Source organism: Peromyscus eremicus, chromosome 4, assembly GCF_949786415.1.
Source record: "Peromyscus eremicus chromosome 4, PerEre_H2_v1, whole genome shotgun sequence".
Taxonomy (NCBI): Eukaryota; Metazoa; Chordata; class Mammalia; order Rodentia; family Cricetidae; genus Peromyscus; species Peromyscus eremicus.
Window position 1 is genome coordinate 30,295,460 of NC_081419.1, and position 72,089 is coordinate 30,367,548.

Here is a 72,089-nt window from a genome sequence, read left to right on the forward strand (position 1 = left end):
GAAGCCATTATTTAGCCACCTACAATTCCTTGTGTTTGCTTACTTTTATTTACTCAGTGTGCTATACTTCTGTATGAAGAGTTATGTTAATACATACTACGTGCAAAGAGTGAAAAAGCAGAAAGGGAATTTATGTGGCTGGGTATATGAAAAGTGGTCAGAAAAGAGGGCAGACTACATGGCTTCAGCTTGAGTTTTTAACAAGTCACCAACTGACTGAGGACATAAAAAATAAAGGAATCGTCCCCACCAGTGATCTGTCAGACCTATTGTCTCTACACTGTCCATGTAGAGACCTGAAAAATTTGGGAAGGGTTTAAAACAATGATAATAATAAAATTACACATTAGAATAGTATTAAATCCCATAGCTGTACAAGAATGAAGTGAAATGCAAATGTTTAGTAACATGTTTACGTACTGCTAAGTCCCTTTGTGATGGATATAAAAACAGAATATCTAAGAATGAGTTATTTGTAAGGAACAGAAGTTTATTTTTCCCAGTTCTTGGAGCTTAGAAATCTAGAATCAAGGCATCAATACCAGGTAAGCTCTTCCTTACTACATTTCATGAGGAAGAAGCCAGAAGAAAAACAGACATTGTATTCTTCCATGTCAGAAAAGCAGAAGTGAACCCACTCCTGGAAGCCATTTTTGTATTATTAACGTAACTACCTGAGCGATAACTACACCTCCAAAAAGACCGGAATCCCAACAGCACCACACCACCGTCAAATTTCCAGCATAAATTTTTGGGGACACATTCAGACCACCACAGCTGATAGTGCTAATGTGATGTGTGGAAGGGACTGAGGTGCAGAGTGGGGCTGAGATGGGACAGATGCAGAGCAGGTAGCCATGTGGGCACAAGTCTTTCTTATTCTTCTCCTTCTCCTTGGGGGATTTCCAGGTCTAACAAGCTTCTGAGGAACCACAGAGAATACTTTGGATCCAGAGTGATAGAGAGAATCTGATCAGGACTGGGCAATCCTAAAAGCATCCTTTCTTTTACTAGTTCACGTCATTCATTAATTCATTAACTTATGGCTGACTATAGCAGGTTTTGGCATATATTGAGGACTCAACCCCAATCTTCTGCTAAGCGGTGATCATCTCAAACTACGCTAGGGCACCTATTATCTAGGAAAGAGAGAACTTCACTTGTCTACAAACTGAGAAAATTGTTATCAAGAAAATCCAGCTCAGTTTTTGATTTTAGATCACTTTAAAACGTAATAGAATTCACGTTGGCTGATTGCTTCTGGTCTTGTTTTGAAAGACTATGCTTGAAGACTTAATTATGAATTAATAATGATTATCAGTTAAGTCTTGGACAATAAGTGAATAGAGATTAGGACTGAATGAGTTGCATACTAGGAAGGCAAGGATTATAACAATGAAATGTAGTGGGTAGCCATTCCAGCTTTGATCTGGAAGTTCCAAGCCCCATTGAGGCTTTGGTAATTGTCACGGTAACGGTCACGCCTACAAGGCGGGGCCGAGAGAGGACCCTGAAGACCGGAGAGCCGAATGCGCGGGCTCTCCTGGTTCCTGGACTCTAGACGCTGGAGGTAGACTGAGCAGAGTTCTCCAGAGAACACCGCTGGACTGTGCCACACCTTTCCCAGACCCTGCAAACTATCCCTTCACTTGTAAGTTACCCCACAAAATAAACCTCCCCTTTAACTACATGGAGTGGTCTTAATATTTTAACCAATAATGAAAGAAACATACAGTAGACAGGAAATACACAACAATGTCTTAAGAGGAGAAAGCCCTCACCACAGAATCCTGACAGCGGCATGCAACACCGCAGTCTACTGGGGGCAGTTACTTAAATTTCCCCGATGACTGTCAGTTCAGTGGGAGCCGCTGTACTGCTTCGGCTGACTCCGGTTTTCTATTTCTTTCCCTGTTCTCTGGGACTGTGTCAGACCCTGTGTAGGGAAGCGGTTCACTCTCAGGTGCTCTTCAACATTTTAAACAGCAATATATTGAGGACATGCCTTTGGGAAAATGAAAGGGAATGAGGCAGCGTCCGCCTCTAACTCGATTCCTCGAAATAAGGAACATGCAATCAACATAATGTGGTTAATCTATCTGATTGCCCCATCACTATTCATCATACCCACAAACACATCAGTATCCATCATACCCACAAACTATTAGACTCAGAGCAGAAGATTCCCAGCAGTCAATGTCAAATCTTTTTCTTCTTCAGTTTTTATTTCAATACTGGTATCCACAGCATCCAGTCTGGGCTGGATTCTAGAATTATTGCTATGAAATGCCTTGGTTCTTGTATGGTTCCAGAAGCCCTGGGGTGTGGAAGGTATGAGTGTTAAATGTTAATGGGGTTTCTTCCATCATCTCATAATTCTCCCACCACCCAAGAAGCAGGGAAAAGATAGAGGTGAGAGAAGAGAGGCCAGGAGACTGACAGGTGTCAGGAAACACTGAGAATCAGAGGAAGGTTTAGGGAGCATGGAGAGCTGGGGGGGGCATGCAACCACACCCTGTGGCTCACACAACGACTCCATGGCTGTGATGTTCTTCTTTCACACACCCCAACACCACACCACACTCATGGATTACTGTCGGGGACAAGATGGTGCTGTAGGAGAACATTGGAACTGCAGTGTTCTACACCGCTTGCCTGAGTTTCATTCTTGCATCTTCCCAATGACCATGTGGATGACCAGTCACTGTGTCCAAAGAGGGAACTAGATGGTACTTCACTTACCACATATACGTGTGTTGGAGAGTTAGTGAATGATGTGCACTATTTCAAACAGGAGCTGACACACCCTCATATCATTGCTACTATGATGATATTGGGTCATATATGGACCTAGTTTCAGTTCTTATTGTGGACAGTGTTTTTCATTTATATTTAAATCAGAAGTGTCTTGTTAGCACCTCAATGATCAAGGAAATAAGGCACTAAAGAGCCCCTCAAAACGAAATCCAAGGTAAAATCCCAAAGATACATTGGCTTTGAAAGGCCTACAATTTTTTTGGGGGGGTGCTGGGTTAAGGGCAGTGGTTCATTCAATTTTGTTTCTGTGTTCTCAGAATGAGGCGTAGATGAAAAGGGTCTACAACTCACTATTAGTGAGTACTTGCTTAAAATTACCATATTTTAGATTGTCACAAAATATATATTTCAGCACTAAATAATGAAGCCTCTACTTGTAATAAAGGATGTTTATAATTAATTTATATTGTATCAATGCCTTAGAAATAATTTCAATTTTGTAATAGGATTATGGATTTATGCCAATTTTAGTTTTTATTCAGCAATTTAAGATTATATAGGAGAATGTCCCAGGTACAAAACCAGTATATTTTATAGATTGATGGCTCTTTGGGATGTGTCTAGGCTTAATTGAGAAGGATTGTTTCCTACTGACTTTCTAACAAGCTACTAAAATTTTGTTCATTGTACGAATAACGCACTGATGACTGGCAATAGACCACCGCTCTTCTGTCATCATTAAATGGACCCTAGTCATTAGGATGCACTAAGAATTCTTCTTGCACACTGACTTACAGCACTTGTACGTGGTATGACAGGTGAACTGTTACTCACAGAATTATTAATTTACCAGCACCCCAGCACCCATGAGTGAGTTCATGCCCATGCGGATCAGCCCATCTTGATGTAACCTGCCTGCCTGTCCACCTTGACTACATTTCATTATGAACTCTCCCTGATTCTCAGAGATTGTGCTTTAATCACAATTAGGTGCTCAACTTAGCAAAGTGCTCAACATACCAGAAGGGACTCAAGAAACAGCTGGCGAATGAATGGGAAAATGCCCCAAATAAAAACTGCATGGTTTAAACCAGAATGCTGATGTCAAAATACCTACCCAGAAGAAGACAGACCACAAGGAAAGTTCCAAGAGTTTTCAGGAAAGAGGCCATTTAAAGCTTACTTGTCATACACTCAATCCCCAGGCCCGTTTTTCAGTTTACATTCAAGATACCCTCTCTGTAAGACTAGAATCTTCTAAGCAACTATTTCTGAAAAAGATTAATAGAAATGAGAGAGACACAAAGTCTTAGAGTTTAAATACCACCTTTAGTATTTAAAAAAGTTCTTAATTGTGATCGCTAATAAACTGAAAGGACTGTTCACACAGTAGGCAGGTTACACATGCCAGAGCCAAAAGTCAGGGCAAAGGTAGACCAAGGAAGCCAGTGATGAAGACACGTTCTCTCTTTCAGCTTCAACAAGTTAAAGCTACTGAGAACTGACCAGAAGGGACAATACTGCAGCCAAGGTCAGCAGAATTGTTTCTCTCCCCTGCACCTCCCCCCTCCCCCTTTTTTTTGCAGCAGAGATTGTTGATAAACAATATTTTTGCAAGCCTGACTTAGATGTAGTAGGCATAGAAGCTACCTAGTACCAGGGTTGGGACAGTGCTCTTATTTCCTTTAGTATTTGACCACTGGAATGAGCTACAAACATATTCAGTAAATGTCTGAGCTCCAAAATCTTTTATGCAGCTATCCCATAGTGCCTATGCTCTTAAGACTGTTCACTCATGTAGGATCCTCTGGCTTTCCTTCTACTTTGTTCTTCTAAGAATTCTTTCTGAACAAGTGACTAAACCATAGAGATTTCTAAAGCCAGTTTTTATAGGGAATATCTTGACTGTGTCGAATCATAGTTTGGAAGTCTTACTGAATATTTTTAGACACTTGCATAAAAATGTGTAGGCATTTTAGCTGAAGACAAAATCAACTGGGCTCATTGGGACCTATGCCCTTTTCTCTCCCCTGGCTACTCAATGTGGACTTGACAATTGTCTGTATTATATTGTTTTGTGTTGAACAATGTACCATAAATGAGACTAGTTTTGTTTTGCCTACACTAAGTTGCAATAGTTGGATCCTGAGCTAGCCATGATGCTGAATAAGAACATGCTTTGCGAGGGGGCTCTCTGGGTCTCCAAGAGACACAATAGAAGCTAGGGTCCCATTAGATTTCCTTGCACAAGCTTGCTCTGCGTTATTCATTTCCACTATGGAAGACTTCCAGGGAATTCTGTTACTCTCTAAAATTAATCCTACCTGCTATCACACCTCATTTAGTATATGTTCAAATCACTCAAGCATGCCCCATTTTCTTGATTCTTGAAAACATCATGCCAACATCTTCTATGTGTAGATTCATCTTTATCCAAGAAAGTATTGCCAAGAATCAAATTCTTAACTTTGCTAATTCAGTAAATCTTAGTTCAGAGTCTGCAATTACCTCTGAAAGAGCACAGCTAAACAGTTAAGAAGTAGGAAACATCCCAGGTAGACAGACATGGTTACTTTTTTATTTGAAGAAAAAAAAAACACATACAATTTAATAAATACTGTGGAAACACTGACCAAACAAACATACAAAGTGACTCAACATTAAAAAAAAGCAACAGAAAGTTCTGCTTTATAACAGTTATAACTTATTTTCTTTGTACAATATTTAAATACAGAAAGCACTGGCCAGTTATTTTGTAATACTGCCCAAAGCATAACGCCACACCAGTCGAAGCACATTATGATGGTAAAATGTCTGAGTTCCATGGGAAATGATTGAAATGGCATTTTCTTGCAGAGACCAGACAAAGTGCTTGTAAGACACAGAACTGCCTGTTGTAATTATCGTAATCTCCCCTCCTGCCACAGTTTAATGGAAACAGTTTCACCGCTGCAAAAATGAAGCGTCATCATTGGGGGAAAAAAAGCTAGCTTTGGCAAGCACCACCTAAAACAGGGTCATATCTGACATCTTCTCTGGAAGGAACCGCTCAAAACGCGAAACCTGTGAACTATTTTAAATGCTGACTATCACTCTTTCTATGATCAAGTTTTGAACCTGGCTCTGGCTGAATCTGGTTAAGTGAGGGTTAGCAGTCACATGAGAAATGCCCTAGGTTCATATCAGGGCTGACATTATAGGCTTTCCCCCCTTTCTATCTGGGGTTTTCTAAAGCTTGGGCAAATGGGGCCTTTGTCAGGACAACATTCATTTGAAGGAATGAGCCAACTGCTCACTGTCTGCTGCCAGTCTGGGGGCACAACAGACAACCGTGCTTTTTGCTCTGTGGGTTTGAAATATGACTTTCTTCCAGACAGCCTCCCTCACAAACTGTGCCCTCTGCTACAATTCCTCCCTCCATTATCTCTCCTGGTGAAGACAGTATCCACCTGCTTTCTCTTTGAAATCACTCTATCACATCAAACCAAGACACTTTTTATTGACTTCGAGTTTTTATCAATGATGGCCAAAGGAAAAAACAAAACCACACACTCTCTTCTCTAAACAGCGCACAAAGTATTACACTGAGCAATTTACCACTTGTTAATGACAATCACAAGGATGAACGAAAGCATCAGACAGAATATAAAACAACACTCTTCTATTTGATCTATGCAATCTCGGCAGTGCTGGTCTACGCATCTGGCAAGGCCGCAGAAGCCTCGCTTTCACACCATCTCGCTCGGCAGCGACCTTCAGGAAGTCAAGATTTCAAAGCCTCGTGAAGTTTCCCTCTCAAATCCCACGGGTCCCGATACAATTTCCATTTTAATGATGAGCTAGGAGGAAATTAGATCACATCCCCTAGAAAACTAAACACTAAGGTCACAGTGCGAGTTCCCCGACGAGGACGGTATACTAATATATACTTTTTTTGAAAATGAGATTAAAATATCGAAAAATTAAATCAAAGTAGAGATCCATGAATAGGTTGTAACAAGAACACAAAAACAAAACCGAAAATAGGCAAGCACCACTCAGAGCATGGATGTTCTTCTTGGAGGGACTGGCGTTCCTCGTACTCTAGCTCTATAGCCCATTTATAGCTCCCTTTGTTTTTGGCATATTTTTCAAGTCACACTTCCAAACTCTTCCATGGATTCACTTCTCACCATTCGGTCTACATGCCCAACCTAAGGACAGGATTCCAAGAACTGGGTATCCGTTCAAGGGCCTCCCAGGCCTGTGTCCATGTGACTTTGGCTGCGCACTTCCATTTGACTCCATCATTTCCTTCCGCTCTTGTTTTTTATTCTCTCTTTTTATTTTTTTACACTAGATTCCCGCATCCTCGTTGAAGACAGAGAAGCTTCACATCACCGTGCAGCTCTTCGCTTTGTCCTTTCGCAAGTCCGTAGCGACGGCTGAGAGTTCTGGTCTGCTAGGCATGTGTGAGATCCGCTTTGTGGCCCTCTGTGATTTGTTCCGCTTAACGTTTTTATTTGTCTTATTTACACACGCCAAGGTGGCGACGTGAAAAATGTCTCTGACGCTGTTTTCTGACTGTAAAGCTGAGCACTCGATGTAAGTGGCTGCTCCGATCTGCTTGGCCATATTTGCCCCCTGTGAAGGAAAAGAAAGAATTTCCATCAGCAGTGAGACTTTGGAGAGATGTCTGGAAGGTGTTAAAATGCCACAAAACAGTCTAGCATTGGAAAATATCTAATATACAAAATGGATTTCCCAAGTGTTGTAAAAAGATTTTTTTTTTTTAATGAACTACTTGGTTTGTTACCTCCTAAGGCCCTCAGTCAGTTCCATTACTCAGTAGACACTTCTCTAGCTTCTTGAGCATCCAACTCCCAATAGGATGACTCAAAGAAACAAGAGAGAATCGAAGGTGGCATTTGACCCTTACTGCCACGTGTAGTCAAGAAGTGAGTAACTTGCTGTGTAGGTCACATTCAGGGCCACTGAGAAGCACAGCCTCTTGTTATAGAGTCAGTCCCCTGAAACCATGAACACTGCATCTTTCACATAGATCTAACAAAGGTGCGTTGGCCTTCTGAGTCCATTCCAGCCCTTAATGAGGCTCTCATTCCTCTCTTATTGACTGGAAATGACTCTCAACCCCAGTCAACAGTCTGTACAAAATATAGGGTGGATAAATGTAATTTAACATCAATTTTGAGTAAAATCAGTTTCTATGATTGTATTGAGTTTGCTAATGAGAAATGCAAGGTGTAGATGAGTATAGTATTTTTCTTTAAGTTTTTATTATACTGGGGGTGGAACCCCAAGCCCTGCTCATGCTGGGCAAGCGCTCTACTGCTGAGCTATGTCCCCAGCCTGAAAATTGAATACTTTAAATGATGCATACCACATATAGCTGTAGCTATTTTAACATGAGCCCATTTTAGAATCTGGTGGTGAGTTTTAGGAGAAAATACTTCTAAACAGATTTTCTTTTCTTTGGGGGAATACATGCACCATGCTGAACCTCCAAAAGATGGTATCATGGAGTGGTCTATTTTATTAACAACTTGATTAAGGATTCTATTGGGCAACTGAGGACATTAAGCTCTCTTAAAGAGACCCACTGGGTTTGACCACAGTCTTTCTTAAACATGCTGACCTTTAGAACCACCGGTGAGCAGAAGCATCCAAGGGTATCAGCTGTTCAGGTGCCCTAATTCCTGGTGATTTTACTACAGAAGGACAGACATTTCATATTTCAGTTGACCCCTGCCTCACCTCTTGAAAAGCTGCTCCATTTTATTTATTACAAACAATATTCCATTCCTTTCACTTTTTTTTTTTTTTGAAAAGTGACTTTTCCACATTGACAACACATACCTGATCATATGACACAGGGGTCTGCCTGTGATTTGAGAGCTCCACTAATGTACTGACATCTGTCCGTAGATCAGACTTACAACCAACCAAAAGCATCTTGGTATTGGGACAGAACTCCTGGATTTCACCTTTCCACTAGGAAGGAGAGAGAGAGAAAAAAAAAAAAAAAAAAGGAAATTTAACTAAGTATTGACATGCATACACTGAAAACAATTTCCTCACTGGCAGACATTAAAATGTGACTTTAAGTGAAGAAGCAAGCTTATATTTAATTAGTAAGTGGACAGTAACTTTAGAGTGCCCATGTATATTGTTTTATATTCTGTGTGACTCATGGGTTCCTCCCATAGTGAATGTATTGGCTATCAACAGAAGGGAGCTTCAACAATGTCTTAATTATGGAGGGATTTATAAGACAAAAGTACCTTAATAATGACATATCCAAGTGGATGACTTCACCTTGGACATGCTGAGTTTCTTATTTCTAGGTGAAAGGCTGGGCACAAGCCCGCCCCAGCAAAAGTATGCATTCAGAGACTTCATCATGAAAGACTCGGCCATGCTACCATGTGCTGGAGGCTCTGTCTAAGAATCTGGCCTACAATTTTAAAGCAGAATGTCCTGCTTCAAGGAGCTTCTTCCACTCAAGTGGCTGAATGGACAGACCACAGCTTAAGCAGAGAACTACCTCCCTCTTGAGCTTCCAGAACAGCAGCGAGTTTTGTAGCCTAAGGACTCTGAGTTGATTTTTTTTTAACTGTTAAGCACTGCTATCTAGTCTACAATTTAACTATTCTTGTCCTAACCAGAATTATGAGAACTTCCAGAAGTCCCTGGCACAGATTCCACTGTTCCCTTTAAAGCAAGTAAATGGCTTTTCATAGTTTTGCTTCTTCTAGCTTGAATTCTCCATCATCAGGATGGGAGCCAAGTCCTCCAAGAAGATCATTGCTCCCAGAGATGAGGGGATAAGGGGGCTGAGACTCCTCCACTCCCATCCACAGATGTCTTTTGTGCTCTGTGAAGTACTGTAATGGTGATGTAGCTTTGTCTTTGCAAGGAGTCCACAGAGCAGAAGGGCAATAAAGTTTTCCAAGTGTAATACTAGATAAGTGGGACATTCTGGAAGAGTGATTTAAGAGACCACTAGAGGAGGCCTCCAGTTCTCAAGGTGTAGCTGAGTTAATAACATCTAGCACAAAGCACCCCAGCACATGGATGCAGTAACACACAGAGTGCCTGATTCATCCATTGAGATTTTCCTTTCTTCTTCCCTCCCACAATTATTTAGGAGCCTCTAGCACATGCTCCTAAAGAATTGAAAAACAGGATAAGGAATCTTTTCTACCTTAAGTCACTCTAGGCTCTCTGATATTAATGGACTTCAAGAACCTATTTGAAGACAGGAGGCAGATGAAGTTACCATGAGCCTTAAGCCTCACACAAATGTAAAACACACATATTAATATCTACAGGTCCAATGTCACTATTTGTTTGGTCTTAAGAGACATAAGCAAAATAGGACAGGAGAAAAGCTTTCTGTCATAAATTATGTATAACCCAATACTACATCAAGTACAAACTCCAGTAAATAAGTGTCCCTTTTATCTCCAGACACAGCCAGGCATGTTGTTATGTTGTTATCAGCTGTGATGTTTCTGGCACACACACACACACACCCCTCCGTACTTTTTTACAGGTCTTGAAGACAGGAAAGGTGCATTCCTAACAGAATTTAACAAAAGCCAATCCTGTGTTTCATGCATTACTCAGAATGGAAAGGAGTTAAAAAGGACTAAAAAGGACCCTTTGATCTATCAAGAGTGCAGTCTCACTGAACTGCTTGCGATGTTTAGTGAAGACTGAAGGAGGGCTATACCTCAAACCCTAAATTTATAATGACTAACCCAAGCTACTAGGTACCATATAGAAATATAAACTAATAAAAACACAACGCAAACACCACTGAAAGTGAAAACCAAAAGAACACAATCCAAAACATCTACACAGTGCTTCTTCCTTTCTGCTCCTTCTGTCCTCACTCTGACCAGGCCACAGGGACCCACTGGGTGACATTCTTTGCTCTTAGCCACATCTGCAGTACACAGAAAAAAAGGGCTTGTGCACCTAGAGTCTCCCTCTCAAACGTCACAGCAGCCCCACAAGGGTGAGCGATCAATATCCTGGCCCCTCTACTAGCACTTCTGACTATCAAGAACTACAAAGAACAAAGCCTAGGTTGTTGCAGGCCCCCACTGAACTCCTTTGAACTTATCTACAAGTTCCCATAACTACAACAAGTCCTCTGCTGCCGAAGGCCAAGCATTGCCCCCTAACACATACATAGTGGCTTCTTAGGTCTCAAGACCCAACATGCAACAGGTACCACTCCTCTTAGCCCTGGTTCCTTTCTGTTCACAACTTCTGCTAGTTCCGTCTCCATCTAGAGAATCTGACCCACCTTTGCTTCCAGAAACCAGGGCTGTGTGATAACATACATGTTCAGCATACCTGATGGTTTACTAGTATTTAGTATACACCTGATTATAATTCACATTGTTACCTATCTAGTGACAAGTCCTATTACACATATTCCTCTTATATTAATTTCATCTGTGTTTCTATAAATTATTGAAATACAACTTCCTTGTCAAAATAACTCTTTTTTTCCCCCGGGACAGGGTTTCTCTGTGTAGTTTTGGTGCCCGTCCTGGATCTCTGTAGACCAGGCTAGCCTAGAACTCACAGAGATCCGCCTGGCTCTGCCTCCCAAGTGCTGGGATTAAAGGCATGCGCCACCACCACCTGGCTCAAAATATCTCTTAGTTGTATTTAGGTCAATATCTGAATTGAGATCAAGAGTAAACATGTAAGAAGCAGTCTGTCCAACAAAGAAAGGGAAGGCTCAGGTAGGTCCTTACTGTAGGTCCACCTCCCAAAAAACGAACATGGGAGCTCATGAAAAGTATTTTGTTCTGAGCTTTGTGAAGCAAAGCTTCAAGCAGATGAGCTACTCAAACTCCTGGCATTGATGTGCAGGAACCTTGTTTTGGTATGTAAGTATCCTTTCCAGTGTTTTCATTAGAAGACATAAGGCGGAAGTTCAGACTCTGTGGCCCCCAGCCAACCACCTTTCTGTAGTCCTAGATCACCAAAAGTGCTGCACAGCACCCCCAGTCCTTAGCACTTACCTTTTTTAAGACACTGTCCAGGGTCTCTGGTCTACTGATGTCGAAGCAAATGAGCACAGCATCAGAATCCGGGTAAGAGAGGGGACGGACGTTGTCATAGTACGGAGAACCTAGGAAAGAAAACACAGAGATCTCAGGTAAGACCCTCCATCTTCTATAAGGCATTTATGGTATAATGTAACACCTCCACTCGCCCACTCCTGACCCCCAGCACACACTCCCTCTTGTAAAGAAATGCAAACACACACCTTCTCGTAAAGAAATGCAAACATATACACAAAAGACAGGTTTATTCACTTGTACTAGATCAGAGAGCTCCTTTCTATGCATGGGACCTCAGTTCCTGGAAAGGCCAGGAACTTAAGGTGCAAATTGATAAGAGTTCAAGGATTAGAGTCAGAGGGATCCCAGGTGAAGTAGGGAGGGTGTGGGACCAAATGATCTCGAGTACAAACCCATTCCCACCACTAACTGGGGAGAAGCCCCTGTCTTAGGACTGGGTGCCTCTGGTTCTTCAGTCATAAGGTAAAAATGGTGACAACCTATATCTGTGGGATCTGAGCAAACCCAGAGGGCAGCTGGAATTTAGGGAGAGATGTGTACATATTAACTAGATGTATTGTGGCTGTGCTATCTCTGTGGTCAAAGGCTGATTGGCAGTGGCCATTGAAAATGGAGCTGCTTCCTGGGAAAAAGATCCAAACTCCAGATTAGTCCAATAGTTGAATGGGGATGAGTGGGGGAGGGAGGAAGAAGGCAAGATTAATGATGCACAGAGAGCCATGGCAGAGCACATGGGTGTCACTCTGTCTCCAGTTACAAGTCTGGCTAAGCCATTGACCTTTGAGCTTGCTTACACTTACCCCCCAAGCCCCGTGTAAGTCTGCTTCCTGCTACAACCAAGAATGTCATAAATGCCATGTTGGATCGTGTTACCTTTTCTACACAGTTCCACCTGCAATGTGACGGCGGGACAGAATCCAAGGGCCCTGGCCCGAGTTAAACCCAAGGTTGTCTAAAGACGCAAATCAGCAGCCTATCAATTCAATCACAGAACTCTCTGGTCATCTAGGACTTCGTTTGTTTGTTTTGTGTTTGGATACCTTTTTGAATTCCAAAGGTTGGGAATTCACACAAGGCCAACAATTACGAATTATGAAATAGTTTGACTACAAAACTGAGGATAATTTGCCCATTGCTACTTTTAAGAAACGATTTTCCTCACATAGTCATTTCACAGACAACGTGGAAATCACTTATTGGGCAAATGCAAATATGTTAAAGCTTTTTTGACTTTTAATTTAGTTTTGACATAATTTTGCATTTCTGGCAGAAAAACATAGCACATATTCCCTAAGTCAAAACTTCGGTAGTCAAAGTCAAAAAGAAGAAAAAAAAAAAAAAAGCTTCCAAAAAAATCTTTGTAGCCAGGACTGGTGGGAAAGGGTTCAAGCCGGGGGATAGCAAGTTTGAGGCCTACCCAAGCTGTGGAGGGAATGCAGCTTGTGGAACAAGCTAGTTCCACTCTGCATATGAGTACACTGGTATCTCCATATTAGTTCTCCATTGAGCAACTTAGGGATACCATGTTTCAAAGAAAAAGTACAAAACTACCAAGGCACGACCTTCAGTAGTCTGTTGTCTCGTCCTGGATGTTACTGTAGTTGGTGCCTATGTTCTGGGCCCTGGGTGCTCACTGCAATCCCTGGCAGCACTGCGCCTGCCTCACTAGCTGCTTTAGAGATGGAGAAAGTGAGTCTGCAGAGCAAGGGACATGAGAACTCTCTAGGAACCAGGAAAGAAAGTGCCAACAGAGAAGGCAATCTCAGAAGTTCTCAGGCAAGGCCACAGCTTCGCACTGGCCACTGAAGGCAGAAGTGCCATAACAAAGCCTGCCGATGGAAGGGACTTCCCCACAGCCTTAGTTGAAAAAGTTATGTCATTTCAAATATTGAGATATACAAAAAAATAGGAGGGCATTTCCAAAAATGACCCTCCCCCTTTCAGCCACTTGAAGAAATCAGAGGTATGAGAATAATTCGCTTAAGAGTTCAGCTTAGGTTTTTCTTGAATGGCACCAGAAAGGGGCGGCTTTACCCTATATGAATATATTTGCTATTTTACAGCAGTTCTGCAGTTCCGACTCTCTCCACTGGAACCTTCCTTGTTTGTGTGTCCAAAGCCTAACTCTGACACAGCTCTGGCTGTAAGCATTAGAATATCTCTTTCCTTGTAGCCAGCCACAAAATCCCAGACTGGACAGAGAAGAAATTCAAATGAGGACAGAGGAGTCTCTCTTCTGCTCTTCAAAGCTAGCTTAGATGACCTGACGTGACCTACGCAGTCAGAGCCAGTCTGTGTCAGCCGAACAGGTGTCAGAAAGCTCACGTCTTACGCTTTCCAGTCTCTTGCCCTCCACAGCCTGAGGAGCATCTGCAGGTACCAGGCTCCTGCAGCACAGGATGCTGCCTGTACTGCTGTGGCAGAGCGGGCTGTTCCACAGGACAACGGAGCCCATCTTTTCCAAAGGTGGCTGAAGAAAGTCAAAGGGCCAAAACTAATTTAATTAAACTTGCGACTGCTGGGAAAATCCAGAGACCGGGTTGCAACATTCCAGTCACCATGTGGCTGCAGAGAACACCCTGCCCTTTGTGGGCTGGTTCCCCTCCCCCACCCATTTTAAGGCCACAAAGGGATCTGGCTTTGTGTTCAGCCCTCTGTCACAGGCTGCTGGAGATTGCTTGCTTACGAGAAGAAAAAAAAAAAAAAAAAGAAAGAAAAGAAAAAAGAAAAAAGAAAGAAAGCAAGGGGGCTTTTGTGCTTAGTGGCTATATGCAAATAAGTGAGAAATTCACCCTCTTGATTGACTTTAAAAAGAAACAGTTCTCTTGGAGTTAAACAGGATTCTCACGGAGGCCTCTTTCTGCTTTTGTTTTCGTCTGGTTCAACAGTTTGGATGAAAATACATATGTAGGGTAACGCTTCCTGAGAAAGCAGCCACTGAGCTTGGAGGTGAAGCGGTAACTCTGAAGCGCTTTAATAAGATCTAATTAGGAGCTGCACTTTGATCTGAGCCTTGCCCCACCCCCTGCAGTAAACAATGCAGCTTTTTGATCAACAAGTGCCCAAGGGCGCTAGTAAAACCGATTCCCAAATTCATTAGTCCTAACTGTAATGTGACCACCAACTAGAAGAGTAACTTGCCCTAGAAGATGAGACAATTTATTCATTTTGTTTTTTGATAGGTTAAGGTCAATTTTTTTTTTTTTTTTTCTGGAGAAACAAAACAAAACAACCCCCGTCCCCAAACTATTGCTTCCATTTTTTTTTTCAAAGTAAGAAAGTGAATGACAGAATTACAGACTGGCCTAACAGGAAAGGTCTAACAGTTCATTAGGTAAGAAGGACCCTTTCTTCAGTGTTCTCCCCTACAGGGCCCCAAGACTGCACAAAGGGAGAGGCAAGCAAAGGGCTGATCACCACAGGCATGTGTGGGATAACTCAGAGGGAAGAATCCTAGGAATGCCCTGTCCACGGAGGAGTCCGGAAGACAGGAGAGACTCCAAAAGGAGTGGGGAGTAAGCCCTCCAAGGGAGAACAATGCCAGCCCAGGACTCCTGTAGCATGCTGCATCCCATGACAGCCTGGGAAAGCAGGTTTCCAGAAGTGTTCACTTCTATAGATTCTAGTTAAGCTCATCAGGCACTCTCTGAACATGTTTTACAGCGTGCTAAAGCTCAGTAAGTCCTAATGTGCATGCAGGCTGTACTTCAGGACCTAAGAATGGACTATAGTTAAAACCCAATAAACGTAGGTTAACTTCCACAGCATGTGGAATAGGCTTCATGCAGATGGACGTTTTCAGGGCAGCATGTCCTTAAAGACAGCACTGCTCTTCAGGTCCTTTTAAAGTAACCTACCAGACTTTCCACAGGTAAGTTGCAGGGAGCTGTATTAGGGTAAAGGTATATAATGGACTACATATGCAAAACAAGTGTCTCATCCCATCCACTCCCCACCCCCCAGCTGAAAAGCTTGATTCAGTCATAGATTAGAATAAGCATGCTTTGGGGGCTCTTCGTTGCTCAAGTTTGGCAAACATCAGCAAAGTTCTACAAGACTTTCGAAATTGCAGGTCTACACATCCCTGTCTTCAAGATCATTAATTTGGGCTGAGAGGAATTTTTCCAGCCCAAGAATAGTCACAAAGTGCCTCACCTAGAAACTAATTCTTCAAACACATACCTGCCTGCTGAAGTCACCCCATTGCAGAGATACAACACACCATATATGTACATAATTAAAGGTATATGGAAGAACAGTCATGCCCAAAAGGGAGGCCTTCGGATCTTTTGCAAAACCAGTTCAAATACTGAAACTTTAGAAGAGCCTGCAAACTGAAAACCCTTCTCACTGGGTAGTTTAAAAGTGTAACGCCTTACACTTGAAGTAAGTTGGAAGCTTCCTATAAGAAATTACTACCAAGAACAGAAAGTTTGGAATAGTGGATGTTTTGGGCAGAAAAAAAAAAAAAAAAAAAACCCTACAGAAAGCTTTGGTTTTTTCAGTGTTCACCAAGGGGACACCAGTAGCGGACCCCATGAGGGGCCATCACCAGAGGGGAAGCTGTAGGAGAGCAGCAGGCTCAGGAATGGGAGTCAAGTCTAGACAGGACCCCCAGCTCTGCTTCAGCGTAACCCTCTGCTGAACTCTCCCCACAACTGTCTGTATCACAGACATCAACAACCCCCCCCCCAAAATGCCACCACCCCCTGGCCCAGCAATGACATTCTGTTTGTAACTTCTACGGGATCAGACTCTGGAAGATTTTGAAGAGATCTTATGAAAGCATGGGGGCAGTTCCGTGTTTTCTATTTCCGGGGGCTGTGCAGATACACAATTGGTTGTGAGTTCAGAGGGGGTAGAATTAACACGGCTGCTTGACGGCTCTAAATAACGTTTTGGTAGTAATTCTCAGTCTTAAAATAAAGTAATTATTAAAGTGCTACCGGCGGCGGACCCACAGTGAATCATAGAACTTCATGGGACAAGATTTATGTAGGTAAGTTTTAAAAGTCCACACTGTCATTCAGTCCAGACTAAAGCAATTATGTTTCCACTGCTATGGAAGAGTCCATCATCTTAGCATGGAGTCCCTCAAGTGCGGTCACCTTTCCACATACTATAACATCAGCCTTGGGTTTCAAAACCAATGTGCTCAACACCCACCCAAACTTTCGAAGCAGCTTGCATTCTACGTTGGAAAAGTATGAATTTTTGTGAAAAAAAGGACTCTGTGAATGTTGCCAATGTGTTATAAACTAGAAGACATTTCAAGGACATTAAAAAAAAAAAGAAAAGAAAAGACAGAGGCCCAGCTGATTCATTTGGCACAGCCCACCATGCATCAGGAGCTGAGTGGAGACACTGGTTGTCCATGGCGTCCTATCTTCGTGCAAAAGAACTGTATTCATGAGGAAACACCTGGTTATTTCAGGAGCATTAGAATGACTGATTTGGACACCTTCCTCAAATGTGTGACTTAGGAAAAACCAAATTGGAGAAAAAGCTAGCACAGGGGAAAGGTCTAGGGACAGATGAGAATTTGCCTCCAGTCAAGCTGTTTGTCTAGTCCTAGTCCACGTTTCAGTGTAGGAAGCCTCAGTTTGGCAGCTGGCCATGATTTCGACACCCTAGGTCCCAATGATCACGACTTGGTGAAACATCTGGTTCTGTGGAGTTTGCTCTGCTGCTCACATCAAAACCATTTTCTGATTAGTTTGTAAATTCTTAGCCTATCCTGAATTCTTAGCCTACCTCTAAGAAGCTCAGGTCGGAGATCTCAATTTTGAGAATCTGGTTTTTCCCCGAGGACAATTAAATGTAAACATATTTTAGAGAGCAAGGGACTTGAAGGACTTTGGGAGGTCTGAGTCAACTTCTAGTGGAGATTTGGAATTATGGGAGCTTTCGTGGACAGGAAGACCTGAGTTGGGGGCTTGGATTTGGCACAGGCATTCAACGCCTCTTGAGTCCACCATTCCCATCAAGCTGCCTCTTCCTATAACTGTTTCCACATCCATGTCTGACTATGAAATGTTCCTAAAAGATGCCCTGGGAAGGCTCCCTCACCTTGTTCAAGTCCACAGGCATTTCCTCCTAGCTGCACACCGTACTTGTTCTGGGCTCCTCACTTGGTTTCTTACTCTACCCTGGAGGAAGCGTGGGTATTTTAAATTTTCACCTATAGTCACCTATTTTCACCTATTTGTCTTACCACCTTAACTAGAATGCAAGCAGCTTGAGGACAGAAGCCACTCCCACCCAGCTCAATACAGCCCCTCCCAGTGTGGGAGCACGGTGTTCTCAGATTGCATGCCTTAACAGTTTACAATCCTGTCTTGCCCACATGTGTTCATTTATATTTTAAATCCCAAAAAGGAATAAGCAATCTCCTTTTAAACTGCTGTCCTTGGTTAACACATAGATGAATCTCCAACTGTTGAAGCATTTCCATTCTTGCCAAGGAATATTTCATTAGGGAACTTGCCATCAAGACTGGCCTTCAAATTTCCTGTAAAGGCTGAAACATACCTTTGTAATTAGATTTATGTTTATTCTGAAGACTGTCCTCAAAGTAAAGTACCTAAGATTTTTCTTCTGTATCTATTGCTTCAAATACAAAATGTAGAGAATATGATTTTTTTAAATAATACTAGAAACAAATACAGGAAGTGCTAACTTTAGCATTCAGAACCGGAAAGATGTTCATTGCATATTAAGATTCAAAGTGTTTTCACGGGGCAATAACACAATTATTAACTGGGAATCAGCAATTGAATTGAATATTTTAGAGTAATAATATGCCTTAAATAAAATGTGCATCAACTTGCCCTGGTTAAAAGCTGGCGTGAATGACTATTACTCCCTAAATCACATATGCTGAAATTACTCTGCAATCTAGTCTCCTAGGAAAAGATATGGTGATCTGTAAATGACTAACTTTCTATTATTAGTAGGCTTTTGGCTTCAAGTTACAAATTGCTTCTATGTTTGGCAAGTGTAGCAGATTTTTGAAGCACAAACTATTAGAACTACACAGGTTTCACTTATCACTTTAAAATACCAAAACTCACTCTCTCTCTCTCTCTCTCTCTCTCTCTCTCTCTCTCTCTCTCTCTCTCATTTTATAATGAAAAGAAAATATTTCTCAGTAAAAAGGAAGAAAGGAACCCAAGACTACCTTTAGGAATCCCTCATTTTAGAAGATTTTCATGACACTTATAGTAAGGTTTTGTTAACTTTGGAGTATTTAAAGTAGCCATAAGAGTCAATTGGCACTGTGCCGCTGTGGCTGCTGTAACTGGGGAGGCCTTAAGACAGGGAAACGCTTCCCTACCTAAAGCAGTGGTTCCCAACCTGTGGTTCATGACTCCCTTGGGGGGCGGGGAGTCAAAGGAATCTTTCACAGGGACCTAAGACTCCTGCATATCAGATATTTACATTATGATTCATAACAGTAGCAAATTACAGTTATGAAGTAGCAACAAAAATAATTTTATGGCTGGGGATCACCACAACATAAGGAACTGTATTAAAGGATTGCAGCATTGGGAAGGTTGAGAATCACTGATCTAGAAACTGTGTAGAGCTCTACAAACTACTGGGAAAGTCTCATAGCGAAACACATTGGCAACCAATTGGAAGGGGTCACTGGGGTTCAAGAATTAAGAAGTGCATCATAAGATGGCATTAAGCGAGCCTTGCATCCTAGGTCTAACAGAAGACCTGCTTATAGTAGATACACACACAAAAAAGGAAGAGAAATAGAGAAGAAGGAAGTAGTAACTGCCTGGGCCCCCAAAAGAGAAATGAATGGTTTCCTTTCCTCATATTATACTTCTAAGTAGTATTCTCCCCACATTCAAATTGGCAGTTTTGCTTATGCATGATCATATGACTGCTTCAGGGGGAAGCAGACCACTTAGAAGATGTGGTTCACACATAGAAACCCATACAAGAATTGCCTCTGTTTCCTAAATGTTTGATCCTCTGCTGGAAGGTTGAACACAATAGCCATACCACCAAAGGGCTCAGTTTATACTCTCTCTCCACCCATTTTTCCCAAGAGAAATCTCTCTCACATAGGCTTGGAAGAGAATGAAAAATTACATTCAGGGCTCTATAAACTTGGCTTGGCTCTTCTCTCCAGAGATAAGCTGATAACAGTTGGGGAAAATGAAATATATGAAGAGGCATAAAGTATATTCTCACACCTCAACAAAACAATGTCTTTGTGAGGGAGAAAACATTAAATGACCGTGTTAAAAAAAAATCTTTAGGAGCTTGTCCAGGAACAGCAAATGAATAGCAAAGATGGTAAAATTACTGGGAAGTATGAACTTCCTGCTGGAAGCATGCTAACCTTGAGTGGCAAGCTTGGTAGAAACAACCTATTCCTAGAATTTAAGCAATGTTCTGTAACTTTGTTAAATTAACGAATGTCTTACTTCACAAACAACGTAATAAATCTCCAAATAATTCCCCAGGTCTCCTTTTCCATTTGTATAGATCTAAATTTTAAGTAAGGTTTCATAGCTGGATCATTTTGCAGGACAATACTGCTGCAATCAGCTTTCAAACCTTTGTATTTTACAGAAATACCACAGGGTTTTCTTTCACTAAATAAAAATACAAGTCATTATTTCACTAGTGATTTCATTTCAGGTGATTAACTTTAATTTCATGAAAAGCAATATTTATGAAGTTGCCATTCTTAAGGCACAGGTAATTCAGTGATAATTAATGCCAGGAGCTCCATCTCCTTGGCAACTATGTATAGTATTAATTTCCTCATTCTTTAGGTTTTATTGGGTGACTATTGTATGCAAGGCATTCTGCTATATGTACAGAAACTGTGAACTATGTAGTTGTAAGGCTTGAAAACATCTGAAGTGATATTTGCATGGGCTTCCCACTGTAAGCTGTTCATACACATTCGTTTTATTTGCTAGCCCTTAAAAGGCTTGTGCCTTTTCTCTCTTAAAAGTGGGGAGGTGGCAAGTTTGGCCCTTGGGCACCTAATCTAAAATCTCCATTGGTGGTCTTGTGACTCTTGGAGCTTGAGACAGGGATGTATAACCCAGCATTCCTAGGAGCCCACCCATCCCCCTCCTTATCCAAATAGTCTCATTCCTAAATCCGCCAGGAAGCCTGGCTCAGCTCAGAATCTGGCTTGGTTTGCAAGCTGTGAGAACCTCAGCACGGGATGCCAGATCCACCGAGACTAGGAGCTGAAGCCAGCCAACGTCCTGGGAAACAAAAAGATCTGCCTGTCCAGACACTAGAGCCAAGATGTGATAGCTGGGAGAGATCTTGCACATTATCCAGCTCAGCGGCTGCCCTCTTTTTAAAGACGATGAAAATGAGACCCAGGGAGGTCGAGATTTGCACACAGAAATCCCTGGTAACCAGGAGCTAAGATCTAAACACAGCTTTGTATCAAAGACTGTATCTGACCCACTGCTCCACTCCACGACTAAATAATTCTTATCGAGCAGAAGTCCAAACAGAGCTGGTGGGAGAGAGGGAGTGCTGGTGCTAATTACTGGTACCACACCAGCTGTCCTGCCCACTAGGCATAACAATTACCATGACATGCCTGAGAACGGGAGCCTAATAAAATACTAGGCTATGTAATAATTCTGATAGAAACTAGTAATAAGCCACTAGAATTCCACCAGCACTTTCTCTATAGTATCAAGTCTATGTATGTGATCTCAACAACAACAACGAAAACCAAAATGCCCTTGGCGCAGCTCAAGGAAGAGCCTGACTCTCCAGGGGGAAACTAGATCCATCCTTCTCACTGCAGCAGTCTGAGCATCTGGCACCGACCGTGAGAGGCGCCGGTGCGAGACTTGCCTCTAGTCTTTGTGCTGGGAGCTGCCTCTGGAGACCTTGCGGCTCTGGCCCCTTCCTCCCGCTGTCTAATCCCCCAGGTCCCTCAGAGGTTCCAGCCCAGGGTGTGGGAAGCTCGCTGAAGCTCCATGAGGCCACTCCCAGCTGAGCGCGGCTCCACCTCGGGCCACCCCGCCTGACAGCAACCCTGCGTGTTGGCGCTTGTGCGCTCCTCCTTGCCAGTTTCGCCCGAATCTGTCTGGCTGCACAGTTCCCCACGCGCACCGGCCTTTCCCCTCCCTTCCCGGTAGCTTCGGCTCCTCCGGAGAAGGTATGCTCTTTACAACCAGCACGCGTTCTCCCCGGGCGCCTCTGGCCCAGCTTGCTAGGGCTTGGGTACCAGGGGGTGCTCAGTGCTGTCCTACTGTCTCTGCCCCGAACTCAGCCCGGGGCACCGGCCTTTCCACCCGCGGAGATCTGTTCTCCCCACTACCGTGCCACGTAGGTGGGTGGGCTCATGGGAAGGCAATAACCCGGCCTTGAACCCTAGACCTTTGGGCAGAACCCACCACGGCGCCAATAATTCAAGTAGACAGGAAGGTCAAAGGCGAACGGGGCTGCCTGCGGCCCTGCAGGCTGGCGAGGCCGAAGCCGTGGGGGTAGGGAGTGGCATGTTCGGAGCGCTGGCACGGAGTGATCCCCGGGCGGGCGCAGAAGCGGCTCTGCGCCGGTGGCACGGAGGCTGCGGGGGCGGAGGCCCCGCGGTGGCGGCTGCCCGCGCCACCAGCGCATTCCTGGCAGTAGGCGTCACGGGCGCCGGCTGCGGCCGTTCACCCTTCTCCCCCACCAGCGCGGAAACCCGCACGCAAGGGGGTGGCTTCGGGGAATCTTCTCCCAGCTCAGCCTGCGCCCCTGCCCCGCGACCAGATGGCTGGTGACACCCACGAGGGACTTCCTCTGCGAGCGGGAGGGCTCCACTCTGCTCTGCATGCTCCAGCACCCGGCCACCCTGGCGGCCTGCTCCGGTACGGCCCCAAGGACGGACAACACAAGGCCACGCGGCCACAGGAGGCTACTCCAGCAGCGTCACCCCCGGACACATAGCGTTCCCCGGTCCCTACGACCACAGTCACCCCCATCGCCACCCCTACCCAGAAAGGATAACGTTTTCCTGCTGCTCGAGCCCTGGAAGTCCCTCTAGGGGCCACGTTAGCGGACAGGGCAGCAGATCCTGAGCCCCGCGGCGCACCGGCCCAGAGAACCACGCGGTGTGCCGAGTCTTACCTGAAGTGTCCCACAGGCTCAACTCTATTCTTTGTGTGTCGATTTCAAAACTGGCAGTGTAATTCTCGAACACCGTAGGGACGTAATTCTGGACAAACGAAAGGGACAGAAGAGGAAGGAAAGGTGGCAAAGAGGTTATTAAAAGCACGACATGCATCGAACACTTTATGGAAAACACCCCAAGTCCCCAATTAAAAAAAAAAAACCGCACAACCCCTACACACTAAACACGCAGCCCTTTCCCGAGAGCCCACCCAGGTTTCCCCACCCGGCTCCCCACACTGAAACCAGCAAGTTTTGGGGGCCGAGAGCCCAGGGTGCTGGCACGTCCCAGCCCAGGGGCTTCCCGGACACTTTCCCTTCCGAGCAGTGTGGCGGGGGAGACCGGCTCCGCATGAGGAGGAGGACTTTGAAGAGGAAAATCACAGCGAGCGGACACTCTCTTCCAGACTAGGGACCCCACCGGCCGCTCCCCTCAAAGCCTTGCGGGTCACACTCACTTCGGGGAAGCAGTCCTTTGCGAAGACGTGAAGCAGCGCTGTTTTCCCACACTGGCTGTCGCCCACTACTACTATCTTGCATTTCACGTTCTGATTAGGATCCATGATAGATTTACTGGATAATTTCTGGCTGGCTCTTCTCTCCTTCATTGATGTTGCCTTATTTTCTCTTGGAACAGGAATTTTCTCTTTAGAAGAAAATATATATATATATACTTCTCTATATAAAAAGCAGATAAAAAAATAAATCGCAAGGCCGGTGGGAACCCCTTCAGCGCAGCGCAGTGGAGGAGAGGCAGCGACTCTTAACTCCCCTCCAACAAGTTTTCTGCCTGACTCCGCGCCTCTCCTCCCAAGTCCAATTCCAATCGGTCTGCTTTGTTTCACGCTCTCTGCGCGGCTTTATACGCCCAGCCTTCCAATCCCCTCTGCTTTCTCAATGAGAGAAGGAAACTGATCCGCCTCCTCCCCTTTTATGGAGCCTGGGAGCCAGCGCGGCCGCCTAGTTGGCGGAAAGTGTAGGCAGTGCGCCCTCTAGGGTAGCGTGCAGGATGGCTCGCAGACCCAGTTTCTGGCGTAACCAGGAGGCGCCAGGCAGGATTTGCTGGTGGGCAAACAGCTCAGGACCAGGGTGAGGAGGAAGCGGATAGCTGTGTGCATGGACTCACACTGGAATTCCTTGCAAATTGCTTTCCAAGGGGGCGCGTCTCCAGAAGCCCTGTGATCATCTGTGAAAATAAAAACATATTTCCCACTCAATGTAAAGCCTAATCATGAAACAGAAGTCAATCTTGAATGGGAAAAGACTAAGTGGTTATACCCAAACATACAAAACAATATTTAAAAAAAAAAAAAAGATTGTGTTAGGCACATCACAGAGATGGCAGGACATTTCCTAAACCGGCTTACCTCAAACACCACGATTAGTTTTTCTGGATCTTTATAGAGGACTTGGTTATTCAAACTTGTCAGTTTCAGCCATTCCAGAGGCAGAGGCAGAAGGCTTTGGGGAGTGGATAAAGCCAAGGGGGTGGGGTGGAAGATGACAAAAACTAAGAGACTCAGCCCCACCTGCCACTCTCGCTGTGAGAACACTAGAACAGGGGTCTAAGTGCTCCTCAGTTCTTCGGCTGTAACCTCCAGCCTCCTAGAATCAAGGCGCTCTGCACTGGACTCAGAAAACACACATGCCCATAGTTGAAAACTCAGGGACCCCTCCTATCCATAACCCAACCATTCCAAGTCTCCCTCGCAGCAAATCTTAGAAAGAGCAAAAATGAGAGCGCGTTCATTCTCTCGTTTTCCGAAGACAGCGTCTTCATGGCCTGGAACCCCAACGGCAAGGAGACTTCGGTTATGAGATTTGTGGTGGAGGCGTCTGGGAAGATAGTTCGGTCTGTAAAGTGCGTGTTCTGCAAGCGTGACTTGGGTATTGTCCCCCGGCACCGGTTTAAGGAACTATGTGCATGGAGGCACTCCTGTAACCCCAAAGCAGAGGAGGCAGACTTAGAGAACCCCTGGAGTTTGCTGGCAAAACAATCCAAGCAAATTGGGGAACCCAAGATCCAATGTGAGACCATGACTCCAAAATAATGTAAAGAGCAATTGAGGAAGATACCTAGTGTCAACCTCTGGATTCTACACATATAAACACACACACACACACACACACACACACACACACACACACACACCTCACACATAACTCTATGAAAACTTTCAGGCTTGTAATAAAAGTTGAGGATTAAAACAAAAAGTGTGGTGACTGAGTAAGTAGTGAATTACTAGGATTATGAATTCAGGGGCCCCAGAATGCTGTCTTATTTCTTTCAGAGCTGAGTATTTTGGATTTTTCCCCTAAAGGACAGTTCTGACTCTATTGTCATGGATAGGTCTGTTTCATACAGGCTGACCATGGACAGGGGAAGGCTTACCAAAGTTTGTATGGCTGCATTTGCCAAAATTTGCTTGGGAGAGCTTTATTCCCTTCTTAACATAGCTCATAAAGGAGCACTTTGCTGTTACAGAGGTGAAACTATTATGTGAACTTAATGTAGTTGAACCTATATTAAACCTTAATAGAGGTGAACATAGAGCCAGGCAGTGGTGGCGCAAACCTTTAATCCCAGTACTAGGGAGGCAGAGGCAGGCGAATCTCTGTGAGTTCGAGGCCAGCCTGGTCTACAGAGCAAGTTCCAGGACAGGCTCCAAAGCTACACAGAGAAACCCTGTCTCAAAAAACAACAACAACAAAATATAGTAAATAATAAAAACAATATAGTTGAATGTAGCATTTCCCTAACCTAACTAAATGCAGGAAATATCCATCAAATTATTTGTTTGGTGGAGAAGCAATGGGCATTATAGTGGGAGCATGCAATCAGAAATTAGGTCCTCAGCTTCATGTCTTCTGGCTAAGTGACATTGGAGCAATTATTTCACCTCTGTAAGCTTCAACTTCATTCTCTTTAAAATAGGATTCATGATGGCATTTGTAAGGAAATGCAAATGAAGTTTGGAGAAGAGTCTATGGCACAATGGCAGCCCTGCCCTTACTTGGTGTTTCTCTATAGTATCCACTCGCTCCCACGTCCCTCCCAGAACCAAGACACTTGTCTTGGCGAATCCTGGATTCATTAGTCAACTTACTGATAGGAAGTGGGCACATCCTTTCTTGTCTCCTGTTTTTAACCATGACACTTTCCCTCTGCAGAGATACGACTTGACCTTCTATGTTCGTGAATTGATATGGTTTATATAGTTAAAGTCCTTTTAACTCGAATTAATTACTGGTTATTTTGAATTGACTTAATGAATTGGACATCAGATAATTTATCATTTAAGCTGTATCTGAGACCAAAATGAGACACCATCAATGATATAGCAGGCCTTCAGGTATAAAGAACTTTACTCCACCAAATAGTAGTATAGTCACTTCCCCAGGGAATAATCTAGAATCATAGTGCATAGCTATTTTTGGAAATCAGGTGACCTGAATCTCCAGAAATCTGCCAGCTGCTGAGTGAAATTTAACGGATGGAGTAGAAAATCAATTCCCTGAAGTCACCAGATTTGAATATTTCTAGGAAATGAATTATTTCTTTTTGTCTTTTGAACGTATTTTTAACACCCAAACACTTAGTTTAGCAATTATTTATTAAGTGCTTCCTATGTGCCAGGCACTGTTCTAGGAGTTTCGAATAGGGCAGTACATATGCTAGTTTCTTTCTGCCCCCACAGAACATACGCTTCAGGCAGTCCTCCATAAAACACAAGGCAGAGAGCACACAAGGCAGAGCGGATGTGTTAAACTCTGTGAAGAAAACCAGAGTCGAGTGGGGATTTCTCAGTGTGTCTGTATGGAGATGGATTCCTTGATGAGGAGGAGTCAGCTGTGACTAGGTCTTACAGAAGGCTGCTCCAAGCAGGAACACAGCAGAGAGGTCAGAAGGAGGGCAGGTTTGGCAGGTTTGAGGAACAGAAGGAAGGCCAGATTGAGACCCACTGAAGGAAAACCTTCAGGAGTAGGAGATCCCAGGAAGAGTCTGGGCTGAGTAACTGGTCTTAGCATCTGGGTATTTGGGGAAGGGCCGTATGAAACCAGTGGCAGGAGTACTTGAAGCAGGGTCACAGCGTGAATACACAAACAAACAAGCAAATGGATGACTGTGGCTCTGGGTCTGCACCTGTCACTAGCTAGGTATCCTGGATGAAACCTCCGCTTCACTGTGCACACTGGATACAAACACACCTTAAGCCCTAGGAAACACGAAGATGCTAGAATGCAGTGAAATCTTTCCCCTAAGATGCAGAATCATCTGGAAGCTATGAAGCCCCATCTAGAGGGTCACCTCTGACCTACTTGGCCTGCCTTGTATCGTTCTCCTCATTAATGTTTCTTTGTCTATTGATAACTCTTTCCTACCTTGCTAGACCATGAAGATCAAGAGAAAATAAACAGCAGAAATTTCTACATGATTTTGTTCATTGCACGTATTCAGTTGCTCCAAATGGTTTGAGCCAAAACTTTATTTCTTCCTCTTGTGGTTAACTCTGTAACCTTTAATAGTGGGAAGTGGGGGTCTTCCTTCCACAGTGAATGCATTCCTTTTAACAACAACAACAACAACAACAACAACAACAACAACAACAACAGATGAGTTTATGCCAGGAGAGAGGACTGGGAGTCCATACCTAAGAAAAGTACAGATAAACAATGGTTCTGTGTTCTTTCTATCAGGAACTTTCATTTTAGTTCTGACCAACCCAACATGCACACTGTTCAACCTTGGACAATCTCTGAGCTCTTTTCCTCACTTACATAAAAGGAGTCATCACTGTGTGACTCCTTTACATTGCACAATAAGGTTGTTTAGAAAAGCACTGTAGGACATTCCTCTTTAGAAACACACTACAGACCACCCTGGTTCCATATTCCAAGTTCAGTGTGTTCACAGATACCTCACCCAAATATGCCCACAGTGTGATAAATCATAATCCAAATTGTCTATACGGATTGCCTGTCCATCTTCGGACGTCAGTAGGCATGTTGAAAAACTAAATGCACAGTGAGGAGAAAGCACAGGTCACCTGCAGGCATAACCCAGGAGCGAAGAGAAACTGGACATCAAAATAAGAAAAGGAACAAACAGCCTGCCCTTGAAAACATTATGTCAGAAAATACGGACATGACTCATAGGCACGCTCTCTGAGAATTTAACAAGATGATGGATAGTAAATAGCTTTCAAGCCATGGAGAATTAGGGCAACAGCATAAACACCAACTTTCCTGTACTGAGAAGTGTTGATCTCACTGCTGTCTCTTGGGGAGTAATCATCAGAAGACACTCACTGGACTAGCCTTACATATTAACTACATAGGAACATTTTGGTTTGGGCTTTTTTTTTCCTGGAAAAAGAATTGGAGAAAGAAAGTTCATGGCATTTATTAAGCCTGCTATTTGGGAAGAATTTGTTCTCATCAATAGCAATCTTTTTATTCATTTTTTTTCTTCTTGGCTAACCCAAGTGACTTGCCCAAGGGCACTGGTCAGTTTTTCTAGGCTGTGTGGAAGGAATATTCCAGTCTGGTTGAAGTAACCAGTCTTGTTTGTCCTCATCGATACTAATACAATTTACTGCTCCCTTGTGGATTTGGGCCTCTCTGTGACCAGCAGAAAACTCTGCCCTATGAAGGCTGAATGATAAGCCATTGGCCAACTGATCCTCCTTTGCTTGCCATCTATAGAGACTGACTTCCTGTACATTTGGGTCTGTGGATTTTCGGGCACATATAATCCTTTCTGACTGCCTCTCCCTAATTTTAGAGTTTCCCATTGCTGATGGTATTTTCTATAATTCGGTATTTCCCAGAAAAAGAAAATGAACAGATTATTACAAAATCATCAATTGGGTGCCAAATATTCAATTATACTTTGTGCCAGTTGGTAAATTGAATACGAAACTTATATTTGAAAATGACCTTTAGGAGAAAACATTTTTAGTGAGTTCCTTTTAGATTGCTTTCTTTGAACAGAGCATGCAGTAAGTTCTAGAAAAGTACCTGTCAGGAGTAAGCAAAGGTCTTACTGTGAACAAATCAGATCACTTCTCAGCGTTGACTGGGCTTCACTGCCAATGTCAGGAGATACACTGAGCGAGTATTCATGGCTACGTGAGTGGTCAAGTGGCATGTGATATTTTAACTCAAGACTTAAAGATGCAAGGAGAGATATACTATTAAGTTTCTGGGAAAAAAAATCCCCTTTGGGAATCCTTGTCCCTTATGACAAACCACTTAACTAGTCGGTATGTAAAAACTTAATTGAAGTTTGTGCTTGCTTAATGCAAAAGAAATAACTGTTAGATTAAAACCTGTTAGGTAAATGAAAACATCCCACACCTATTATTTGACCATTTCTGGCCCCAGAGTGAGGAAACAAAAGACAGTGACTGGAATAGCTTGAGAACAGTCAGTAGCTTACACACAAGCGAATGGAGGAAAGGGGGTCTGGAATACTTAGTCTTGACGTGCTCACTTATCCCCTTCTTGTTCATAAGGAACTCGACATAGAATTTGTTACAGTGGTTCTCATATGTATTTAGAGCTGTGAACCTCTTCTCCGATGAACAGAGACAATCAACCAACAAAGAAAGACATGCATATGTCCTCTGAAGTTGTTCTCTGGCTGCAACAACCTTGAGGAGAAACCTAGAAAATGCTGTGTATGTCTTTTACTCTTCCTATCATATTTCTATAAAAGTTGAGCTGTATTAGAGCTGGAATCTTTATGGCACATAAGCCAAGGTCCACTGATGTTTCCTGGCCCAGAGCGTGATGAGTGCTGTAGAGCATTTGGAGAGGGGCAGACATGAAGAGGTGGTGTAGATGGGTGGGGTTGTTCTTTTGACTCAACCATTTTGACTCTAGTAGAGCTTGTCCCCAGGGGAGAATGGACTGGAGTCACCAAGTGTGTGGCTTACTTGATAATGACAGCAGAAAAATGACAGTTCTGGCTTTTTCCAACACAGAAACACAGGCATAATGCTATTATTTTGCTTTCATTACGTAGTTCAAAATACATTGTTTTATAATCGTTAAAGGATGCTTCTGGTTAGTGTTTGTGTATGTCCACATTGTAAGTTGAGATACAGACTCCTATTCTTTCCTCTTGGAGGAAGGGGACATACATGAAATACACCGAAGTGCTAAAAATAGAACAGAAGAATATTTAAGGTAATGTAGGCCCAGACAGATCTGACAAGCCCTGATTTTTTTGTTTTTTAATTACATTTGCTTTGCTCCATCCACCACATGGGTCCTGCAAACAAACTCAAGTCACCAGACTTGGCAGCAAGTGTCTTTATCCATTGAGCCATCTCTTGGGCCCCAAATAGTGCTTTCTATAAAAAGATTTCTAAGAGAGAAGGAAAGAACCGGGTCTATTGGCATAACTCTGAGGCAGAGGGATTGCAAGTTCCAGGCCAGTTTGGGCTACAAAGTCAATTCAGGGCAAGCCTGGGCAACTTAGTGAGACCCTGTCTCAAAACAAAAAGCAGAATGAGAGCTTAAGATTTATCTTACTAGTAGAGTCTAGCGTGTGTGAGGTCTGGAGTTACATCCTTAAAAACAGACAGAAAGAAAGAGAGTCAGGGGAGGGAGAATTCTGTGTGTGGTTTGCTAGAATCTTGCATTTTATACATACTACATGTCTGATGATCTGATCTCTATCCCTGGAATCTGCAGAGTTGAGGTAGAAAGCTGACTCCTGAAACGAATCCTTTGACCCTTGTCCCACTGAAACAAATACTCAATTATCTAAAATTAACAACAAAGAATCATGTCTCTTAGAATCCTCTCCTGATCTTAACAGTCCTCTTCCTTTTCCCTTCTCTCTGAAAGGGACCACTTCTCCAGTGCTAGCTGAAATATCATTTATATGTCATTGTGAGATGACAGTTAGCAACTTGGAACCTGCCATATGAGTAGAGGACAAATGACTCAGTCTAATCCTCCTCTTATGTAATATTTTCTGTAGGTCACATCCCTGTCACCAAAGCAGGATGGACTGACCATAGGTTGAATGAATATGTAAGTATTATGGTGTAATGTCTGATGACTAACAAGGTAAGTTGTATGGGGGTGGGAATTGTCCTGTCCTTTAAAAGCAAAGAAGAGGTCTTAATATATCCATAATGCCATTCATCTTAATTCTGACTCAGAGCAAAAAGATGCCATCAGCACATAGTATGTGGCCATCGATCTTAATAAATATTTACCAAGCTCTGTGCTGGCACAGTTTGTTCTCATGTATAGTTTCAAAGCACCTCAAATATTCATCATAATGCATCTGCACTGCCACAGCACTCTATGGAATCAATCAAAAGCCTGCTCTCGGGAGTATCCCATGTCATCAGGCTTGGCTGATATTGGATAAGATTACCTGAGTCTCCATACACCAGCAGCAGGACACACAAGGCAGTGCATACACAATTAAAAACTTTGAATAGATAGCAAAGGAAGCCCTAAAGGGGTTGGAGAGACTAAAGTGAGTGTGTGGAGTGAATGCCCTGGGAGATTCTTGTTTTGAAAATGGGAATAAAGACTTTGTCATTTCAGTTTCAAATTGTTGTTAACTAGTTCTGTGTTCCTGGAAAATACTGAATCTTTCTGGGTGTCAAGTTCTTCATCTTACACTTGGAGGGATGGTCTGTAAGACTCTGAGATCTTGTACGGTTATTGATACCATGTCCTACTACCAGATTGTTTTGTAGCTCAGTTAAAAACAAAACAAAACAAAAATAACTATACATCATCAATTGCCTGTCACTGAGAAACCATGAATCCAGGCTTCTAACCCAGGATTGTGGACCTTCCTAAGCCCTTGATCCTTTATGTATTTGTACTTACAAATTTAACTTCATAACTGGTTAAGATTATTGGCAAGTAAAGGGACAGATTCCTATCTCATATAAATGATAGGATTTATAAATTATTTTAATTGATAATCTTTTTGTCAGTTTGTCTAGATTTAGAATCACAATGGAAGCACATACCCATAGGTTTATGGAGATGTTTCCAGAAGAGTTTAGTTAGTGAGGGAAGACTCATCCTGAACATGGACAGAACCATCCCGTGGCCCAGGGTCCCAGGCTGAATTAAAAGGGAAAGTGAGCTGAGCACCAGTGTCTGCTTCCTGACTAACAGGGCAGTGTGAGCAGCTGCTTTGTGTTCCTGTGTTTCTTCCCCACTGTGGAGGTTTGTCCTTTCAAAGTGTGAGCCCAAAGAAACCCTTCCTTAAGGGTTTGTGTGTATATGTGTTTGTGGCGGGGTTTGAACTTAAGGCTTTTCAGATCCCAGCTAGGCAAATGGTCTCCCACTTAGCTGCGTTCCCTCCCCCTCACGGTTCTTCTTTTGGTATTCTGTCACAGCAGCAACAACAACAACTTCATTACAGGCAATGAGAAAAACCCACTCAAATCCAAATGATGGAGAAGATTGCAACCTTGCCAAGCACATGCTTTTGTTATGTGTACACATAAATATTTCTGCATAAATATGTCACATCACACATGCTATGTTGATTTTATTGAGGTCTAACTCCAGGAAAAAGCACAGAACCTTAAGTACATACATGAATACATTTTGACAAATAATATGTGTTCTTGTCTTCAATATCCAAAGTGAGGCTAAACATTGTTCTAGAAGCTTTCTTCATGACCCTGATCAATCAGTTTCTCTTCCACTCAGAGCAATCATTGTGCTGATTTCATTTTCATGAACTAGCTTAACTTATTTTTTGAGTTTATAAATGTATCCTATTAGATTCGTGTATGAGAGAGCAAGTATTTATACTTTGTTTCCATTTGTTGTGAGCAGTAATCTACTGGATAAATATATCATAGTTCACTTCTGTGCTTCTTTTGAAAGATATTTGGATTAATTCCAATTTTTAGGGTTATGAATTAAGTTGCTATGGACATTTCTATATGTGACTGTATGTAACTCTTTATGGACACGTTTTTATTTTAAGAAGTAAATGCCTAAGAGTAGACTCTCTGGGCCAAGCTTTATGTATATGCTTAACTTGAAGAGAAATTATTAAATGATTTGCAGGATGATTATATTATTCCACTGCCCACCAGCAATGTATGAGCAATTCCATTCTTCTACAATCTGACTGGTATTTCATAGTTTATATTGTAGCCATCCTAATAGACAAATATGGAATTTCTTTACAGTTTTGATTTTCATGCTCCAATCTACTTATTACACTTTCATGTGGTTATTATTGATATTCTCTTATGAAGTCATCATCTAAGATTTTACCCATTTTTGTCAGGTGCTTATCTTCTTATTGAGAAATGATAAATTTAAAAAAGTCTGGATTTCAGTTATATGTGAGGTATTCATACAGATGATATTTTTACCCAAATTTTGACTTGAGTTGTTTTCAGTATTATTCTCCATTTATTACAGTCTTTCATTTTTGACAGTATTTTACTATTTTCAATGTAAGAAGTCATGTAAACATTTTGTTAAGTAAATCCCTACACGTGTTCTGTTTTGTTCTGTTATACTGTAATTTCCAACTACTCAGCAACAGTCCATAAAAAGAGAATCAATATTTGTATATTGATCCTGAATCTCCAAGCCATGCCTAAGTCACACAATTGCTCACTGTGTCTATTAGGACTTTTTGTGCCTCTCTCTCTCTCTCTCTCTCTCTGAGTGGAGATTCCCTAGAATTTTCTTCATTTATATAAAATGCTTTCATTATTCTTTCCCAAATTTAGTTATTATTGGAATATTAATGGAAGTACAATGTTGAGTAGAATTGGCAAAAATAAACAGATTAGTAGCAGTCTTAGTGGAAAACACTCAGAATGTGGCAAGTTCTTCAGATTCCCCTTGTTCGAGCCAGGAAATTCCCCACTTCTCAGTTTGTTAAGAATTTGTTCCATATTTACTGAAATGATGATATGAGTTTTCTTCTTTATCATGGGAATATGTTGACACTGCATTTTTAACACAAGCTCACTCTTACATGTGACTTGATTGTGCTTATCAACATTTTCTTAAGAATGTCTTCTAATGAAAGATTCTGACCTATAAATTCTCTTGTGGTACTCTTTTCTGATTTGGGTAACAGGATTATATAGCCTCATAAACTCACTGAAAGGTACACCCCTCAACACATTGATTTCCTGGAAACACAGAGTTTGAAGAAATGGTCAAATTCACTCTCAAGACATTTGGATACAATTTCTTACTAGAAATTATCTAAGTAAAAAGCTTGTTGTTTGAATTGTATGACTATTATACATGTGTTTTATATTTATCCTTTTATCACATTTGGAGGTGATGTTTTTAAGGTATTTGTCCTTGTCACTTACGTCACTTATGTCATATTATGTCTGGTCTATGGAGTTGGCTCTTTTTCATCTTGAATGTTTTGTGACTTCTTACTTTATTATGATTAGTTTTGTTGAATGCTTGTCAGTTTTATTCATATTTAAAGGAAACAACTTTTGAATTGACTTATTTATGTAGCTGAAAATTAAAAATTAAATATAATTTAAAAGATTGATTGCTGTCTGTTCTCATTTTTGTTGTTGTTTCTTTCTTCTGTTTACTTAAAACTTAGTTTTATTTTACTTTATCAGCCTAAATTTTTATGATCAGGCAAGAGAGAGCGTGTTAGGACTTGGTGCTTTCTAACATGAACATTCAAAGCTATCAAGTTCCCTTTAATTAATCAGTTATTTTTCTCATTGCTGAGATAAAATACCTGAGAAAAGCAACTCAGAGGAGGGTTTATTTTGGCTCAGGGTTCAAGGAGATAGTCTACCACGGCTGGCAGACATGTCAGCCAAGGTGTGCAGTCACAGTCCCCACGCATCTGTGGTTAGGAAACAGAGGTGAGTGCTAGTACCCTGGTGACATTTTCTTTCCATTTGGTCCAGGCTCCAGTCCATGAGATGCTGTTGCCCATATCATGGTGGGTAGTCCCCCATCAGTTAAACTTTTCTGGAAACACTTTCACAGACACATTTAGAGGTGTGCATCTACGGTATCCTAAAGCCAGTCAATCTGACAATGAAGGTCAGTGATCACAAGTGCTGTGATAGAACACATCATACAAATGCCAGTGTGTTGTGTTTTTTATTGTTCAGATCAAATGTGAGTTCTTCATTGACTGGTGGACCATTCAAAAATGTGTGCTCCTGACCTGCAGACCCAGAGATACAGGATCCCCACAACACAGGGCAACAATAGGTGGTTCAAGAAGAGTCGCAGTGAGGGCCCCGCATCGATAGTGTAGTAGAAACTGGAGGCTTCGAACCACACCAATGAGTTTGCAATGAACACTTGCAAGTAAATGTACATGGACGAAGGAGTTTATTGCATGACCCACTGCAACTTCCATGATGAGATTTTTATATTCATTCCCCCTTTTCCCTTTTTCTCTTAAATTTGGTCTTATTTTGGGGGTGGTGAAGAGGCAGAGGGCAGATGGGAAGGGATGGGGAAATGAATGGGATCAAGATACGTTATGTAAAAGACACACAGAATAAATAAAAAAAAGAAAAATTAACTCAGTCCCAAGTGCACACACACAAAAAAGTTGTGTGCTCAATTTCGAAGTATGTGGGAAAATCTATTGATTTTTTTGTTTCATTTCTCTGAAATTTATGGAAAATTTCAAATTTATTTTGTTCTTTTGGTTACTAGTTCATGCATTCTTGAACACCTGAATCAGCTATATATAAAATTTCATTAAACCCATCCAGTCATCTGTTGTCAGTGCTGTTCAAATCTAATACAGTCCAGCTGATTTTTTTTAACGTACTTGTTTATTAAACACTGTGTCTTAATGATTGTGAATTTGTCTATTTAGTTTTGATAATGTTTGTTTCATGTACTTGAGGTGTGTCACATATGAAATTGTCATTTTTAAATGAATTCATCCTTTGCTATGCAAAGTGTTTCTCTTTTTATTTACAAGGTTTTGTGCGTATGTGGTATGAGGGAGGGAATCCAGGGTTTCACTCACTAAGACACATCTTCAAGTCCTCTGATACTTCCCCATTGACCTTACTTCCTCTTATGTAAATAGTATCTGATATTAGCTCTCGGTGATTAGCGTTTGAATGACGTCATCCTTTGCCCTTACTTTCAAACTATCAATGCCTTATATTTAATTATTTTCTTTTTGACAGCGTACAATTGGACCTTGTGTTATTACTATATCTGTTCTGATAATGGGTCTTTAGCTGGTTTTTAATGTTTAGATTGAATATAGTAATTGATTCAATTTGATTAACTATGGCTTTTATTAGCCTTTTCTTCTTCTTTCCCTGTTGTCTTGTAAATGTTTCTGGGAGTTATCACTGAGCTGGGACTGCTTTCGGTCTCTCAAGAAAAAGAGATCAATAAAACACAAGGAACGGTGAGTGGGATCAACTGAGCGAAGTAATGGGCCAGTGCCAGCCCTGGTGGTAGCACTGGCTCCGGCAGTGGGAAACACTTTCTTTCCTCATTTGTAAAAATAACAGATAAAAGGAGAAAATAATGTATTGTGATCGGGAACAACTGGACAGTTTGGATAGCCCAGATCTTAATATAAAATAATATGTTGAAAAAAGTCAGTAAAAAATAATAAAATAAATGAAATAAAGTACCTCTTCAACTGATATGCTAGAAAACAACGCTAAATACTTCAAAGACGAGAGCATGCAATATATAAGCAGGACAAAAAGCCTTGGCCACAATGGTAAGAGCAGGATTCAGGTTCAGTAATAAAGCATTTCAAAATGAAGATATAATCTCTGTATTTATCCACAGGATATTGCATCCAGTTCTAGATCTCCTGATGTACAGAATAAGTGGATTTCAGAAGAGGATCAGAATTTGATACAATTAGAGGCGATTTTTCCAAACTCTACATTTCACTCTTCCTGACACAGAGAAAGGCTGGAGAAAGTTAGACAAAGGCATAGAGTTCATTCATGGCCAAGCTGTGGCTACAGCCTGTCCTGTTGATCTCTTGCTGGTGCATCTTCCAGTTCTCAGTGTGAACGAGGCATTCTGAAATTAGAGCAGATGAGCAAAGACGCAGAAATGTGCTACAACTCATCTTCGGGAGAAAATGCCGAGACAGAAACCATCTATCATGAAGTCTGTAGAATTCATGAAGAAATAATTCCATAGTAACTATTATGTAACGATTCCCCAGAGATTTGAATTTAAAAATATATTATTGCATATTTTTAAAGTAGAGAAGATGATGTTATGGGAGACACACACCCATTCAGTAAGTTGGTTACTACTGTAGACTAAAATAATCTATCATTTTGCATAAATTATGTGGTGGTTGAATGAGAATGCCCCTCATAGGCTCATATGTATGAGCTTAGTCTTAGTCTCTAGTTGAGGTTTCAAAGCCCATACCAGGCCCGGTGTCTCTTTCTGTCTCTTTCCACCTGCTGTCTGTGGATCAAGATGCAGCTCCCAGCTACTTCTACAACACCATGCCTGCCTGCTACCACATTCCCTGCCATGATGATAAGGGCCAAGCCTCTGAAACAAGCCCCCAAATAAACACTTGGTCAAGGTGTCTCTTCACAGCAGTATAGTAACTAAGACAAATTTTTCATATTTTTGTGGCAAGAGCAGCTATATTATAATCTACCCATTCAGAAAAATATTCTGAATATAAACATTAGTATTAATTATAGTTGGCACACATTAGGTGTTTATAGGCTCTTCTGTCTAAAGTAGTATTTAGAGTTGGGTGAACTATTGGTGTTGTAGAAAATCTTTTTGTACACTGTGAAGATGGGTCTCTCTGATTGATTTAATAAAGAGCTGAATGGTTAATAGCTATGTAGGATTTCCAGGCACAGAGGACACTGGGAAGAAAAAGGATGAAGATGCCAGGAGACACAGAGCAAGCAGGGTGGGCAATATGGAGATGAGGTAATAAAGCCACAAGGCAGAAAGTAAATTAATAGAAATGTGTTAATTTAAGTTACAAGAGAGTTAGAAACAAGCCTAAGCTATTGGCTAAGATTTCATAATTAATAATAAGTCTCTATGACATAATTGGGAAGCCAACAGTCTCAATGAGAAATCTGCCTACATACTTGTTAAAATATCTTAAAATTCCATGATGCACATACTTACTTTCCTGTAACTTTTGCTTGTTTCTTATTTCTCTTATAAAATCACTGAAAGAAATGGAGCTACAACATGAGGCCAACCAAATATTCTTTGTTGTGATACCATCCAAATTCATTCCCAAGTAAGTTGACTTAGTGTTACGCCTCAGTTGTGGTGTTAGTATCTTATATTAACTATGAGCTTATGGTATTAGATGGGACAATTTATTTGTGTACCCATCTTGATTGGCTGAAATATGTTCACAGACACATGGGTAAGCATGCCACTCCTTCTCAATAACAAGTGGAATCTTTGATGAAAGCTAGCAAATTTTTAAATGGTTGATTTGTGATATTTTTAGCATAATAACCTATTGTCAGTTTACCTGAATACTGTAACATATGCAAAACTATAATTATACATGATTACCTATGGGGGGTTGCTTATCTATTTATAAAGGAAAAGCATGCCCAAGTAACATCAAAGTCTGTACCACGTTATTTCAAATAACTATTTTACTGGTTCTAGAAGTTCAGAGGCTGCTTTCCGCTGTTCCTTCTCTCCTCCTCAGAACACTCTATTCTATAAATAAAACAATACAGACTTTCTGATAGCTGAAAGTGAAATGGAATTCCTTTTTATACCAGTGTTTTCAGTTGAGAAAAATCAATGTATTTCAGTTCATTTCAAGGTTGATTCTTTTCCATTATGGAAGAGTGTTTACAAATGTTTCTGACAAAGGGCACACCAGCAAATCATTATTCTGCTTTCAAGAATGCACTTCTGTAAGAGATAACAAAATAAGAACCAACCAAGGAAAGTAAATAAGCTCGTTTACTTCTTTTGAAGGGACCATCTGACCTGTCCACATCCCACCTAATTCACAAGGAAGAAAAACAATTACCCTGTAACAGCTGGCTGTTTAGAATAGCTTTGGTGTTTTGAATAGTAGCTAATATTTCAGGTGGGCTCTCATTGAGTAATATGTCCCCTGCTTTGGAATCTGTAGCATACATTTTAGGCTCAGTGGCTCTTTCCACATACAGGTATCTGTGTATCTTGGAGTGGGTAAGGGCTTGAACAATGGAAGTCTACAGACCTGGTTTTAGGCTCTGTGGCTCTTTCCACATAAAGGAATCTGTGTATCTTGGAGTGGGTAAGGGCTTGGACAATGGAAGTCGGCAGAGTTGGTTTCAGATTTTTGCTTTCTCTGTATTTTCTGTGAAGGAGCACTGTGGGAATACCCTGGAGCCTCCCACTTCTTTGAGTCTGTGCATGACCAGGAAGCTCATGCTCCCCTCTGGCTCTCTAATGTTTACCCTTGCCCTTGTGCTAACTCACAACGGACCGACAGAACAACTGCACGCTGAGGGAAGTTCTGACTGACACTTGCTGCCCTGTAAGATGTGCCCCCGAGTCTATGCTCTGACACCTGGAGGGAACATACGTGTCTTTCTCTATACTGGACAAAAGGCATTTTAAGATTTCTCTTGCATGCAAACATGCAGAACTTGCCATCATTTAGTTCAAAACTACACATGTGGTATACATTACCTCAAGAGTCATTCTTACGTGAAGTCATGATAATCCTATGTACTGGGACCAGACCTTCCCCTCATGTACTGGGACCAGACCTTCCCTTCTACACCACATAGGGTAATTTGTTGTTATATGCCTCACGTTCTCAGCAGGCAAATGTTTTCTTGCAATGGAGCTATTCTGAAAACTGCCATGGCTTCCTACAGCACAATATTTTATTCTTTTCTAGTACTTTTATTGTGTATATAAAGTACTTTTATCAGCGCAGAGGGCCATAACAAAATATTGCAGACTTTGTGGTTTAAATAAGAGAATTTTTTTTTTCAGTTCTGGGGGCTTGAAAGTGAAGATTAACCCCAGGGCATTTCAGTTTCTGGTAGAGTCTCTCCTGCTGGCTTCTGATGCCAACAGTGTTCTGATGCCAACTCCTCTGCGCATGCGCAGAAGGGATATCTCTGTTCCTAGAAGGTTCCTGTACCATCCAGAAGATGCCCTGGATTTTGAATCTTATTTAACCATTATTAGTTCCTAAAGACCCTTCCTCCAAAGTAACCACATTGGGGGTTAGAGTTTCGGTATTAAAGTTTGAGGGGAACAAAATCCACCCATAGCACAAAATAAACGTGGAAATTCAGTGGTAGCAATTCAATCACTTCAATCCATTTTTTTTTTTCTGAAAAAGGTGACTTGATTTTCGTAAGTTTTTGCTAGGTTTTCAATATTTTTTTTGAGACAGCATCTCACTGTAGCCCAGTCTAGCTTAGAAAACTCTAGCTAGCCTAGCCTTGACTCAGACCCATGATCTTCCTATCTCAGGCTTGCCTTACCACCATGAACAGCTGCTCTTGGCTAGGGATTTTAAAGCAATATACTTGCAGTTGGGGTTTGAATGAACATGGTCCCCGTAAGCTCATAGGTAATGGCTCTATTAGGAGGTGGGTGTGGCCTTGTTGGAGGAAGTGTGTCTCAAATCTCAACCTAGGCCCAATAGTTCCCTCTTCCTTCCTGCTGCCTGAGGATACAGATGTAGAGCTCTCAGCCCCTCTCCAGCACCATGTCTGCCTGCATGCTCCCTTGCTTCCCATCATAATGATAATGGACTAAACCTGTGAAACCGTAAACCAGTCCCAGTTAAATGTTGCCCTTTACAAGAGTTGCTGTGGTCATAGTGTCTCTTCAAGCAATAGAAACCCAAACTAAGACACTTGCATACATTTATTCAGTTTTACTAAACATTTTATGAAGTAGTAAATTTTATGAAGTAGTAGATTATCTTATTATATTACATTTTTGGGGTTCATAAGATCACTATAGCCTTCATAAGAACTATATGGGGTGAGAGCATTAGCATTACAATATAGGGTCAGTGAGACACAGATCAGGGCCTCCACTATGAAGATCACGGAACAGAGGTCTAGAAAAGCCACAGATTAATTAGCAGCCAGACACATGCAACCCAAGCCATTGACTCTCACTTGACTCCTCCCAGTCCTATGCAGATTCGTTAGAGTCTAGAAGCAACTTTAAAATCCTCCTCAAGAACTGGTTCAAAGTGCTCCCAGAGTCTGTAACTAAGAAGAGTCTGGTGGCTGAGGAATAGTAGCACACCTCTGACCTTAGACACGGACATAGTAAATCTGAATTTCAAAGTAAATCGACTCTTAGAAGCTGGATAGGTCATAAGATGACCTCACTCAGAAAAGCAGGTGACATGATAAGCATTGTTGGCACATTTAACAACTGCCAGGTAGACTAGAGATAAGACCTGTGTAAGCTACTGCATGAAATGTATTTATAGCAGTGAACAAATAGTAAGTAGCAAATGCCATTTACTAAGTGATTTCTGAGAACACAATGTTAAAAAAAACAATGGCACTGTGGTTCTGCTTTCCAAACCACAGAGAACATTCTGGTGGCTCTCAAAGCATTTTATGCTAATGTAAGACATACTCAGTCATTAAAATTTGAAAATCAAAATCAGAGATACTGTGAACTGTACATGTTGGTGACTATTTTATTCTGTCTAAAGCGGCGGTGCTGCTTTGCAGGGACAGCTCCTAGTCAGTCTTCAGTGAAGGTCCGACACAGAGGTTGAGAGGAAGCCGAAGGGAAAGGACTGCACCCCTAAAGGACAGTTTGCCCCAGCTAATGTGTCTTTTGGACTCTCTCTTGCTCCACCAAAAGACACCTGACAGCAGTGTGTTAGCTTGCTTGACCTCCCTGGTCTCTTGGACTAGCTCACACTCTTCAGTGAGAACTCAGAAAACTAACTCTACCTTGACAGTGAGTTGTAAAATGCTTTGGTTAATAACAATGTAGTTGAGTGCCTGCTTCAGAAGGGGTTAAATCAAGGGCATGGGGCATTCCTGCTTTGGGTGGATGAACTGCCAGTGGGGTTACTGAGCACCCATGTCACGTTAACTACTGAAAAGCAATAATTAAACTCATACCTTTAACTTAGTTAAATGAATTATCTACAAAGCTCCACCCCTCCTAGAAAAATAAATTAAGCAGTATGTGTCTGATGCTAGTGAGTATGTGAGAAATGTAGTTCAGGATCTGTTGATTTAAGAACAAACTTTATATGTAGAGTGTTAGACCACTAATAAACAGGCTTTTTCCAGGACAGGTTCAATCTTATAAGCAGTGAATACATATCAGATAAAGCCAAAATCTTCTCCAGAAACGATTCAATTCTCATTTCATGGTGATAGTATTTTTTTAAATATGAAGAAATATGTGTAATTTCATTTAGTTCTTAATAAATTTGTGCATTGCAAAATTTCACTAAATGCAACTAATAAGGGGAATGTTTCATATAGACCAGATAAGAGAGATTGAATAAACTATATTGAAAAAAGTCTAGATTTTTCATAATATCACAAATTCAAGATAGTGACAGTTTGATAAATCAAAGAAACAGAGACCTCATTCAATCTGAGAGAGGAGGTGGAGGGATGAAAACAGATAGGTGTTAAATTCATCAGCTTCCACAGAGGTTATGGACTTAAGGAAAAAAAAAAACCTTTGTATTGCTTTGAGGTGGCTAGTCAGTGTGTGTGTGTGTGTGTGTGTGTGTGTGTGTGTACTTTTCTCCTTCCTCTATGTGGGTTATGTTTTAGACTTTCTAAAGCAGACAGCACAGAACTATGTCTGTTGTGATATGTTGAGGGTGCCACACACTGTAAGAGCTTATCAATGAAGGTCTTTGTGGAAGGTCACCACTTACTAATTGATTTTTACTAAAGAAGTGCAGAATAATTGTCACAGGAAGATTCATTCTTCCTACCTAGAAGAGATAACTTTCCTGAAGACGAGTTTACTTATTCTGTTTTCTCTGCTGATCTGGCACCAGAAAAATTGCAAAACATCCATAGACTCTGGTTACCTCATGTTCTAGAGACATACCACACAGATACCTAGAGGCATCTCAACTAAGTGGGCATAACTATCTCAATTAGGCAAGAGTCCTCACCATTAAATGTCATTAGATTTAATTTGATGCCCTAAGAAAACTGTTGATGAAGCCTATACCACTAAGGGTGGGGCTTTATGTACTTAACCCAAGCATGATGCCCAGAACACACTTCTCCAATAAAAACCAACAATAGCATTTGGCAACATATCCATTGCATCCAACACTTTTACTTTACAGATGAAGGAGGTATGGCTAATTAGGAAAAACAAGACTAGGTTTTAAGCCTCACTCATCTTCCAGCCAAGAGCTCTTTACACGATATCATCAACCCTCTTAGACATTGTCCTTGATTGAAGCACATCTTTAAGGCAATGGCTTCTCAGTGTGTTTGTGTTGTTGGTTGTATACGCTAATCATGAAATCACAGTACCATGCGTTCTGACTAGGGTTTTACCCTTGAGGAAGTCAATCTTGGGCCAATGAGATGTCTCATCACATGGACATACTTTCCACCAAGGCTGATGAGTGGAGTTCAATCCCCAGGACTGATATGGCTGTCCACTGGCCTCCACATGTGTGCTATGGCACATGAGTGCCCACTCCCAGATAAATGTAATGTTTTTTTGAAGAGGAAATCAATCTTATTGCATCTGATTTTTTGACATTTATAAATTAGAGATAATCTTTTGTATGTCATAAAGTCAATGTAAAGGGGTTAAGATTTATTAAAGTACTGCATGACATGCTGCTTTGTAAGTAGCAAATACATCTGAAGATGTGTTGCTAAACCAGTGATGAGAAGTTATTTTTATAACCTTATTTGTGACTTTTAATTCCAGGGGGGTGGGTAGTACACCTGTTTCTTTTCCTACTCCCACTATCCCATTTTACATAAAATGTCGCTAGAAATAATAGGGAAGGAAGAAGAGAAAATTCTACAAGAAAAAGGGATAGACTTCAACAGACTAGTGACTTAAACACTCATTTAGAAGACATACATGAATAGATGGTGGACTGATGGATGATAAAGTTGGTCAGTAAAAAACACCAATGTATGTTCATTTATAGCCCTGCTTGGAGCTTATTGTTCCTGAAGAAGATTAAGATGAAGAGGTACCAGGCAGTGATGGAAAGAAAGGAACATGTGGGATGATGACATAAAAAATTCAGAGCACAGTTCAATTGATCTCCACTAACAAGATGCCCAGCACCAAGTTTCTACTCAATACCCAAGCATGACCGCCACAACCACATCAGCCGAGAGGAGTCCTCCTAAAGAAACTGAAGCTACTCCTCAGGGGGAGTTAGGGCAGAGTCCGTGGCAGTTACCACTCTACAGAGAAAGCTACCAGACTCTGCAGAGTATTGTCCATTCCCTGCCAGTTCTCTGTAGAAAGATTATGGGTAGAAAATTCCTTTCTCTGTACTAGAGCTACCACAGACTTTAGGCTGCTTTTCTCACGAGTATGATAAAACCAATAAGATCGAAAAGCAGTTCTGGAAAACTTACAGTGTGACGGAGAAAGAAGCAGATAAGACATAAACCCCAAGGAAAACAAGGCAATTGAAGTAGCAGATGAGGGCAAGGCCAAAAATCTGTAGCAGCATTCTCAAAGTCGAAAGGATCTTAACCCCATAAAAGCCACATTCGAGGAACTGGACAACATGAAGAGAGAACTCCTGAAACTGAAAAAAAAATGTTAAAAAATATTAGAATGTGTGTAAGAGAAAGAAGAGAACATCTTTTAGAAAAGAGAGTCAAAACACTATGTGTAAAGGAAAGAATTATGGGAACAATAAGAAAATAATCAACTGAGTGCGTGCACAGTACAGATAATAAAATTTAGCAAGAAAGAATCAAGGTCAGACAAGAGGACATGTTAAAAACAAACAAAACAAACAAACAAACAAACAAACAAACAAAACCCAGCAAAGACTTTGCAGGGAAGACATGAGCCTTTAGATGGAGGCCTCAGTAACACATACCTGAGTGATGCATGTTGGAAATGTCAGGACGTTTAATAGAAGAGAAGCATGTAAAACTTACAGAGAAGACGTGGAAACATCAACCTGGACACTAGAAGAAGTGAAAACCCAACACACACAAGCAGACACACACAAAACAAACAAACAAGCAAACTCCCAAACCTAACACCTTCAAAACCAAGAAGTGAGTTGCCAGACCATTAGTGCCAGTGTGTTAGAGGCAGCCGTCCACCACAGCAACAGAAATGTCAGAGGTGAGTAACGTTTTCATTTTGGTGTATTTTGGCTCACCATTTTGAAAGCTTTAGTCCATGGTCAGCTGGCTTTGTTGCTTTCTATCCTATGGCAAGGAAGAAGACAACCCCCATTGCCCACTTTCACCCCATTTCCACACAAAGATAGGAAAGGGCTAGGAGCCCATTATCCCCTTGAAAGATGCCCTCTTGGGACTTAACTTCCTCCAATTAGTCTACAGTTTTTAAAGCAGTGGTTCACAGACCCTCAGAATGCTTGCAACCCTTGTTTGTGCATGTCATGGTGACCTCCTACCATAAAATTATTTTTGTTGCTACTTCATAACTGTAATTTTGCTACTGTTATGAATTGTTACATAAATATCTGTGTTTTTGATGGTTAGGTGACCTAATGAAAAGATCATTTGACCCAAACGGTTGGGACCAGTGGCTTGGAAACCCTGTTTTAAGACCTTTTAAATCTGAGTCTTTGAGGGACATTCAATAACCCCAGGATTACACATGGTTTTAGAATAAAATTGTTTTTAAGGAACTAACATTGGCAGTAAACTTTCTAAGAAGTTTGAGAGGATGTTTCTCAGTAAAATGAAGAAACAAACTAAGAAAGAAAGATTAGCAAGCCCTCTAGTAAATAGTATCTTCAAGCCAGAAAAAGGAGTTGAAAGTGATCTCAGAAGGGCAGCTAAGCAACAAGGATTGCTTTGATTTGGGGTTTTGGGTTTAAATTCAGCCTTTTCTAACAAATCTCTCTTCTTTGCATATGCTTACTAGTCATCTGTACTTTTATTCATATCTTTCCATTATTATTCTCTTACCATTTGGCTATTACTCTTTTTCCTAATTATGTTGTTCTTCATTTCTTAGGAATATATCTTTTATTACATCTGATGCAAGAAGTTTCCTATATTTAGTTGCTTTTTTGAGGTTTTTGAATTTATAACTAGCCCAATGTGAGGGTGTAGACCTTTTATCTGGCCTTTCTTTACCTTCATTAAGGATAAATTAGAGCAATAGTAAATTACTGAGTAAATCTTATTGAATGCTCACTGTCCTATCATCCCAGAGCAATCCGGTGGGGAAGACCATCCTTGACTGCAAAGAGACCTGCTACAAGGAGCAGGTGGCTCTCTAAACAAAGAAGTTATAAGAAAATGCACCCTGGGGACATATGTGTTATGGGAAAAGATCTTACAAAGCAGGAGCAAAATTTGCTATTTCTTTGGATTCTTACCTTATATAAACACATGGATTTGACTTGAGTTCTTATTAGACATTAATACAGTGTCAACGAAGCATACTTATTAGGTACTTAGCAGATGTCATATATGATATTTAAATTCTTCCAAATCTATTCATCTTACTGATCATTTGTTTCAAAGAACAGTTGAAGAACTGATTTGGAAACTTGAGAAGTCAATTTCCTTTGTCTTTAATCATTCCGCCTAAAGTTTTTATTTCTCCTTTTTATAGGTTGAAGCTCTTCATTTCACAGAAATGTGAGCCACCCAGCAACTTTCTAGAAACTATTATACTTGGCTTCTCAGGGACAATTCATGCATTCATGTGATTATGACAAATAACATTTCCTTTCAACATTTTGCCCAGTGACTCCATCCAAACCCACCCACTTTTAACCAAAAAAGGAAGAAAATGCTTTTTAACTGAGCTTGTCTTTTCAACCTCCCCTGACTCGTCCTCGCCACTGACTGGCATTTGAGTTCTGCATTAGTCAACGTTCAACCAGTTTGAAAGAAAAAGATGAGCACAAAGGCTGACAGTCTCCTGACACCCCTTTCATTTTTAGGGTGCTAAGTACAATTGACATGCTCTTCTGCAGCTCCTGGGAAACCTTGGGGCTTAAAATGCTTGTCAGTGCCAAAACAAAGCCAGGTTCTGTTGAAACGACCTTTACCCAGCCACCTACTCAGCTCAGGCTTTTCTCATTCACCAGGAAGACACAAATTTCTCTTCCAAATATCTTGCCCATACTCCCCATTCCAACAAAGATCGTGCATAGTCTCAGAATACCTTGAATTTTCTAGTAGGAAAAAAAAGCTCAAGGAAATTGGCTCTGCCTGCAGGTCTAAGCAATCAGAGATTTGTTTCTGAATAGCGCTGGGGGATTTCACCATATGACTCCCATTAATGAAATTGCTGGGCTAATCTCTCTGTGTGACATTACAAACACCAGCTTCCTGTCCAACTTCAGCTGAAGCCTTTTCTGTATTTCTTTTGCTGTTAGAACCAGAACTGTGAGCCTGGAAAGGATTTCCAAGATCAATCAACCCTGTCTTCCAATTTTACAGATGAAAAAATTGAGCTTCTAGGGGCTGTTACCGTCTGTAAATGGCCATATGATTGAGCAATTTGTTCTACGGACTATACAGGCTGTCTTGGAATTTAGGAAGAATGTTCTTAGGCATAATTTACACTAAGTTATGGTGTAAGTAAGGAAATGTGGGGTAGGACACAGGTCACCTGACAACAAGGTTGAAAGAGTTTGCTTTTACCTTGCAAGTAGTCTAATTAATGGTTGTATCAGTATTTGGAAGGTTCTTATTTAAAAAAATATATTATAGAGGTAATGTTAATGTTCATCTGATCAGTCAAATATAGGGGCCTGTTATTATTACCAATAGGTTAATACAACAGGATAATCTCTCTCAAATATATGCCTTACCATGGTCACTGGAATTTGAATTCCATAAACAGTAGTAGCATCATGAAATTAGATGCTAAGGAGCTGAAGAGATGGCTCAGCCTTTAAGGGCACTTGTTGCTCTTGCAGAGGACTGGGGTTTGGTTTCCAGTACTCATGTTTGGTAGCTCACAATGGCCAGTAACTCTAGCTCCAGGGATATGGTGCCCTCTTCTGGCCTGCTTGGACACCTACACACACACAGCACACAGACAAACACACATGCATACACAATTAGCTTTGGCTCAGCAGGTTCCTATTGCATAAGTTACTATAAACTCTTAGACTTTTAAAATGAAGTTCATTCTGAATAACTCTGAAACTGGGTTGTGGACGAGCCACACGAAGTTGCAAACCTTACCTGAGTTTTCCCTAAATCATCGTCTTTCTCGGGATTGTCGCAGTTCTAAGCAACTTGCTGTAAATGAAATTCTTTTATCTTCTGCCATCATAGAGTCAGTCAGTTTTATTTAGAGAAAATGACATAGCTGTTTTTCTTTCATTAATTTCTGTTCCATTTTTTTTCATTTATTTAGTTTTCAGTGTGGAAAAATATTCTTCTGTACATTTTACTGATATTATCCCACAATTAACACTTTCACATATCACTCAAACATATGGCATACTTTAAAGGCAGTGACTTCGCCGTCATGCATCTCATCAGATGGGTCCAAAGCACATGGCGTTTGTTGCACGACGAGGGATCCTCTAGACCTATATTGTGGTGGTGCCAGTGACCTCATGATCAAAGTCATGGAGGGGCACTCACCATCTTAACTCAAACTGGACTTTTATCTTTGTCTCTTTAGCTTCCATTCCAATGAGGTGAAAGGCTGTAGAAAGCACAGCTTCTATATCTCATTTCTTCTCAGGAAGGGGCAAGCAGGGGGCTAGCTAGAAGGAAGCCCACCTGTGTCCACATTCCATGTTCAAACCCAATGTGTGCATTTCTTTTCTGGCATTCACATTTCACCCAACAGTTCTGAGGAGTGAATGGCCATTTATTCTGGTTCCCAGCTATCACAGCATGCTTAACATGGGAGAGTAGCTTGTCTTAACTCTTTTCAGATCTTGATTTCTCTCACGCCTTGAAATAGACAACCTTCACTTCACATGTCCAGCACTTTATCATGGTGGAAAGATGGTTCAGAAATTGCAGCATAACTATGCAAGTTGTTATACTTGACCCTTCCTTGGGAAAGGCTGATACTGACAACAAAGTCAGATTCTGCAATTAGAAACAAGTTATTAATTGGATTTTTCAAAAAAGGAGACAGAATTACGCCTAATTCTTCAAACAAAAAGAGGAAAATACAGAGCCTTCACCCCTAGATCCCGACATTTGCTGACCCATTTTAACTTTTACTCCTTTGTAAAATATGCTGGAAAAATCGTGAACAAAAGACCCCAGTTGCAAAGAATTCCTTAGGTTCTAAAAAGAAATGACAGTGTAGCTTGATTGAGCCTAGTTAAAGCATACGTCTTCCGTATCTGAGTTTTGCTCAACCTAATCCTCATTCAGACTCTTAATTTAGCAATGACACCTGCGTGGTTGTGAACATTGTATGGAGATTAGTGGGCTCATGACAACGGATCCACCAAACAAAAACAAACTTAGAAGCCCAAGTTACGAGGCAGAGCTCAGGCACAAACAATAATTTGAAGTATCCTCCCTAGGTATGTACCAGTTTTGAAAGAGGAATCGGTACTCAAAATCTGGGACCCGGCATTGTTAGAGCTAGTGGGGCTTCTGGCCATTGCCTTTGAAAAGACACAGAGGTCTGTGGATAAAAGCATTCCTGGGATATTGACAACAAGTGACTCTTCTCCTCCTCAGGGGCATGGATAGAGGGAGTATGGTCAATAGCATATAATTTTCAAGTGCAATAGTTTTTATTTAGGTAGCAATCATTATTTTTAAGGTACACAGTTTCAATGGTACATACTTGATTTATGACTTAAGAATTGATTTTTTTTCTCTTTATGCTGTGTTAGCATCCTCCTGTAATAGTTTTCCTCTTGAAACTAAGATTGGAATGGTTTATTATAATACTGAATATGAAATTACCAACTCTCTGTGTGTGATGGGGTATCTACACTGTTTTTGAAATAAGCACAGAATTGTGATAATTATGTGGCTAGCTTAAGGCTAAAGTCACCAGCAATTCCGAAAGCTGAAATGTTTCATTTCATGACCTGAGGTAAAACTCCCTGGCCTTCGATACTTGGCAGGCACAGCTATAATGCTGGCCTGGTTGGGTTAGAGAATCTTTGCTTAGCTTTGCATCTTAATCTTGTCAAAACGACACAGGTGTGTGAGCCTGGTTAGATTTAACTAGAGCTGAACCTGAGCACATATTTTAAATGCAAATCAAGTCTCCATTGTTTTAACCATAAAAGGCATGAACATGAATTCCGAAGCGGATTTTGCATGAAATGACTCGGATAATAACATTACTTCCTTTGTGAACCTCTTCCCACAGGACTTACCACTTCCTTACCTGTCTTGAGGCTTGCTGGTACATGTTCATAAATGTTATGGGAGTAAACTTATAATTAAAAAATATATTCCAGTCCTTCAGCAAGTAATTATATTGACTATTATTCATCCTTTACAAGAAATTCCTGAAAGATCTAAAGAGTGACAGCCTCATCAAGCTTTCACAGCTTACCTTGATGCATGTCTATATTTGGAAGCCTAGTCTCACTTTCGACTTTACATATAGGGACACAAATTGAAACTCAAGTAAAGGTACTTTGAAAGAAGATCTTCATTAAATAATTTCCAAATTAGAAAATTACATACTCAAACATCATGTGCATGCATAAAAAGATGAGATATACATGCGTCTGCATGTTTGTATGGAATGCGCAGTCTTTGGGATATATAAATATGCATAAGTTTCTCATACAACATAATTAGAGAAAATTACATATCTAGCCAATTAGTCTTCAGAACATCTTTCTCCCTCCTTGCCCTCAGTGCCCTTGATAAGGCCGCTTTCACTTTCTGTGGTTGCTGTCTCCCACTTGCCTCCTCTGGTTCCTCTTCTGATCCTTCAAACATCATGCTTTCCCTGCAGGGCAACCTACTTCCTCCTGCTCCCTATTCCCATTCATTTCTCCAACTGCTTCCAAGTCTCAGATACTGGGCAAGACTCCAGCTGTTTGTGGGTGGACACAACAATTACTTAGAAACGCTAATAGAAACTTTGTCTGATGTCATGGGTAGCCCTAGACCACTGCTGGTACTCTCCATCTGTTTGTCCTCAGCCAGATACAGGAGAATAAGTCATCACCTTAAGCAGAATTGGACTGTCTTTCCGCACCAGCCCACTGGCTTACAGAAAGCTCACTGTAAGCATGAAAAGGGAGAGACACATGCTCAGGCTAAGCTCCGCCTTGTTTAGGGTAACAGGTGAGGAACCACAGCTCTTCACTTACAAGCTGAGCTCTATAGAGAATCCTGGAAGTCCCCATCTTCCAGTTTAGCATGCCACTCCTAGGCAAGTCTGGGCAGGTCATATTCTGCCTCTGTCTCTGAGTAGTTACCTTCAGCCTTGGCAGAGTGGATCTGCAGCAGTCAGCTTCACCTGGGCTCAGAGGACAGTCACAGTGGGGTTTTCTCACAGATTTAGTAGCTCCCCACCCTCAACACTCCTATGACAGCATTTCTTAGCCTTTCTCATCATTGTTTTTCCTAAGAGCATGTGACAACATCTTTCCCTAACACATCTGCAAGTTAATAAAATTTACCCTATGATAATTTGATGGCATGGATACACTTACTACATATCTCTCTATCTCTATATGTCATCTGGTTATGTAATATTCATATGTGTATGTGTCATATGTGTTATCCCAGAGAATCAATCTCAGAGGTAAAGGCATGTTCATTAATATTCAGTCTGCATGGATGTTCTGTATCTCTGAGGTAAGACTGATACCAAATTTGGCATACCCAAGGTCCTTCTGAAGCCTCAAGGCTGCCTACCTTGAAAAACCTCCTACATCATTTTCCTTCATCTTTTCAGCTGTAGTTTATGTCATTGTGTATTCTCAGATCAGAGGGTGGCCTTGGGGGCAGATGTGGGACTGCACAGTGATGGGAACAGTAAACTGGGGGGAACATTCCTGGGGAGTTAATAGCACCACGGAGAACATTTCCTTCATCACAGGCTGGTTTTGCCTGGTTCTTTATCTAAATGCCAAGAGGCAGAGAGGAGTTGCACAATACATGCATTGTTTAGGAAATGTTCCCAATGTAAACAAGGATTGATACTGGAGGAACCTTATCATGATACAAGAGCTGTCTGGGGGTGTTGAAAAGGGTGAGGCATCTTTGAAATGTGGGCAGACTTGGCAAAGAGTATAGAAATGATATTCTGAGCATGGGAGTATTACACACCATATTTTGGAGACACAGATATGCTCTCTTTTAAAGTCCTTCCAAAGAAGGACTCGTTCTATATAATGTTTGAGGTTTCAGCAGGGTCAGGATTGCATTTTAGCAAGAACAGTCATTACATTAAATACATCTAATGCCTTTAAACTATCTACAGATTGAAACGTATTCCTACTAAACAAGCCTGATGAGTCCTCTAGAGAATCCTACTCATTTATCTTTTAGTAGTTTCTGACTTACTGTCTACATTCTCCCTATAATGCTAATTCTAACATCATGGCCTAAGCGGCACCTCCAGTCATGCTGTGCTCTCTACTTACATAGGCTTCCATCTATTGCCATCTGCTTAAATTCTGCCCTTCCAGGGCAGCGTCTACAAAGTAACATGTGGTATTTCCAAGCAGCTTTTCATTCCTCCTTCTTCTAACATTTCCTTTATTCCCTTGCACAGTCATAGGAGAGGAAAGGTTTATATTGGTTTATATTGGGGTGTTTAGCTTCTTCCCTACACAGTCCACCCGAGTCTACCCACCTGAACTGCAAACCTTCTTTAGTGTCTTGCTCAGACTGAGGAGGCAGAAGTGCTCCATGTTCTGGTGTTTCTGTTTGTGTTTTTGCTTATGTGCAGCAACAGTCAAGGGCTTGGCTGGAAACACCCATCTCCAATCCTAGCCTGCTTTGTTCTGTTTGTCGTTATCTCCTTTGAGGGGAAAGATGGTGCTAGAACCAATGCGCTTTAGAATCTAGAATCTTGTATTTTAATATTGTTAATTGGCAAGGCTAAAGACAGCCCCTCTGCTGGGAGCTGATTGGCTCCTTTCAGATAATTGACAGAGTCCACCAACCCAGCTCAAAAAGCCGTCCCCTCCGTCTTCCCATCTTGTGTTTTTGCTTTCTAATTTTCCTGACACCCTTTTCTGGATGGTCCCTGCTGGCCAGTCCTAACAGATTATTTAAGCAATGTAACCCTGAATGCATCTAGGTGACAGTGCTCGGCGAAAAGTTACTTTGTGTTTAGAATACAGCAGCCAGGTGAAGAGGATTTAAAGTCCATTGTTTTTTATTTTTCCCCCTCCTTCTGGTAACCATGGGGACAGGAGAGCAACATGTACCAAGCTGGTGGGAAGGAATAACCTTGGAAATTCTCCTACTGAGGAAGGAGTAAAACGTTATTGTGACATCGGCTCCATGGGTACAGCTTTCTGTCGCCCAAACCAGAAAATCCAGTATCCGTGCAGTTACGGGAATTGCCACCACTCCTGGGAAATAGCAGGACAGTGGACTTTTTCTAAAGTCACTCTGAGAGAGTGTGTGTAACACAGGGAGAGTCAAATGATATTGTCATCCAGATAACTGGAGGGGGGTAGTATTAATATTCTTGTATGGTATAAATAATACTGTAAACAACTCAACTTTCATTTCTAATTTAGAGAATGAGAAAATAGTCAAAGATTTTTTTTTTTAAATTTCCAATACCTAGGCATAAATTCTGATCGAAAGAGTTCTTTCTGGTGGTGAGTTTGAATCTTCAGCTGGCATCTCCTGAAGTAGATATGCCGATATGCATGTGCATTGATACATTTTATTTCAAGATGTTTCTATGGTTCTTTTTGAAAAACATTTTGTAGAAACAGTTCCTTTGGATCACCCTTAAAGAGAAACCAGCGTCAATGTGAAGGATTATTAACACATCCTAGAAAGTATGAAAGCTCAGTGGATTTTATTCATGAAGTTCCGAGAGTCTGAGAAGAATACAGGTATAGATGCCCTGCGTATCTAATCTCTCTTTGCTTATCTGCGCATTTCATCAGAGATCTTTTTGATCTCTCTCGTGCTTGCATCACTGATGTGCATAGCTGTATCCATGTCACACTTCACTTTGTATTTGTTGACATTGCTGAACTGGATCATATTTCTGACAACTCCAGTAGACACAACAAAAACTTTAGTTTTTAAGTATTTTTATACACAACAGACATGAAATTCCTTCACTGGTTACTAGGTTTCTGTCATACCTTCACTGGCTTTCTTTACCACAATTCAAAGATATGTTCATCTAAAGCCATGGTTGCTGTCTAAACTGACAGAGTGAGTGCCTTTAACTCCATTTTTCCCACCCAGCAACGGGTTCCATGTGTGTTGAGTACACACTATTTCTCAGAGTCACAGGAAATTGAGTTTTCCTAATTTGCTATGCTCACATTCTGTCTCGTCTCTAATAATTACTACATTAAAAATTTAAACTTATTATTATTGTGTATAAATGTGCATGGTATGTATGTGTGATGCGGAAGTGAAGGTCAGAGGGCAATTTGTGGGGTTCATTATCTCCTTCCACCTTTCCTTGGGTTCTGGGGACGGGACTCAGATCACTTGCACGGTGGTCTGGCTCACACGACAAGCGCCCTTGCCAGCTGAACCACCTCACTGGCCTTCTGTGTGTTTTCAGTGCTGACTTCAATCTTCTGCACTAAGTAGTTTGTTCTTTTAGCTTGTGCTTTGTCTTGCTTCAGCTTGGATGACTTTTTTTTTAAGTTATTCTTTTTGCCAATTCTTGCTCCCTACAGTACATTTGTAGGTATAGTCTGGAGCTATTCACTGTGGGACCTACATCCTAGGATCTCACATACAGCCATGAGCTGACTGCACACATTTCTTTCTACTAACTCATTTTGATTATCTTCCATGTCACCTGTCACTACCATTTATTGCGACTGGCTCTACTATTCGAGTCCACTTTGCCTCTGAACACTGAATACTGGAAACAGAGTTTACCTCCCAAATGGGTTTTAAATACGCCTGATTTGTCGGCACCGGATACACCAAACTATAAGCACATCCTGGATACCTTCACCCTCAAGCATCTTCTGCACACACTTGCTTTCCCTGCAATGCTCTGCCTCCTCCAGGAGGATGACTGACTCACTATTGTGTGCTGCCCCAGGTCCACTTTCGTGCACAGCATGAGACAGACACATGGCTGACAAGCAGCAAATGCAGAGAATTTCTTCGCCTTCACCTGGCAAATTCTGCCTGTGGTGCGACTTGGAAGCCACTCCAGGTTCTTCATAGACAGTCCGTAGCTTATACATTGGTTCTATTTCAGAAATCACTTCTGGGTTTGGATGAAACAGAGACTCATCCACCATCTGTGGAGATGGAGCCACAGAGACACTGTTTTGATCCTAGGAGTGTGGTAGAGGGACAACGTTGAGTTGCGTTATGGGAGTAAGTGGCAGGGAATGATGCAGGAGGGATGAAACACGACAACTTCTCCGGGACCTGTTGCAGTTGTGTCAAAATTCTAAACTAAGATTCATTGAAGATGTTTCCTACGTTTCATTTTTATTTGCAATTGTCCCCCAAATCATGCTGGGTGCTTCTTGCCCACCCCCACTCCCCACCTCCTTGGTGACTCTGCTGTCTTTTATCTTCACTGTGACAACTCTGCATGGGTGGGTGACAACAACGGCTCCATGAAGAAGCTGACGTCAGTCAGAGTGACAGCCGATCTGATTGTACTAACCTGCTTGCAGCTGAAGGATTCATCGCATTTTCATTTCCTCTGTTATTTGGAATGGGAAGTGTTTCCCCATGGCAAATTATACTAGTTCTTGCCTTTCACGGGTCCCCTCTTCACATTTACATTCTACATCTCATGTTCAGAATAGAAAGAGTTCTTCACATGTCCATGGGATAAAGCAACGGTTTGTGTGAAGGCGAATGCTGGTTCTGGGGGGGGGGAAGGAAAGCTGTGTGCCTGACATGCTGATGGATGAGTTTGGGTTTGAAGTAAGGAATGAATAGTACGTGGGAAAAAGTCGCTGCTTCGATCCCATTTTGGTCTCTATTTCAGTCTTTGCAGCTCAAATAAATAATCCCACGAAAATCTTTGGTGGAGAATGTCACCCTCAAACTAGTCTTCTTTATCCGTCGACGATTCTAGAAACCTGATTATGTCAATTAGGTAAGGTTTATGTTTCCCTGTTGTCTCCAGGGAGTTTCATGCTTTATTTTTTGATAATACCATGCAGTTGGGGGTGAGAACAAGCCTGAGACATCAGAAGACATTGCCAGCTTCCTTGGAATCCATAAAAAAAGAATATCCTTGGGGGCCAAGGACATCATAAAAGGAATAGATAAACTACAATGATATTACCTTCATTGTTTTCCTTTACAACTAATGTAAGTATGTGCAAAATCAAGTAATATTTATATTCTATGTGCTACATATATAAGTTATATGTAGAATTATACATCACTAAACAAATATATGTGCTTTTAGCTTTTATTTTTTCATATACAATATACATGCATGTACACGTGTATCTGTAAAATGCCACGTACATGGACTAAAGTATGGTTATTTCTGAAACACAATGATTATGTTAACATCATGTTTGAATGTAAGTTACTCTGAAGGACTGCTGTGAGCTCTGTTCTCCAGTCCTTCATCTGGAACAGCTGAGTGAGCACATTCCCAGCCCCCTCAGCCCTCAGCCATGTGCCCTTAATCCATGGGGAGTAGAATTAGAGCATGGGCTGTTTTTCTATTGTGTCTTGTTGACACATTTTTCCCTGCCCAACTGGCAGCCCTCCTGGTTTGAAACAGAAGGTTCTTTGCTATAACTGTCTTCACTACTGTTATTATGAGAAGTTTTGCTCATAGTCAGCACACGGGTAAATTGTCCACTCTGATCAGGTACCGTAATGAAGAGGTTATTTCTCTTATCTTTAAAGAAATCATGTTCTGGAAAGAGCTATTGCCTTGTAGCATGCAAGCATATTATGACTATGTATTCAGCTTTACTGGTTCAGTAGTTCATAGGAAAGGCTATGGCATGTATATGCAGAATTATTAAAATATAAGGTAATTATATTACACAGTTGTATTCTATAATTCTAACTTAATATCTAGATAGTAAATTGTGTTTCAAAAAGTTAACATAATAAGATAAAGTGCATCTAATAAGTGAAAAATAGAGTTTTTGGCCTGTGAAGAAAAACATAATAGCAAAGTGCATTTTTCTGACAGTGATGGGTGAGTTTCCAAATATATGCAGCCCAAGGTATTAAAATTAAATAGTAAAACAATATATCTTCATAAGTCCTTGTGTACTTTGGCTTTATAACTAACTGTGCTATTGATCAAATGTGGTTTCCCTTTTCTGAGAAAAAATAAAGGCCTTTAAAAAGCTTTCATAGCTCACTGGTGACCACGTACCTGGTGGAAAGCCGCATTCTGATGAAGAAAGAGAATGTATCAGAAACACATGGACTGCATTACCTCTGAATAGACAGACTTTTAGAAAAGTTGTAAGGGAAATTCCTGGCAAAATGCCTCCTTGAGTTAAGAGTATGAAAAACTACAAAAGGTGGGTACTAGAAAATTTTAATATATAGACTTTGAAAAGACCTTGAATAGATTTTTCCTTTCAAAAATGTCTGACTGTTCTAGAAATACACAGACATTCTTGGAATGACTGACCTATGTGAAAAATTCAATCATGTATTGGGTTTTTTGGAATGTCACAAAAAGAACCAACTGCACCATTTTCTACACATCCCCAAATAAAGAACAATTTCTAACATGTGACTTAGAAAAGCCTGTATGAGTGGTGGAGGTTTCTGTAGAGTATTGTACATTCATGTGTGTATAGGTGCATGTGTGTGGAAAACATCTACCAACATGTTGGTATATAAACATCAATTTATATTGCAAGAATGCATTCCCCAACACTTTCTATGCTATAGTTGCAGTAATTTTACTTACGTGTGCAATGGTATCCAATACAACATTTTTTACCTAGTCAATCTAGATAACAGTTTTCCTGAGAAGTAAATGTGGACACCTGCAGCTTTAGAACCAATCAAAGGAGGTGAGAATACATTCTGTCTGCCACACAGAGCCAGGGGTGTGGTCATAGGTTTCTCACATCTTGGCCCTACTTTCTTTCATAGGATGTGTTGGGTATCCCAGGCTTTCGAATATTGCAGTGAGTGTTCCCTTTCTCCAAAAAAGTTCCTCAGGGTGGATTGATGATACAGGGCTCTGAATTGCTGTGGGATCTCATTGCATCTTTCTCCAGAACTAGCTTCTCTGTGGAGGTTCTTTATTGACTGAATTTGTTTTTGCTGTAAATTTTTTCTAACAGTGCTTTATAATTTATAAAATATTTTGTCTTTTTCTATTCTGATCAGAAAATATAATTAGGCCTGTTTGTTTGTTTTCTTAATTTTTTTTTTTTTGGAAAGGGCCAGCTACTACAACGTTATTGGAATAGGAAAAAGGAAAGTGTAACTTAGTTTCCCACCTGAATATCTTGCTCTATTTTATTCCCACATATAACTCCAACACAGGAGACTAGTCCTCAACGCAACCCAATAGGAAAACCACTGCACTTCACAGTAGCCATATTAACTGTCAATCACCACAGACACCTGGAACTGCTCTAGGGCGTATGAGCCTGTGTAAGGAAATTCCTGGGCCCTGAGCTCCATTATCACCCTGCACTGCATCATAGTTCAATGTGGAAGAAATGTGTGTGAGATTCCATACTGTGCAATCAAGTGGTCTCTGAGCATTTGGTAAGGCAGCCCTTAAAACAAAATGATTCAAAGACAGTGAATTTATTGCTTTTGTTTTGTGTGTGCTGTTGTAATTAATCTACACAGTGCCATCAGTGCTGAAGATTAAATTATGGTGATTTTAAAAGCCATTTTATCCCTGTGGCCAGTATAGCACACCTGGGAGCAAAAGCCAGTTGTGAGACCATGGAGAAAATCTGAATCCTCACTGATGCTCCTAGCTGTCCCATGGGCTCCCAGCATTCCCCGTTTGTGTGTTAGACTGGTTGCTAGTGGATGCACTGCTTTTCCAATCCCAGAAGCTTAGCATCCATTCACACTCTGGGGACTATTCCACTTTGTAACACACACACACACACACACACACACACACACAAACACACACACACACACACACCAAAGTAAACCATCTCTCTGCACTATTCCTACTCTTAATGCCCTGAAACAGCCTTCTCAACTGACCAGTCTTAATAGGGCAAAATCTACATTGGGTTTGCAGCTAAATGATAACTTGTGACCTGATTCTTGCTTGATGGAGCTTCTTCCTCCCAATCAATGGCAGCAAAATCAGCAAATCTGGAGATGGTCGTGAAACATCAATAAAACTGAGTATTGTCAATGTTAATATAAGTAAGATGTAACACTATTTGGAAAAATCATTTTCTCTAGCTTCTGATATATATATATACATATACATCATATATGATATATACATATATAATAAATTATATGTAATATACATTATACACAAACATGTATATATCTCTCTATATAATACACATATTGGGAAGAAGATGAAAAAGAAAGGAAAAGAAAGAGGAAGAGGAAGTGAAAAGTAGTTATCTTTAAATAGGAAAAATATTAGATATACTTGCATCCAGGGAACTTTTGTCCTGTTGTGTGACTTTTTTTGGAGGGAAAAGATCTAATAATAAAGGACAGTTTAGATCCAAACACCTATATGCTGTGGAATGTTCTGTATGCTGTGAATGTGTTGCTCTGATTGGTTGATAAATAAAAAGCTGATTGGCCAGTAGCCAGGCAGGAAGTATAGGTGGGATAAACAGACAAGGAAAATTCTGGGAAAAGAAAGGCTGAGTCAAGACACCAGCTCGCCATCCAGGGAGCAGCATGTAATGACACACAGGTAAAGCCACAGAAAATGTGGCGACATATAGATTAACAAAAATGGGCTGAGTTTAAGTGTAAGAACTAGTTAGTAGTTAGTCTGAGCTAATGGCTGAGCAGTTATAAATAATATTAAGCGTCTGTGTGCTTACTTGGGTCTGAGCAGCTTCAGACTGGGCGGGACACAGAAAAACTTTCAGCTACACCTATAGGACGTGATCTGCAACTGGCCGAATGGTCCAAATGACAATCAAGTGGGCCAGAGGACAGAAGCCCATGCTGGACTTCAATAGAATGTTGTCCAGAACTGAACAGTAAAGGTAAGATTTAGGAAAATGAGGTGAGCAAGGGTGGACTCTAATTTTGGAGTCTAATGATCTTAACACAAGTACATACCAGTAATTGTTATTAATTTTCAAGTCAACAGAACCAAGAATTACCTGGAAGATTGGCCATTAGCATGCTTATAAGAGATTGATTATCTTGATTGTTTAAGCAAAAAGACTTGCCTGCAGTGGGTGACACCGTTCCACGGGCAGATGATTCTGGACTGCATTAAATTAGAAGAATGACCAAGGACAAACTGGTCTCTCTCTGCTCTTTACAGAGGATGCCATGTGAGCAGCTCTGTCAAACTCCTGCCCGTGTGACTTCTCCACCCGTGACAAACTGTGCCTTGAATGATGAGCTGAAATAAAACCCTTCTCCCTGAAGTTGCTTTAGTCACAATACTTTACACATCAGCAGAAAACTAAAGTAAGACAACACCCAGAAAAAATATACAAGTTTACTCAAGACCAACTTCAGGGAGCCTGCAGATAATCCTGTAGCACTCTGCTGACAATATTTCCCTTCGAGTCTGGCTGGAGAATGCCTGGCTTAGTGACAGTGTCTTCTGGGTAGCAGTGCATGTGTGCCTATTCAGCTCTTGCTCTCTCTTCTTATCCCTGAAGACCTACTCAGAGTGACACAGTAACACAGAACAAAAACCAAAGGCAGGCTGGGAATGTAGCTCAGTTAGCAGCATGTACAAAATCCTAGGCTTAATCCACTGCACTTCATCAACCAGGGATGGTGGGACATCCCTGTAATCCCAAAACGCTGGAGGTGGAGGCAGGAGGATTAGAAGGTCAAGGTAATTTGTGGCTACATAAGCAAGTTGAAGCTAAAATGGCTACTTGAGACTGTCTTAAAAAAAAATCCACAAATTTGTCAAAAGGATCTAAACACATCTTTCATTTCTACTTTATTTGAATTTCTTTGGCTCTCTATTTAAAATTCAAATTAAAGTTTTAACAGATCCATAAAAATAAGAATTGTACATACTAATGATATATCCTGTAATATTTTGATATATGCCTATGATGTATGAAGTTTAAATCCTCAGAAGATTATAAGTTTTTTTATGATGAAAATTATAGAAGTTATCTTTCCTAAATCTTTGAAATATGCAGTTCATTGCTGTTATCTGTAGTGACCCTTCTGGACAAGAGCACATCAGAGCTTCTGACTCCTATCAAACTATCACTGTGTACCAGCTGACCACCCCAGCCTCATCTTCTTTTCATCCCTGCTGGTGGTACCATTTTAAATGCAACAGACCATGAAATTGATTTTTAAAAAGTATTTATACATTTTTCACCTGGGAAAGCAAAGTTCCCTGATAGGTCACAAGGCCACATGCCAACCATCTTGTCCCCTTTCTCTTAGCCTGTGGAATCCCCCATCTTCTCCATTAGAACCTTATCATGATGAAACTTCTTCTACTTATTTGTGACGGTCCTAAGTCACCAAGAATATTCATCAGGTCAGAAGGGCAGTCTCCAGAAGGCTGACCATGTCTGTCAACCTATGCTTAAGTGAAATAAATAGCGAGTAGCCTCCCGGCCCTTGGCAGGGAAGCCATCCAAAGTAGCTCAGAAGCACTATCCAGAGCCTATAGACAGTGGCTATTGGGGGAAATAGATCCTGAAGATGGACTGCTTTGATTTGATTGGCTAGCCATACCTACATCCATCCTTTATTTTAAAGGCTCCTCCCAGGTTGGTGGTGATGGTCTGGGTAGGTCAAAGCCTCCTAAGAGATCAGGGAACTGACAGTCACCAAAACTCATATTGACTCTCCATCCCTCCGAGTAGTTGCTAACTTCATGGCAGAATTTTGTCTTTCTTACTTAAGTGTTTTGCCGCTGTTATCACTCCTAAGTTAACTAGAGCCATGTGAACATTTTGTCACCTCACTTGTGAAATCCCTCAGGACAAAGCTACATTTGAAGACTGCTCGATGTAGTATGACATCATACAAACTAAATTAAAACAGATTGCTCTGGCATGCTACATATGACATCAAACCCTAAGATATGGCTAGTGTCCAACCTGCATTCTGTTCCAAACATTCAGTTGGAGAAGAAAAGACACTGTAATATAATGAAAAAACTATGTTCACATGAAACATCCATTACTGAAACTACAATGCTTTGTTTTGGCCTCAGCCTTGCTTGATTTTTGGTACCTTTTTTACTTAATTTTTTTCTTATACTATGTATATTTTAAATACAGGATGTAAGATGACTGAATGCAACATTCCTCACTCACATTATTCAAGCAAGGTCTTGTGATGAGCCGGGACAGAAATCCCAGTATAAACAAAAGCAAGTCCATGACCCTTAAAACCACAGATTTTATTAATTTCACATGACTAAAACTTAGCAAAAAAAAAAAACCCAAATAGTGTGTGCTGTTGTCATAGTGAACAATGGTACTTGAAAGGAACAGCATTCTTTCCATCTGAGCCATATGTGGAATGTAAACATTTCTGTTCTCTTCACCCCAGGGGAGTCTTGAGACCTGAAATTTCCGAGTATGAGGTAGAAGTACTGAGTCTTTTTTGTTCCCTTATCTTACATTGGCCTTGGCACTTTTGACACCAACTGTACAAAAGGTGGTATCTACAGTTGCCTCTGCTCTGGACTTAGAAATGCACTATTCTTTCAGAACTTCTTCCTAAATTTTAGGTACATGTGACAAACTGTGACCCAGAAAAAAAGGCAAGCTTAATTTGTTCACCATGTCATTGGCCAAGTGTAGTAACTACTGAGCTCTAATTCTGTTTCCACACTGGAGACAGCTGGTTCTGTGTTGTCGCCCAGGAAAATCCATGTCCTGCTTAAGGTGGCACTCCTGAATAACAGCCCCATTCAGCAGCCTTTCCTGCCTCTCAGGTGTCTCTTAGGACTCCTTAGGAACGGAACTGGTGGTAGATATTTCTCAGTCCAATCGGAAAGAGAAAGATAATTTTGGCTATTCTGATATCCACTGTCATTTACGTCTCTGAGTGAAGAGTAGCTAATGTGAAAGGAAATATTTCAATACTTCAATTTAGTTTTCCCCACATTTCAAAGATGTGCATTATAACTTGGGAGTTAGGGCTGGGGGATATTACAGTCCTGAACAGCTTGTCACTGATTCAAACCACATCCTCATAAGTAAACAGTTCCAGTTTAAGGCTTATCTTTAAAGGGAATGAATCACTTTTATGTGTCTTTTAAACCATGTCATCATTTCAGTAGATGAGCTTATGTATACAAAAGGAGGAAGAATAAAAGGGAAGAAACTCTCTGTTAGGATGTGAGTCTGAAATGCCCCCCAATAGGCTCAAGTATGTGAACTCTCAGTCCCTGACTGGGGCATGGAACCTTTATCACATGTCATCTGGCCGGCAGAGGAGAGTCACTAGAGGCAGGCTTGAAGGCTGTATTAGTTTCTGGTTCTGGACTGAGGTCTCTAGTTCCAGATCTGCCAGTGTGACAAGAGCCCTCACCACATATCCCTGGTGCCATGAACTCTGCCATGCCTTCCCTGCACTGATGGCTGACACCAAGAGCCGACAAACCTTTCTGCCTTCAAGTTGATTCTGTCAAGGATTTCATCACACACCAATGACAAAAGTAACTGATAGGGATAACTGGTACCCAGAGTCTGGTTGCTGCCCTGATAAACCTGGTTGTGTCCTTTGTAGGCCTTTGGAACTAATTTTCAGGAGGACTAAGAAGAGCTTCTAGCCATAGGCTGAAGAAGTCTTAGAATTCTGTAAAAGCTTAATCGTCATTACCGCAGTAGTAAAGAAAATGGCCCCCAAAGGGAGTGGCACAATTAGGAGGTGTGGCCTTGTTGGAGTAGGTGTGGCCTCGTTGGAGGAATTGTGTTGCTATGGAGGTGGACTTTGAGGTCTCATATATACACAAGCTATGTCCATTGTGGTAGACAGTTCACTTCCTGTTGCCTGCAGATCAAGATGTAGAACTCTCAGCTCCTTCTCTAACACTATGTCTGCCTGCATCCTGCCTTGCTTCTCGCCGTGATGATAATGGACTAAACCTCTGAACTGTAAGCATGCCACACAATTAAATGTTTTCCTTTATAAGAATAGCCATGGTCATTGTGACTCTTCACAGCAATAAATACCCTAACTAAGACAGAAGTTGGTACCGAGGACTGAGGTATTGTTGTAAGTGACAGGTCTGACCATGCTTTTGTCTGAAGGAATATGGACCCTGGCCAGGACTGTGGATTAGAAAAGCAGTGGAATGCTTTAAGTTCTGTTTAATGGACCATCCTAGAAGGAGCATGGAAGACATTGGGGCAAGTGTGATTTGAACTGTGGGTGCCTGGGTCAATACGTTTCAGAGGAGAAGACTTATGTTGTTATTGGTTTTTTACTCTTTTTTGTGGGTGGGGGGCACCACCCAGCTCCCAAGTAAATCACACATGGAGGCTTATTCTTACTTATGAATGCAGGGCCTTAGCTTGGCTTAGTTTCTTGCCAGCTTCCTTAACTTAACTTATCCTGTGTACCTTTTGCCTCTGGGCTTTTCCCATTCTCTTATTTCTATAAATCTTACTCCATTGCTGGTTGTGTAGCTGGGTGGCTGGCCTCTGATATCTTCCTTCTCTGACTCCTCATCCACCTCCCTTTCCAGATTTCTCCCTCTATATAGTTTCTCTGCCTGCCAGCCCCGGCTATCCTTTCTCCTGCCTTCCTATTGGCTAGTTCTTAATTAGACCATGAGGTGTTAGACAGGCACAGTAACTCAGCTTCACAGAGTTAAACAAATGCAACATAAACAAAAGTAACACACCTTAAAAATTCTACTCCAGAAGAACGTTAGTATGTTGCTTAGAGATGGTTCTGGTAATATTTTGGTGAAGAATGTGGCTGCTTTTTGCCCTTGTATGAACAGTCTGCCTGAGGCTAAAGTGAAACATTTTGGATTAATTCCCTTGGCAGACGAAATCTCAAATTCAGCCGAGTATAGACTCTGCCATGTGGTTTTTAGTGGTAACTCTGAGGAAGATTTATAATGGAGAGGAGCAAGCCAAGCAAGGTAAATTACAAAATGTAAAATTTGAGAAGAAAAGCAGCACAGAGTAGTGGAATGGAGCTCAGTCCTGTGTTCAAGGAGATAAACAGATTAAGAAATGGAATAAAGGGAGTGATGACCTCAGCGCAAGATCCCACCCAGCTAAGTTTCCAACTTGTGAAAAGGAATTAAAGAAAAGCTTAGAATTGGTGGTGCACACCTTTAAACCCAGCACTGGGAAAGGCAGAGGCTGGTAGACCTCTGAGTTTGAGGATAGCCTGGTCTACAGAGCAATTTCCAGAGTAGCCAAGCTTAGGTAGTGAAGGAAACCAACCAAAACAAAAAGTTGGTGAAGATGTAATTGAACAAGGGGGCCATGTTCCAGCCCCAGAAAGCAGCAGCACTTGGCAGTTTTGGCCATGTGGTTCTGGAGTTAAGAAGAGAAAAAAAGGATATAGAATTTGCCTGTACAACTAAGGAAAGCTGCTAAGGCCAGGCGTATGTCAGGGGTATCCCTGAATGGAGGCATAGAGAGGCCACTGGCTGAAGTTGTTAAGTTGAAGCCTGGATTGTCTTGGAGACCCAAGATGTTGGAGATGCCAGAGCCATGAGATAGTTTACATGGAGAGCTGCTAACAGGGAGTGGAACCAACCCAAGAGAAAGAAGTATGCTGCAGTCAACAGAGCTGAAAGGAGTTGGAGATCTGAAGAGCATTTTGACATCAGACATGGAGATGCAGAGTTGGAGTTTGCCCAGCTGGTTTTCAGTCTTGCTTTGGTCCAGTATTTCTTCACTATGCTCCCTTCACATTTTGAAATTGTAGTGTATATTCTATGCCATTATATGTTGGAAGTATGTGATCTGCTTTTTGATTTTGATTTTATGGGGGATTTAAGAGATTGTATGAATCTCAGAAGAGACTTTGAACTTTAGACTTTTAAATAAGTTTGAGACTGTTATAGACTCTGGGGACTTTTGAAGTTGGACTGAATACATTTTTGCATATGATATGGCTACAAGCCTTTGGGGGCCAAAGAGTTGGAATATGGTAGTTTGAAAGAAAATGGAGTGCCTCTATTATGAGGTGTGGCCTTGTTGGAATAGGTATTTTCTTATTGGAGGAAGTGTATCACTGTGGAGGCTGGCTTTGAGGTTTCATATATGTTCAAGTCATGCCCAGTTCCACAGACTACTTCCTGTGGCCTATGAGTCAATATGCAGAGCTCTCCACTACATATTGTCTAGTATCATGTTTGCCTGCATGCTCCCTTACTTCCTGCCATGATGATAATGGACTGAAGCTCTGAACTGTAAGTGAGCCATAACCATTACATGTTATCCTTTATAGGAGTTGTCATGGTCATGGTGTCTCGTCACAGCAATAGAAACCCCAACTAAGACAGTCATTATGTTAGGGGAAATTATGTGAAGGACAATCACAATATGGACAGAAATGTGAAGACCAGGCTTGGGGGATTCAGAGGGAAAAAGGGGCTTTACCAAGAAATTGGGTGCTCCAGAAAGAATCTGAATACCTTTCTATCTGTATCCTGAAAATGCGAGTGAGACCAACTTTAAAAGTGAGGGATGTTTTCCTCTTTGCATAGGAAACTTAACGGCAGCATAATTCCCGGGCCATGGCATGATCACGACTTGCTGCTTTTACATAAATCTATAGTGAGGATGGGAAGTCAAAAGTGGAGCAGAAAGATGTGGCAGATATGGGTGGATGAGGTCAAAGCTGCAGACAAAGGAAGCACAGACCAAATGACTAGATTGCTAGCGAGCTCAGCAGCACTAAATAGAAACCATGCACTTTGTGCTGAGACAGTAGGAAAAGAGGCTTAAAAGCAAGACTACAGCCATCATAGGCAAACACACTTGGACGACTTGCATGTGAAGAGAGAGCGCTGATGAAGAAGTATCCAGTGGGGACAGCAGTAGCCAGTTTGTTCTCTGGTTCAGCCTAACAAGCTCTCATAGAGTCTGCAGCCTGGTGGGGAGGTGAGGATGGGGACGGAGGGATAAGTGTGAGGATGGGGGTGGGGTCAGAGGGGCTGTATCTCAAGTTGACAGCAGAGGTCTATTTGGATCAGCAATGAATACAGGCATCTGTCACAGCAATGAGAAAAGTAACTAATAAACTGATCATTTAAACAAAGTCTGATGGGGACACCAAAGGAGGAAAAACCAAATTCATCATGGTTTAAGGCAGATGATTCCTTGTTTTCCAATTTATTCTCACACAAGTGAGTAATTTTCTTACTTATGTTCTTCATTTGCACAAACTAGGTAAATACGAAATTAAGCCTCTCAGTTAAGTACAGTGAGGGAATTTCTAACCCTATCTTAATTTTATCCAAAGCTCCACTAAAGAGATAGCAAAACTGCATTATTAGGATTGAGCTGCAGCCAGCTTTTACCCACTGTGAAGATATCATAGTTAAAAGCCCGGACCCTTGTAAGCCATCATCAAACTGTTGGGAACCTAGAGACAGTCTAGAGTGAGCATTTAACCACTGATTTTGGCAAATTCTACACATCAGAGTTTTCCTTTCTGTTCTCCTTTTCCTTGGAGCCATTTACCAGCACATCAATGAACAAGCCCACGAGGAGGCAAATTGGAGAGGTAAGAGCAGCAGATGGGACCCATCAGTACCTAGAAGCAAAGAAACAGATATTCTAGCTGTAGTTGACTTAGCTGACTGTAGCGAACAGCAGAAAACATTCAAAGGAAGGTTTCCCCCACCCTGACCCACAACCAACTACTGGGGAAAAGGTTGTTTGGTGTAGAAAGCCTGAAAAGGTTTATGTATTTCACCTCAGTTATCTGGGAAAGCAGAAGGACTAGGAACAGGAAAGAAAGCTGAGAATCTGTTAAAAGAGAAATTGGATCCTTACAGCATCTTATTAACTACCACCCCCAGCAGGGGACCACTCCTCCGAAAGCCTGAAAGAGACAGAAGAGTTTAAGCAGTCTATCAGGTGTATACACCAGAGATCTCGAGAGTCAGTGATAGCCTGTCCTGAAAACAGGGAAGTAGGTGAAAATTATACTAAATAGAGATACTCAAGATCTCTTCTCTCACAGAAATCTCAGGATGCTGGCAATCAGGCTCACAAACTACAGGTATGAGACCAGAGAACAAAAGTCTGCAGATAGAAGCCTACAGGTATGAAAATGGCTGCAGTTGCTAACTGTTGGAGACCTTTTTATCATGGACCAAGACTCCAGCAGATTGCAGTGGTAAAACCTATTAGCCTATTAACCTTCACCCATTTAAAAACCAAAGTTTCTAACTAACAACTTTAACATTCAATTTTCAACCAAGGATCAATAGATATGATGGAGGAAACATAAAAGAAATGATCAATAAATACGAAGAACATAGAAAAAGAAAGCCAATGAAGAGATAAGAAAATATGTAAGAAGTACTATTGTCAGCTGGGTATAATGATGTATACTTCCTTTAATCCCAGCACTTGGGAGTTCAAGGCCAGCCTGGTCTACATAGTGAGTTCCAGGGCAGCCAAAGCTACGTGATGAGAGCATGTCTCAAACAAACAAAAGAAAAATTCTCGGAGACACAAAACAGCATCACACTACAAAAAAGACCTTGCTGAGAAAAACAAGATCTTTATGATGAAAATCTATTAACATAACTTAAAAAGTTAACAGGAAACTTGATAAAGTTGAGGACAAATCTTACAAATCAGAGAGAAATAAAGAGGGAAACTTAGGAACAAAAGTTAAGAAAGATAGAAGTGATTTCAGAACAATGTCAGGTTGTTTTTCCAAGGAGAGAATAAAAGAACATAGAAGGGGAAAATTGTCAACAAATAGTACAAGAATATTTTCCAGAACAGAAATGAACAAGCTGTAATTATTTTGCTTCAACTAGAAGAAGTGAAGAAAAAGTAAGTGTGTCTGTTTTTATGTTAGAGTGAGGGATAGTTATACTAGCAAGTCAAACTGGTATTCTTAAATCAAGAATAAGAATTACTTTGATTAAAAAAATTAATTGAACCAAAGGTGTGTGTACCCCACTATAGTGACACTTGGCCATCCATGTTCATTGGTGCCCTATTCAAAACTGATAAGAAGTGGAATCAGACTAGATGTTTGTCAATGCATGAATGAATAATGAAACCATGGTACAAAGACTCACTGGAAAATTACTTTGCTCCAAAGAAATATGAAAGCACAAAAAATGTAAGTAAATGAATGGAACTGGAAAGTATTATACTGAGTGATGTCACACAGAGCCCAAAGACAAGTGTTGCATGTGGATACTAGCGTCAAATCTTTCCTTTTGTGTGTTTAGCCTAGCATCTAAACGTGGAAGCCAGGGATCTAGAAACTGGACATTGGCATAGGGATATAGATAAGGTGAAAGTAGAGAAGAATAATACTGGGACAGAAGGGTTCCAATAGATAGTCAAATGATGGGGATGGGGAGAAAAGGGACCAGGGGAAGGCTTAATCAAAATGAAGTGTGCATGAAGAAGCTACATAGAAACAGATAATCTTTCAATCCAAATACAAAATATAATAGGAAGGCATCTTAAGACACATATGGTATGAAAAAAGAGGGATGGAGATGCTGGAAGCTAAAAATTTAATTGATGTAGTGGTGGGGGTAGGGAAGAGGGGCAGAGGTAGGTTAACTAATCAAAGCTGCATGAAGGAGCCTTATGAGACCCGAACAGTTTGTAAGCTAATTTAAAAATATATTCTTAAAAAGTGTTTGAAGAGAGGTACCCCACATAAGTGAATAATGCTGCTTCTAGAAAACATAACTTGTTAAATGAAAATCTCAATGCCAGGCATAGATTACCCCCATGCAAGCAATTGGTCTGAAGGACCCCAGAGCCACCTAAAATAATAGGGGTTGTTTTGATTTAGATTGTCCACCATAACTATATAGTAAGACCCTATTACTGAAGGTATTACATACTTTGGTTGCAAGACACAGAGAAATCAACCTAGAATTCACCAGGAAGCTTCCCCCACCCCCAACCCCTCATTGGGTACTTTTCATAGTTCTGGAAGGTGCTATGTAGGCTGATGGAAAAGAAAAGACATCAGTGGTCTTCTCCAGTGTTGGGCCGTGCATGTGATGATAACAACCTACCAAGCAACATGTACACCCTGATACAATAGCAGCAAAAATGTTCACAGGATAACCAACCACTTTATTGATTGAATTTAAAGCCTGTTCCACAGGAAAGAATTTGTGCCTAGTATTGTAAATGTAGTCAAAATCCACAACTAGGGAGAACCTACCGATATTGTTTTTCTAAATGTCTTCTAAATATTTATTGTTATATTTCTAGCTCTGGTCACAGAAATGTCTCTGGTTGATGCATACACATTACTGTTCAAAGTGCTGTGAATGGTCAGCTGATGAGGGGATGTTAACACACACACACACACCCTGCACACACACATAAACACAAGGCTCAGGGAATATCAGGTAAGAGGAGACAGGAAAGAACGTGAGAGCTGGGGGGTGAGAAGTGATGCTGTGGAAAGCTGTCTTCTGGATAGGACATGGCTGTTTGGCACAGGAACTCACTAGCTGTGTTTACCTGCACAAGATCTGCATAAGATCAAGCCAGTTAAAAGTTCCACAGTGATGTAGGGAGGGAAGGTCCTGGTGAGAGTTGGAGTAGAGAAGTGAGGAGCTGAAGGTTTAAATGGAAGCATGGGCAGAGACAGGAGGGGGTGGGAAAAGGGAGAGGTAGAGGTGGGTTAACTGTTTACCTCTAAAGACAGTGGGACCTGGGGGAATGGAGCTGATAAATGAGGAGGACTAAAGTCTCATGTAACAGCCAACTTTATTCAGAGCATCAGAAAATTTTTACTCTGAGGGTTAAGGGGAGTCACATGAGCAAAGTATACAATGACACAGTAAGCCACATGTGACAGACGAGCCACACATTATACATGATAAAATAAACATTAGCCAGTTGTAATGAATAATCTGAAGTAAACTCACTCTAATCAGCTACACCTGAGAGGGGCATGAAGACACATTCCAAGAATAATTCTGTGCCTATGAAGAAACTGAGGTCACAAGACTTCTCTTTTCTTGGAGTTTTCTCACAAGCACTCAGAATTCTCCTCATATAAGACTCCATTCTTGGACTGTGTTCCAACAGTTAACTAACACTAAGGATGTACAAAGGACTTATGAAACCCAACGAGTTTGTAAGCTAATACAGAATAATTTTTTTAAAAAGGAATTTGAATAACGGTACTCCACATTATTGAACAATGTATATATGCAAGAAATTTTTAAAGCATAAAAATTATTTATAAAGAAAGCAGAAAAAAAAGAATAGCAACTCCTTCAGAAAAATTGAAGCAAATTTTATTTGCTTTTGACTATAACATTTTGGCATCATTATTTGAACACTTTCCATATTTTTCAAAAATGGATAATTATGATGTCGTTTTATTTTATTTTGTGCTAAAAATAGGATTACAGGTTACTTTCAGTATTGTCAAGCCAGTTCTAAATTTAATGTAACCCTTTCCATAGCAAGACCAGTGT

General features: G+C 41.2%; 1 protein-coding gene across 1 annotated transcript; it reads right to left on the minus strand.

Moving 5' to 3' along the window:
- Positions 1-6,236: 6,236 nt before the first annotated feature.
- Rnd3 (Rho family GTPase 3) lies at positions 6,237-23,875 on the minus strand. The gene is made up of 5 exons (XM_059259138.1): positions 23,489-23,875; positions 22,989-23,076; positions 11,805-11,914; positions 8,614-8,748; positions 6,237-7,380 (listed from the first exon to the last, which is right to left on the minus strand). The coding sequence occupies exons 1-5, from the start codon at positions 23,636-23,638 to the stop codon at positions 7,129-7,131; spliced, it is 735 nt and encodes a 244-aa protein (XP_059115121.1). The 5' UTR covers positions 23,639-23,875; the 3' UTR covers positions 6,237-7,128.
- Positions 23,876-72,089: the final 48,214 nt, after the last annotated feature.

What these genes read in the sequence shown, in the direction of transcription:
- Rnd3 (XM_059259138.1), bottom strand. Translation starts at nt 23,638, where the DNA reads ATGAAGGAGAGAAGAGCCAGCCAGAAATTATCCAGTAAATCTATCATG. An exon ending in CAAAGGACTGCTTCCCCGAA is followed by an intron (nt 23,077 to 23,488) that starts GTGAGTGTGACC and finishes TCGTTTGTCCAG; the next exon opens with AATTACGTCCCTACGGTGTT. An exon ending in TGGACAGTGTCTTAAAAAAG is followed by an intron (nt 8,749 to 11,804) that starts GTAAGTGCTAAG and finishes TCTCCTTCCTAG; the next exon opens with TGGAAAGGTGAAATCCAGGA.